The 72089-nt window shown below is 40.6% G+C and overlaps 2 protein-coding genes across 2 annotated transcripts in view; one reads left to right on the plus strand and one right to left on the minus strand.

Annotated features, from left to right (window-relative positions):
- The window catches only part of abce1.L (ATP binding cassette subfamily E member 1 L homeolog), a 20539-nt gene extending 16105 nt beyond the window's left edge, over positions 1 to 4434 (plus strand). The window contains exons 12-18 of the mRNA XM_018231574.2: positions 562 to 621; positions 695 to 753; positions 967 to 1077; positions 1520 to 1662; positions 1743 to 1865; positions 3505 to 3616; positions 4005 to 4434. Of these exons, the coding sequence (XP_018087063.1) occupies positions 562 to 621; positions 695 to 753; positions 967 to 1077; positions 1520 to 1662; positions 1743 to 1865; positions 3505 to 3616; positions 4005 to 4052 (656 nt within the window). The 3' untranslated portion in view covers positions 4053 to 4434. The remainder of the gene's footprint in view (positions 1 to 561; positions 622 to 694; positions 754 to 966; positions 1078 to 1519; positions 1663 to 1742; positions 1866 to 3504; positions 3617 to 4004) is intronic.
- Positions 4435 to 13371: 8937 nt separating this feature from the next.
- otud4.L (OTU deubiquitinase 4 L homeolog) lies at positions 13372 to 50019 on the minus strand. Its single transcript, XM_041589605.1, has 20 exons — positions 49408 to 50019; positions 42161 to 42244; positions 41661 to 41711; positions 40383 to 40429; positions 39757 to 39829; positions 38434 to 38515; positions 38147 to 38291; positions 37476 to 37533; positions 36560 to 36671; positions 35963 to 36027; positions 35370 to 35470; positions 29620 to 29744; positions 29346 to 29526; positions 28300 to 28462; positions 21826 to 21946; positions 21602 to 21660; positions 21043 to 21172; positions 18239 to 18493; positions 16772 to 16812; positions 13372 to 16151 (listed from the first exon to the last, which is right to left on the minus strand). The coding sequence occupies exons 1-20, from the start codon at positions 49546 to 49548 to the stop codon at positions 14970 to 14972; spliced, it is 3216 nt and encodes a 1071-aa protein (XP_041445539.1). The 5' UTR covers positions 49549 to 50019; the 3' UTR covers positions 13372 to 14969.
- Positions 50020 to 72089: the final 22070 nt, after the last annotated feature.

The following is a 72089-nucleotide window of genomic DNA, read 5'->3' on the forward strand; positions in this document are numbered from 1 at the left end:
TACTAGCTATATACCCCCACTGTCCCTGTGTCCCCCAAGTGACTGAAGAGAAATAGATTTAACGATGAGTACACAAATATCCTTTTTGCACAGATGTTCATTATTCATAAATTAAAGAACCCATTTTTCCCATGTTGAATTGGTGCATTCTGGGACATCAAGTCCCCTTGTTTCCAGAGAATATATACTCTACTCACCATGGAAAGCAGAGAGACCACCTTAATATTACAGTCTAAATAAAATGGCAGACCTTCCTGTTTAGCCGGCTTCATGTATTTAATGTTAATGTCATAGAGAGTGGTTTCTCTGCTAACAGACAAGTCTCTGATTCCATTACTTAGTGTCAGTGCAGAGTCACAGATAATGCGATTTGCTTGTCGATGTGACAACAGAGTGGATTTCAGATCAAAACTGACTGCATTTTAGGGCCTAAGTCCTCCCTGTGCATTGTATACCTAGCACTGTACACATACAAATAGGCACTAGTGGGTTGGATTAGCAATTGCTCTGGCTGCAGAAAAACAAATAGGCACTAACCAAAGGGTTTATCGTTATTTCTAGGGACTGGAAAAACCACTTTTATCCGAATGCTTGCTGGGAGGCTAAAACCTGATGAAGGAGGTAAGTAGGAATACAATACTGATTGCTGCTCCAATGTGTGATAAAACGTAACCCTTATGTTTTCAATTTTCAGGTGACGTACCTGTTCTTAATGTGAGTTATAAGCCACAGAAGATCAGCCCCAAATCATCAGTAAGTTCTCTTCTGTACTGCGTTTGTCGTTTAACAGATTTATGTTTTAAGCATTGGGGCAGTTCGTGTTGGAATCTGTCCAATATATCTGCAGCAGACTGTGAACCTGATTATTGTTCCGCACTTTGTACTACAGATAGGTCTGTGAGAAAGACAGGAATTCTATCAATATAATTTGAATGTAAGCTTCAGTGTACATTTCTTTGCAATTAGGGAACTGTGCGGCAGTTGCTGCATGAAAAGATCAGAGACGCCTACACTCATCCACAGTTTGTGACGGATGTGATGAAGCCAATGCAGATTGAAAGTATAATTGATCAAGAGGTAATTTGGTGTACATTGCATTTTATTTGTTCTATCAAATTATACAGCAGGTATTCACAAAATGTGTATTTCTAGCTACTGCCTGCCTATTTCTATGGGGAAAAAAAGTGATGTCCGCTCTGTATGTTGCCATGTTTAATAAGGCCATGAATCATGCATGATAAATGCAGTTCTGACATTTCATAAATCTAACTGGTTAGTCAGCTTTTACTGAATCCATAGGGATTCTTTCTTATGTTCTAACATACATGCTGCATGTGATTACGTTTTACGTGCATCATTTAGACTAATCACACAAACTGCTGGACCTTGTAAAGAGAAGCACATTATAAAGTTCCATGCGGAGAGCCAGACTCACCTAAAAAAGTGAAGCATCAGTACCAGTATCTTTAATTGTTTAGTTATTGATCCCATACTAAAATCCTATCCTTGTCCTGAACAGGTGCAATCTCTGTCTGGAGGTGAGTTACAAAGAGTGGCCTTAACTCTGTGTTTAGGTAAAGCTGCGGATGTCTACCTGATTGACGAGCCATCGGCGTATCTGGATTCTGAACAGCGTCTCACCGCTGCCAGAGTAATCAAAAGGTAAGATTTTTCATTGCTATTTTCTAAATTTTATATGTTCGTATTACTGTTCTTATCAGTAACACTCCATTTCATTTCAGATTCATTCTCCACGCCAAGAGGACCGCCTTTATTGTTGAGCACGATTTTATAATGGCGACTTATCTTGCTGACAGAGTCATTGTCTTTGATGGTGTCCCTTCCAAAGATACTGTTGCTAATCGGTAACACTCAAATGCCTTTTTTTTTTCTGCATCTCATGTGGGTCACGTGATGTGTTAAGTGCTGCTTGGCAAGATCCCATCTTTGGTTCTGTTGGCTAAATCATACTCCTAGTTCCATAGAATATAACCTAAAAACCTCAGGGCATTTAAAGGTTAAGAAGTGCCATATTTATGGGGAAAAATGTTTAAAAGCAGTTCAAGTTAAAAACATAAAGCCATAGGCTGCTATCCTATGGAAATTTTGTGATGAAGAACTATGCGTTTTAAAAAATATTTAAAAAAATATGTAGTTTTTTCTTTAAAGGGATACTGTCATGGGAAAACATATTTTTTTTTTCAAAATGCATCAGTTAATAGTGCTGCTCCAGCAGAATTCTGCACTGAAATCCATTTCTCAAAAAAGCAAACAGATTTTTATATTCAATTTTGAAATCTGACATGGGGCTAAACATATTGTCAACTTTCCAGCAGCTTCCAGTCATATTTTTCCATGGCAGTATGCCTATAGCCGTTATGAGTGATTATCTGAAACTGATCTATATGTGTGTGTCTCTGGTTGTATTGAAAATGTTTAGCAAACAATTGAAAGCATAATGTAACAGTTTAATGCTTAATTCACCCCAAACAGCTATAATAGATAAGGGTTACTTCCCCTTGAATTTTTTCAAATCTTTAGCTTGAATTTGACTTTCAAAAGTGCCCCAAAGGAGAAAAGGGAAAAAGGCTATAGCTTCATTTCCAGAACCGAAATTCAGCTTTGCACCTATGGCCTAAAGCACCTAAGCTTTTTTTTCAGTATCTGCAGCTTAAGGGTAAGGCCACACGAGGAGATTCAGGGAGATTTTGTCAACTGGCGACTAATCGCCTCGTCTTCTGAGCGACAATTTCCCCGAACTGCCTCAGGGTGTTTTCCCATAGACTATAATGAAAAGTCACCTGCGCTAATGCACACGCGGCGATGCGTTTTCTATAGTCGCCCGAAGTTGCCTGTGAGGCAACTTCGGGCGACTATGGAAAACTCATCGCCGCTGCTGATGCAGTTTGTGGAGATTGTCGCTAAGAAGACGAGGCGATTTGTCACCAGTTGCCAAAATCTTCCCGAATCTCCTCATGTGAGCTAACCCTAAATATATGCTCATAATTACTCCCAAAGCTGTACAGTGAAATAAGCTTAGGTGCTTTCGGTCATCAGTACACAAAGGGATTCAAGCTGCCGAGCACTTTGCATGTCAAATTCAGGGAAATAGGGAAAATAAGTTTTTTCTTTCTTTCTTTTTTTTAAAAAAAAATGGTGGTACTGGTGGTCCTTTAAGGTCCTTGGGCTGCACCGTGGTATGTTCCAATTTCTTACATTTTCAATTCTAGAATAATCCTTTAAATTAAAAACTGGCATAAAATTCTACCTGCACTAACATTCCACTCGGAGGATCATCTTAAACACACTTTATACTTCTCATATGGTGCCACATAGTAGTGATTATTATTATAAACTGCCACAAGTAAGTTATTTGTGAACTTCATTATAAGCCACTGATTTGCTGCACAGAGTTGTTCAGTGTTGGAACCTAGTACTGCCGAAAATGACCGTTTTTATCAGTACGTTTTAACTTTTTTTTTTTTTTTTTTTTTCCATTTACAGCCCTCAAACACTATTGGCTGGCATGAACAAGTTCTTATCACAGCTGGAGATCACATTTAGGAGAGATCCTAACAATTACAGGCCAAGAATAAACAAAATGAATTCTATTAAGGTAAGAAGTATATATTTTACCTAAGTTGTGTTATGTACAAACAGATATGATGCTGTTTGCTAGTTTAAACAATGTGCTTGGGAGAGAAAGTCCTGTTGTGCTACTGTCAGATACAGCAGAGCGGTTACTCTGGAGTTCAAGTTGTCTTGATGGTTTTTTTTTTTTTGTCTAATTTCTTATTCTTATTAAGAATAGAGAGAGCGATAATAAACCTGTGCTAAGATACCTATACCCTGTACTTAAAGGGGAACTATCGCCGACATTAATATAAGCTTCAGCATACTGAAATAATACTGGGGTTGTTCCTGAAAAACAGAAATGCAGCTCCCATAGAGAATGGCATGTGATTTTATGCAAAAGGTCTTCTAACTTCTGTTTTACTTTTTAGGACGTGGATCAGAAGAAGAGTGGCAACTACTTTTTCTTAGATGACTAAACTAAGACCCACACCCTTCTACAGCGGAAGAAATCACGTTCCTTTGATGAGTGAAACATGGTTGTGACTCATAAAGCCAATCCACCTGCATTATGTTGCAGTCAAAGGGTACAGTCAAACTACCCAAGAGCTCTTGTGATTGGCAACTTAAGAAAAGTCCACAAAAAAATTGCAAACCAGAGTACAGTTTATTGTATGGATTGAGAACCTGGCAATGGAATTTACTCACTTTTCAATATTCAGATTAATTGTTCCCAATTTTAGACATTTGTAAACTGTATTTCTTGTATGGTTTACATACAATGCTGCCATAAAGAACATTATTATTTTAAAGAGAGCCTAAACCTCAAGGTTTTGAAAAAATAAATTTCACCTAAAGTGATTCTGTCTTGTTGAGCCTTTATTTTCATTTAAGTAGCAAAATCTAGTCATTTGTAAGGTAAGCTGCTTCTGAAACATTTAGGTGCGAAATGTACTCACCGTTGTGAAAACAAATGGAGCTGCAAGAAGGCTGGTTCCAATGATGGGTGAATAGGGGGCTTCAGCCAATAAATGTGTAACCTCTCGTACTTTAGGAAGACCCGACTAAAGGTGGCCATACACGGAGAGATCCGCTCGTTTGGTGATGTCGCCAAATGAGCGGAACTCTCTCTGATATGCCCACAAGGTGGGCAATATCGGGCTAATCCGATCGTGGGCCCAACAATCGGATCCTAGGGAATGGGCGGTCGGATCGCGGGACCGCATCAACGAACAGATGCGGCCGCGATCCGACGGGATTTTTAGTCTCATCTGATCGAGATATGGCCGACTTTCAGCCAGATCTCGATCGGGAAAGCCCGTCGGGGGGGGCCCCATACACGGGCCAATAAACTGCCGACTCGGTCTGTCGGCCCGTGTATAGCCACCTTAAGATGAGCCTTAGATAATTGGGTCCACACAATAGTTTCTGTAGGATACAGAATAGATTTCAAGCACCTCTCCACACAGGTTACTGGAGTTCAATAATTCCCTCTTTTTCAGAAAAAAATAAATTGCCTTGAGGAAGGCAACTAGAGATGTGTTCACCCCCAAATCTTTGCTTCCTAGAAAAGACAAGAAGGGTTTTATTCAAACATACTTCTAGTATCCAGGAAAGGTGTCTCATTTTTTGACCATTACTAAACTGAAAAGCCTAAAAAATTCGATCCCTCATCTGTTACCATCTGCCCCACACGATCAGGCCACTACCAGATAGGACAGGCATGTCCAAAATCTGGCCGGTGGGCCAATTGCTGCCAGTTTTCAAATTTACACCGGCCCTCGGCCTCCATCATGAAATTAATAATAATGCGGCCCGCCAGCAGAGTGCGGAATCGCATAGCCATAATATTTGGGCACATTAATGAAATGATCTGGCACTTTATTGCTATAGAGCACACAGACACGTACTGGGACGTAGTGAAGCGCCACTCTCTCACTTTAGTATTGCCAACACCTTCAGCACACAGGCAGCAGTATAGACCAAGTGGCAAATCATTTCACTAATGTGCCCAAATATTACGGCTACGATTACTCGATTCCTTGTTTAAATGAGTTAAATGATAATGTTTCAAAGAATGTCAGGCTGAATGGTCGCCCCGACACATTTCCACCACCAAATCTGGCCCTAGTTGCAAAAGGTTTGGGCACCCCGAGATAGACCATCAATAGGAGGTGTCCTCATTTTCATGGCTTTGTCCACAGTACAGTCCTCTTCACCCTACTTCACATTCAGTCAGTTCAGATGAAATTCCTCACAAATTGGGACGAGATACATAACCTCATGTACTGATAACATCTCCTATAAGGACAACAAACGTGCAACTACCATAGTGCACCTCAGCCACCAAGGAGGCGCTTGCAGCACTTGGAAGTTCCCTGCACCCACTCCCAACACCTAGTGCATGTGAGCACTCTTCGTTCCCTGAGATTGTGGGATTAGAGTTTACTACAGATAATCCCACCCTCTGTCTGTTTATTCCTATGGGATTTTTTGAAACGTATCTATCCAGGGCTGTGGAGTCCGTACATAAATCCTTAGATTTTTAAGTTTTTATGCTTCCTTTCTCCATTTTTAAAGAATCTGTAACACAAAGTGTATCAAAGTAATTTAAATACAATTTACTGTTGCTCTGCACTGGTAAGATTGTGTTTGCTTCAGAAAGACTGCTGTCGTTGTATAAAGAAGCTGCTGTGTAGCAACTGAAGCTGAGAAAAAGGCACATTTACATAGCAGATAAAAAATGGTGTTTTATATGTTATGTGCTATGCAACTTGTGCCTTTTTCTCCTTTTTCAACCACTGCCAAATCTCCTACAGTCCCAAATGTGCTCAGAGGTGGCTCACCCACCTGCCCAATAAGAAAACCATAATTCTATGCAACTTCCCAATATACATTTATTAAAAGTTGTCAGGGCTTTCAAAGTTGTTTTAAAAAACAATTGCTATTGAAAGCGGCATTCGCTTAACTCCTGGTGGTTGCAAAAGTCTTAATTCCCCAGCAAAGGCAGGTCTGTTAATCAGCTACATTGTATTAACAGTCTCAGCCACCAGGGCATAGAAAGGAAGACAAACACTGCTTTTAATAGGAATACAAATAACACCATGATAAAAGTGCAATTAATGTATATTGCAAAGCTGCTTAGAATTATGTCTATTAATAGGCAAAAAAAATATTTTTGGGGGTTGTCATTCCCTTTAACAACCAGCCTCCAATGTACTTCACCAGATCAGCATTATCATTAGGACTATTGCCATTAGGAGTTTCCACTTGCTGATATTAACAACCATGTTCTGGATCTGTGTGGATCCAAAAATGAAGCTAATGCCTGTACAGCAGAGGAAGGCTAAAAATATTGCAAAAAATGTCCAGTTCACAATTTTCCCTATCCATAACGTCATCAAGAATGACAGTTAAAGGAGAAGCAAACACAAAAGTTAAACCCTTACCCCCTAAATAGACCCCCCCTATCCCAGCATGTGTTACCCCGGGCAAATGCCCCTAAAGGTGGCCATACACGGGCCGATAAAAGCTGCCGACAGACCGAGTCGGCAGTTTATTGGCCCGTGTATGGGGGCCCCCGACGGGCTTCCCCGATCGAGATCTGGCCAAAAGTCGGCCAGATCTCGATCGGATGGGGTTAAAAATCCCGTCGGATCGCGGCCGCATCTGTTCGTTGATGCGGTCCCGCGATCCGACCGCCCGTTTGCGAACGTGAAGGATCCGATCGTTGGGCCCTAGGGCCCACGATCGGATCAGCCCGATATTGCCCACCTCAAGGTGGGCATATCGGAGGGAGATCCGCTCGTTTGGCGACATCGCCAAACGAGCGGATCTATCCGTGTATGGCCACCTTAAGTCTTTACTTACCCCCCCCCATGCAGATTCTGTACAGTGGAGTTCACAGCAGCCATCTTCTCTTCAGTAATCTTCAGAATGAGGCCGGCGGTTAAAGGAGAAGCAAACCCAAAAGTTAAAAACCCCCTACCCCCAGCATGTGTTACCCCGAGCAAATGCCCCTAAGTCTTTACTTACCCCCCCCCCATGCAGATTCTGTCCAGCCAGGTTCATGGCAGCCATCTTCTTCTCTTCGGTAATCTTCAGAATGAGGCCGGCGACCCATGCGCAGTTGGAGCAATTTGCCGTTCGGCGACAGCTGCGCTGAAAATCACAAAAATTGCCGAAGCGCAGGTCTCATTCCGAAGATTACCGAAGCAGCTGAAAATGGCGCCTGTGAACTCCGATGCCTGCTGGTGGTAACAGACTGGGGGGAGGAGGTTTTTTAACTTTTGGGTTTGCTTTTACATTAAAGGAAACTGGAAGTCAAGGCAATATCTGGAGATCCAAGCCGGAAGAGGCAATCCCTCAAAGGACCTGCAGGAAGGTTTGGCTGACACAGGAATAGTGCTGCATTGTTGCACAGTGAAGTGGTGCTTGCACAAACATGAGCTGCATGTAAGAGGCACCAGTGCCAATATGAAACAGCCAGTCAAGAAGCGAAATGCAATGGCTCCTACAACAAGAAAATGCTCTAAACATACCTTGAAAGCAACACTCTGTCTTAAAATGTGCAACAGTCCAGGGCCATCTCTGGACATTTGCTTTCAGATGTATTGCCTTCTATTCTGATTCTCCTGGTATTATTTAGACTGCTTCAAGTAAACACACAGCTATAGTGATTGCAACATATTGATCCATCTGGAGTGGTTTTCTGCCTTAAGAAATTCTGCCTAATGGTTTTCAAACTGCCATTTTGAAAAGAAAGTCACACATTACAGGTATGGAAAAAAGTTACAGAAGCCTCTTCTCACCTCATTTGAAGAACTTTCATTAGCTGCTGTCAAAATAGAGAGAGAGCACAACACCTCCAAACAACACTTTCTTAGCCGTGTTCCTATAGAAAGAGCTTGACCCCATTATCTGAACATCAAAACTTTTTAGACACATAAGACCCCTTACTATTACCCACTCATGATTTAATATATAAACCATTTATACAGACTCTCTAAAGAGATCCATTCAAACCCTTGGCTTCCATTGACATCAAGCTCTTTAACATGGAACATAGCCTTCTTAATAACACATCTTGCAAAATTATTGCTAACTTTGAGTCAAATTGCAAGCTCCCTTATTTCATCTTCCATGAAGACAAAGTGGTGCTTGGAACATCAGGAATGTCTTGCCCAAAGTTCCCTGTAACTTCCATTTGAGCCAGAAATTCATTCTCATTCTATGTGACCCATGTCAGCATCTGCAAAATGACACTTCTTGCACAATCCGATTGTGGTGCGAGCAGTAATATTCTACATCCACAGCAGGTATCAGAGGCATTCAAAGCTTCTTACATGAGATGCATCTAAAATGCTGTATTATACGTTGCTATGTAACGAGAGCCACAATTAATTACTAATCAGCCTTATATTGCAGAATATAAGATGGGGGGCTACTGGGGCATCTTTGGAGGCACAGATCTTTATTGCTACAGGGCTGTGGTTACCTTGAGCTAGTAAAATACTTACCACAGATACGCTGTACAAAGTGCACCTCCAAATGCAATTTTCATTTTTTTCCCATAATTCCAGCAAGGGGTTGCGCCTGCCACAATTATGGGCAATGTGTCAAGACTGATGGTTGCAATTGGTTCTTTCCAATTCTCAGTTTGCTTCTTGTTTGCTCACCTTTCTTCAGTGCTGTGAGGTTTACCTTTCTATCTCCTGCGCTGCCTAGAGATGTACCAACTAATAAATCCTTTCTCAGAGTCTTGTCAATGCAGCACAAGGAGCCTCATCCAGTTCTATCATTTTTTTATTTGTTGCTAGTTGGAGTTGTTAGGAGGGCATGTGTCATTGCAGACTCTAAATTAGCTTTTACAGCTTCTCCATCCTCAGGCAGTGTGCTTTCTGCAATACGGTGGGTGGATATGGGTGGCAGAATCCATTGCCTTCATTGTCTATAAGGTTTTTGAGGCTAAACTTCCCACTGTATTTAATGTATTTGGTGCGTCACTGCCCTCGGTCTCTCAATATATAATGTATTTAGGATCTGGAGATATTCTAGGAATATTTATACACACAGAGGCACATTTAATAAAGGTAGAATTTCGATTTCATGTAAGTTTTTTTTTAACTCTATAAAATTTGAATATACTCGAAATTCGATTGGGGGTTAAGAAAATCGAATATCTAAAATTCGCACTTATTTTACACATTCAAATCTAATTAGAATCAAATTCAACTAAACTCATTTTTTTAAGAAAAAACTCAAAGCAAGGCTAGTAATACGTCCAAATTCGTCCCTGGTCCTCTCCCATTAACTTATACATGGACTCGGCAGGTTTTTATTTGGTGAATAGTTGAATTTGAGTTTTTAAAGGGCCAGAGTATGATTAATGTCAAAAATCAAATTTGAATCGAGTTTGGATAATTCACACTTCAAATTTGAGTTTTGACCATAAAACAAAAATTGAAAAATCAAACTCTTAATTTGACCCTCAAAGCGGACCCGTACAGGAGGGGCAGACAATATTTGATTGACAGCTGAGATTTTTAAATGAGCTTACAACAGCTATAAATGCTTTAGTAAAAAATAGAAATTGGATTTCATGTTTAAAGGGGAAGGAAAGCTAGTTGGCGCAAAAACCCTCCCCCTCCCGTGTGTTGCCCACCCTCCCTCCTCCCCCCTGGCCTACCCGTCCCGCTGGGCAAATGCCCCTAACTTGTTACTTACCCTTCTGCGCAGGTCCAGTCCAGGGAGTTCACAGACGACATCTTCTTCCACGCGATCTTCTTCCTGCTTTGAACGGCGTTTTGGCACATGCGCAGTAGGAGCATTTCGGCGGTACGATCTACTGCGCATGCGCCAAAAGTACTTTGTGACTTTTGGCGCATGCACAGTAGATCCGTACCGGCGAAATGCTCCAACTGCGCATGCGCCAAAACGCCGTTCAAAGCAGGAAGAAGATCGCGTGGAAGAAGATGTCGTCTGTGAACTCCCTGGACTGGACCTGCGCAGAAGGGTAAGTAACAAGTTAGGGGCATTTGCCCAGCGGGATGGGTAGGCCAGGGGGGAGGAGGGAGGGTGAGCAACACACGGGAGGGGGGGAGGGTTATTGCGCCAACTAGGTTTCCTTCCCCTTTAAGTTGAAAAGGACTTGTTATACAGATTTTTATGTCTGGGTGACAGGTCTAATTTAATAAATCTGCCCCATACAGTATGCGCTTGTAAAATCTGTATAAGAGTCTGTAATGGCAATTTTTCAACAGTGAATTTTAGCTGGAAGAGAATTGTCTGAAGACACCCATTTCACTTCCATTTGATGTAAATAGAAACTGTCTGACAAGTATAGTCAGTTCTCCCCCAAAAAACAGAGAGAGTTAGCCATTAGGTTTGTGGCCTGCAGGGCATTTTGTCTGCAAGAGGTCAGAGCAGCTGCAATGCCCCATTACCACTCCTTGAATGACAAACACAGAAATGTCTGCCCGTCACCTCTCCTTGTACATCAGCCCCAGTGAATTTCATATTATTGCAAGCTGTGAACAACATATTGTTGGTTTTCCCTGCAAGCAATAAAGAGTGTTGTTAGAGATGTGCTATCAGTTAAGGTGGGTGAATCCTTCAGCAGGTGTCAGGGTGCTGTTATCTTGTTGCCTGCGCTTAGTTCTGGTGCTTGGAGCTTATCACAGCCAAACTGGTGCATTTTAATCCTCCCTCTGACAGAATCCCTTTAGTGTATAATTGTTTCCTAAATTATTATTCTCCTTTGGGTATATTGTGACAAGTTGTCTAGGACAAGGTAAATGAGGCAAAGTGAAGATAAAAGGGGAGGTGTTTTTTATTTTTTGGGTCCATTCTGCTCGTGCAGACTCTTCCCAAACTGCCTTTCTCTGTCTCTCATTGAGAGGGGGGGGGGGCAGACTGAAGGTCAGTTAGTGTGAGATTTTGGGAGAAAGCCAATTTGATCTCCTTGATAGTCCTGAACATACAGCTTTCCAGCTTGAAAGTCAGTTAGGGTAAGATTTGTAGGGGAAATAGATCTTTACACAATAAAATGTTTGCCCTACTTTGTGCCTATATAACAAAAAAGTAACAGGAACAGAAACTAAGAAATAATTGTATATTTTTCTTGGATGCTCTAAGACAGGGGTCCCCAACCTTTTTTTACCAGTGAGCCACATTCAAATGTAAAAACAGTTGGGGCGCAACACAAGCATGAAAAAGTCCCCTGGGTGCCAAATAAGGACTTTGATTGGCTATTTGGTGGCCTCTATGTGGACTGGCAGCCTACAAGAGGCTCTACTTGGCACTATACTTAGTCTTTATACAACTAAAACTTGCCTCCAAGCCTGGAATTCAAAAATAAGCACTTGCTTTGAGGAGCAACATCCAAGGGGTTGGAGAGCAACATGTTGCTCATGAGCTACTGGTTGGGGATCACTGCTCTAAGATCTCTTAAAGGGGTGGTTCACATTTGAGTTAAAGGAAAACTATACCCCCAAAATGAATACTTAAGCAACAGATAGTTTATGTCAAATTGAATGACATATTAAAGAATCTTACCAAACTGGAATATATATTTACATAAATATTGCCCTTTTACATCTCTTGCCTTGAACCACCATTTCGTGACTCTATCTGTGCTGCCTCAGAGATCACCTGACCAGAAATACTACAACACTAACTGTAACAGGAAGAAGTGAGGAAGCAAAAGGCAGAACTCTGTCTGTTAATTGGCTCATGTGACCTTACATGTGGTTTGTATGTGTGCACAGTGAATCTTACAATCTCTGGGGGCGGCCCTTATTTTTTAAAATGGCAATTTTCTATTTATGATTACCCAATGGCACATACTACTAAAAAAGTATATTATTATGATAATGGTTCATTTACATAAAGCAGGGTTTTACACATGAGCTGTTTTACTCAGTATCTTTTAATAGAGACCTACATTGTTTGGGGGGTATAGTTTTCCTTTAACTTTTAGTATGTATAGCTCCACACAGCATATTTGGCAATCTTTTGGTAAAATTCTAGATAACCCTAAAGATTAGTTGTGTGGTGTGGCAACCAATTGGATGGCCATTTTTCTGCCCTGCCCTACAGAAATCATAGAGGTGCTAATTTAGATATCTATCAGAATCACTTAAATATTGATTGGGGAGAACATTATTCTAGTCCTCCATACATGGGAAAATGAATTGCCAATTCAGTTAAGAAATTAAAAAGTAAATCAGCAGTCAATGTTTGCATGTGTGTTGGTGAGAGTGGCTCATTAAAAATAAGATCATAATATACATTTGCCATTGTTCCTGGGGTGGAGGTAGCCTTAAAAACTGGCATCTATTTGCACTTAAAGAGAAAGCCCTCAATGAATGCCCCCCCCACAATGAATCACTAAGTTTGTTCACCAGTCAAAGAAATATGAATTGCCGCTCCTTCTCACCGCGGTTAACTTAATCTCGTATTTATATGTGCGCATGTAGCATAAAGTGAATATGGCTTTCCTTGTCCTCTAATACAAAGCTAAGAGCACTGAGGAATGTTATAAATTTAAAGAAAAGGTAAAAAAATATTTTTTTTAATAGAAGCACTATATATTGGGCTGTTTCAATAACTGTAAGCTCTTATGGGCCTTTTTTACCGCTTGTATCAGTTATTGGCTGCTTTATATGTAAATCTGTGTGCTTAATGTCTATACCCATTTATTGGACAGCGCTGCAGTATAAATACGTGAGGATAGCCTTGGGTTCTGACATTGCATGGGTTATATGTAACTCAGCATGGATACACATATATCAGGTCTATGGACAGATGGCTATTTTTTTAATCTGTTTGCAATAATGAGATAAAAACAAAAACAAAAGTATCTGTAAACTTAACGGTGCAACAGGCTTCCCCTATATACATTGCACTCAGAGAAATTATTTAAAATAACAACAATACACTTCTGAAAAACATCTGTTGGACAAAAGATCCATCAAGTATCAAGTGCTTCATACATTTTGCAGTGATAATGATAACATTCAAGAGTCCACCACAAGGCAAAAAAAAATGAGATTAAGAAGAGGTAACAACTAAAAGGTCAGACAATTAAATAAATCACCAGAAAAAAAAAAATTTGTTAAACACTATGCAGCTTAAAAGGTTTTTAACAGAGATGTTCAACATTAAACCATACATACGTTTATTTTCTTCTTTTTATTAAAAAAAGGGGGATGGTGGGACCAATGTTTTCTATCTCTGTTCTATAGCTTAAAAAGCAAAATTTGACGTGTTTTTACCAGCACGGGTGTTGATAAAAAAACATATGTGGTGTGCATACGCGTCTTTCTGAAAAGTCTTTAAGGTATGTCAGTGCAAAATGTAGCATCATTCATATCAACTCTTGCTTTGCGCAGAAACAAGAATGGTCACTCAAGCCTGAATCTTAGTTATTGCTAGCAGCGATCTCTTTCAGTCTAAAGTTGCCCTTTCAAGGAACGCACTGTTCAAGGTGCTTGGAAAAGCCTTGCATAAAATACTCAAACAAAACAGTAACTACCATTTCTAACAGCCCAAGTTCACAACTAGTAATCTCAAGGGTTCCAAACCTGCGGTCATTCAACGGCACGGCAACTTCAATCATGCCCAGCCAGGAAGGAACCGGTTGCTGATTGGGAATGAAGAGAGTTCATCATCCAGTGGCAGGTAGCAGTTGGATATACTTGAGTTAATAATTATAGAAAATATTGACTGAGAGAGACATTAAGACAAAATGTAATTAGGGTAAAACAAATCAGCTGGAGCTGCAGGTCTTGAGATTTGTTTTCTTCAGTATTAGCAATTTACAGCAGATCACAATAAGTACTGATGTCCATTTTCTGTTACCAGAGTCTGAAGATCCGAAGATAAAAAGGCCTTTGGAATGGAAGCACAATCCAGAGTTACATGGTCCTGTAGAAATGAACCCCAATATAACTCTAAGGCATGTATACACTCAAATGAACAGATTTTTACTATCCCAGTTGAGTTTCTACTGCAATAACATCATGCGAAATGCCACCAGAAATGTATTCTCACCACCCTACACTTCCAACATGGACTACATATGATATCTCAACCCCTATATAAAGAAAAGAATGCATGACCCCAGTGGCCATATTTTTATTTGAAACATCGCCCAAATATCAAAGTCTATTAACTGTAATAGCATTGCTTTTAGGGGGAGGAGGAAGAACAGTACAAACTAGTCAAAAATGTCCAAAAATATAAACTGGGGTTTTACACTCTCCCCAAATCTTAAACCTTTCCCTGAACACGATCAAAAAAAGCATATTGCTTTTTAAATTTATTTTAAACATATTTTCAGTGAAATAGAACAAAAAAAAATCTGCACTCTGATAGAAATCCACCAAGACTTGTTATTCTTGCTGTGCTCTATAATTGTCCCCCATAGGCCGTCTCCTAGAAGGCCTTCCCCTGTAACTTCGGTGATGTTGAAAGCCATCACCTCTACCTCTCTGTCCTCTCCAGCCCTCTACACCTCTTGCATGTTGGTAACCGCCGCGGTTGGGCTGATAATACTTTTCACTTCTTGGCCTCCTAGTACTGTAAGACTGACTATAAAAATTCTTAGACCTGCCACTGCTCAGCATGTTAGACACTTCCCTCTCATCCTCCGAGCTCTCTTCCCTGGTTCTAAGTGCTTTCTCTTCAGAAACTTGTATCTGTGTACTTCCTAATGCCACGGCATTAACGTCTTTTTCTGAGAGTTCCTTGTCTTCTGATGTTACATAAGCAGTTTCCCTGGTTTCTACTTGTGTAAAAGTCATGGCGGGCACCTGGCTATCCTTCATTTTAGATGGAAGGCTCTTGTGACCAGTGAGCACTTGTGGAATGTTCAAATTCATCCTTTGCTCTGACTGGACAGTGGAGGCATTAGAAATAAGATCACTTCCTGTGCCACCAGAAGAAGAAGCAAGAGGCATGTCAGGTGTGCATTGTTCTTGTAAATCCAGAGATTGCCTTATTGCTAATTGATTTGATGAATTGTTTTTCACAACAGCCTCTGAAGAAAGGTTTTCTGGCAGATCTCTATCCTGAGGGGGTATATAGACATTGTGTCTTATCACAGGACTTTCAATATACCCTTGGTATGGGTATCCATACCAAAAGTGAGGGTAATAGGAAGAAGCGACGGGGACAGCTCCCATGTATGAGCTTTGCCCAAATGGAGGTTGTTGAAATATGGTCTTGCTTGTTGCTGGTTCTTCAAAATCCACATTTGCATGCAAGGCTTGGTTAATTACCCCAGATTCACTCGCGTTTGGTATTTGACCAACAATTCCAGGGACCTGGAGAGGTGAAGCAACCACTGGTGGAGATGATACATTTGCAGGCTGTGAACCCTGACTTTCCATTTTGACTTCACCAGGATGGGCAAGGAGTGAAGGGTCTACTTCACTTTGGTTTGCAGATGGTTCCTGGACCCAAGAGCCTTGTGGATATACAGGAATGTTCGGATACATCCTGCACATACTTAAATAAGCCTGATGAAGAGGGTACAGATAAGAATGTGGTGGCCATATAGGATTTGTGTATGCCTGCAGAAATAAATCATTGAAAAATAATCTTAATGGAAGATTACTTAAAGTATAAATCCAGTTTGGGATGTAAACCCAAATTCAAATGATGCCTTATTAAATATATAAATTATAAGACATAATTATAAGAAATGTTCAAATATACATTAAGAATAATGAATAGTTTCAAGGTATTTGTATATGTAATTGTTACTGGAAGTCAGCACAGCTGTAGAAGTTATATGGCACCCCTCAGTAATACAGTTTCTGAGTTGTCACATTAATACATAATACAAGTATGGGACCTGTTATCTAGAATGTTCGGGACCTGGGGTTTTCCGGGTAACGGATATTTCCATAATTTGGATCTCTATACCTCTATACCTAGAACATCATTTAAGAATTAAATAAACCCAATAAGTTGGTTTTGAATACAATACATACTAATTATTATCTTAGTTTGGATCAAGTACAAAGAACTGTTTTATTATTACAAAGAAAATAACTTTTAAAAATCTAGATTATTTGGATAAAATAGTCTATGGGAGATGGCTGTTTTGTAATTCTGAGCTTTCCAGATAACAGATCCCATACCTGTACTGCTAACACTGCTGCCATTTAAGGATGATTACCACACTAACCTTTAGACCAAGGTTGTAGAAGAAGCGTAGGATGCTTTTATCTAAAAGATAAAGAATGTGGAAATACTGGTTATTCATGCCTAAATAATATAAACAGATATATAATATAATATACATGCTCAGTGGGGTTCAAGCACACGTGCAGATTTGGGGACATTTAGTCACCTGCCGACTAATTTTCCTCGTGAGGCAACTTTGGAAATCGAAGCGCCGCGAGTGCATTGGCGCTGGCGTTTTGTCATTATAGCAGGCGGCAGGCAGGGGGAAGGCAGTTCGGGGAGATTGTTGCCCCGCAGAAGAGGCGATTAGTCGCCAGGCGACTAAATCTCCCCAAATCTGCCCGTGTGCTTAAAACCTAACATATAGGCTTTACTCTCAGTTTGGCAGGATCCCCAGGCTGGTAGTTTTCTTTCTCTGTGTCCTGCTCAAAGAGACCATCCTAACAGTCTAATCAGAATTAAATACCTTCCTATGAACTCTGATTTGGAGCATTGGAATTTAATGTCGCCTCCACCAACACTGTTTGAAAAGAGGAAACATGTTGTGCTTGGCAACACTTTCTCTGGATCTTACATCTCCCACTATGGAGAAATGAAAAGCCAAACATATACAAAAATTCCCCCAAATCCCCCTGCGCATTGCTAGTTAAACACCGCTTAATCCAGCAGGGAATGTTTTTTTTTTACCCCCCTGTCTTAAGTGACTAACTCATGCACCAAGACTTTCCAAGGTAGGGGAAGCGGCAGTTGTGGCCGGGCATAGGCTAGTGTCAGTTGTAAACATGGCCAGGAATGACCCCAAATATTTATACTGGTTTTGCTGCTGAAAGACTTATTTTTGTTTTGTTTTGTATGCTAAGATTCCTGCAAGCTTTTGATATACACAACAACAAATACCTCTCGTTGGCAACACTTGTAATACTATTGTGGCTATAGTTGTTCTTCTGTGATTCTTCTGTGGTCATATAGCTAAAGGAGTGATTAGATGCAAAGTATGTTTAATGTTATAGAAGGCAAGTCAGGGGTGGAATCCTATGAGACGTCACTGAATTTGCAGCGGCCAATTTTGTTAGCCCTTCCAATAGAAAAGAGCAGTAGATTTGGACATAATAAGCAGAAATTATTAATTATTATTAATATGAATCTATTATTGACACAGAGTACAGATTTACAACCTCAAGCCCTGTAGCTGCAACTGAATAACTCACAGTTTTTGCAAAACTATAGCTGGAGGGCCGCATAGATATAATTTTAGCATAAAGTCTCTCTTTATACTCTTCTAACTGCAGCAGTTAATAATGTTGACACCCTTCAGTAGCACAGTTTGAACCTGATCTCTGATTTATGGATGGCAAAGTCTCCTACATACCAGTGGTTTTGCAAAAAGAAAAAAATCTGCTGCTTTTTTTTTTTGGTTTACTGATACATGGAGAAATAACCCCCCTTGCATCAGAAGTTTTAAACTTACCATCAGGAAGATCTCCTCCATTCTTACAGAATGAATACGATGGAACAGTGGCTCTTTCCCCCATTTCATTCAAGGGGAACCCAGGATAGAGTGGGTCCTGCAGAGCACTCAGTGTCTGAGGTGAAGGCAGTAAAGGCTGGTTAACTGCTGGTATTGAGACTGGAAGTGGGGGGTATGGAGAGGATATCACCTGAGGTTGGAGCAAGCTAGAATCAGTCCCCGTTGCAGGCATAGAAGGTATTTGTGCTGTAATACCTGAATAATGTTAAAAATAATAATAATAATTAAAAATGCCAGCCATTGGCTTCTAATACAAAAATAAACTTACAATTTCATTACTTTTATACACATAAGTGCATGTTAACAATAGTAATGAGCAAATTGTCTTTTTCTTTAGTTCGTTTTGAAATACAGTGAAAATACAATCCAGCACCTGGTACCATAATTTACCTTGTGGAACAAGGTGCAACCATGGAAATAGAGAGCGCACATAAAGATAAAAAAACACCCTGGAATTCATATACACCAGGGGTGTCCAAACTACGGCCCGCGATCCAGTTTTAATCGGCCCGCAGCCAGGGCCGGATTACCCACAAGGCACCCTAGACAGGGCCTCCCCATCCGCCCCCTACCGTGGCGCGTCGCTCTGCACGCACACTTCTAGGAGCGCTCAGCGTGCACGCTGCAGAACAGCTCAACCGCACCTCTACTGCTGCGCATGCTTGTTGGCTATTGGGATATCGCATCACTCCAGGATGAGAGCGAGGTTACGTGCATGTAAGAGCCAGCCATCAGCATCCACTTCCTGGTCCACACTGCTATAAATACAGTCTGGCAGGGCTGCCACTGTACTCCTTCAATCATCGCATTTCGTGAGTGTAGAGCGATCCGACAGAAGGGCTAGTGGGCCGGGCAAGTGGCAAATGGGCTGGGCAGGCGGCAAGTGGGCCTATTGGTACAGAGCAGTTGGTTCCTCTGGCACATAATGCAATTTTGCAACTAGAGGGCCTAGGGCCCACCAATGCCGGGGCCCACCGGGTTTTAACAGCTGTCAGGCTCGCAGGTTGGGCATCCCTGCTTCAATCCTATGCCCGGGCATAAAACTATGGCAGCATATATCAGTATGCTGTCCCAGCTGCTGCGTGTCTGGCCAATTGGGAATGCTGGGAATTGTGGTTGCACTGCTTTAGACTGGTACTTGTCGTTGTGTTACAGCTGCTGCTGGTTCAGTCCCAGTGTCTATAGTGGCTTCCCATTTCATATTGCCTGGGATCCAGCATGTCAGGCTGAAAGGTCGACCCCCACACATTTTCACCTCACCAAATCTGGCCCTCTTTGTAAAAAGTTTGGACACCCCTGATATACACAAATCGAAAAAACTGAATACTAAGAAAAAAAAGCCAGATGGAAATTGAATGCCATGAAGCTGTTTTGTTTTTCCTCCAAACAAAAGGGATTTTTTTCAATACTGTAGTGATGTGCGGGTCGGGTAAAACACCGACCTAGCCCTCCCTCCACCAGCACCTGCCCGAGACCGACTTCCAGGTTCCTTTTATAGACCCGCGTGGCTATAAAGCTGGAAATGTAAGGTGGTGGGCGGGGAGAGCAGGAAGAAGAGCTCGACCTGGACTCGCCAGCCATCTGCAAATGGGGGTGTGAGGTTGGCCCGAACCCGGCTGGCACACACACCACTACTGTAGTGGTAGCTGTGCTGACAAAGCCAAACATAGCATGGACCCAACAGAATCTGTTAAAGTGGTTTAATTCATTATTTGTGGTTTTTGAGTTATTTAGCAATCTGGCTGCTTGGGTAGCTGGAAAGATTCAGAAGAAGGCAAATAATAATACCATTTTTTATTATTATTTGTGTGCGTACGTTTTTTAAAATGATTTAGCTTTTTGTTCAGCAACTCTCCAGTTTAGAATTTCAGTAACTATCTGGTTGCAAGGGTCCAAATCACCCTAGCAACTAGACTGGAAGATGAATAGGAGAGAGACTGAATACAAAGATAAGGAATAAAAAGTAACAACAATAGAATTGTAGCCCCCACACTAGTGATGTGCAGGCCGGCCCGATACCCACAGGTTGGGGTTGACCTCGAACCTCCATTTGCTGCCTGCTACCTTACACTGCCGGCTTCGGCTTTTATAGCCGCGCACCTGCTCGCCCCGCTCCTTTTGAGACATCATCTGCGGGGTGGGTTGGCGCAGGTGGAGGGAGGGCGTGTTCAGGTGCGGATTTTACCTAACCTGCACATCACTACCCCCAAAGCAATAGGTTTTTTTTTTTTTTGCTGCCAGTGTCAGTGACTAAGAATAGACCATTTTAGAAACATACAAGAAGTTAACTTGAACTGTCCCTTTAAGATGCACAGAACACCCAGAGAGAGAGTCCTGCACAGGAGTCAGCCATGAGACTGGATTTCGTCAGATTTATTTTACTGCCAGCCTTAGAATATGCCCAGTTCTGGTTTAGTCAGTGCAGACCTCGGTGAAGCGGAAACCGGTAGCCCAGGCCTAAAGGATAGATGCTGATGCCTGCATAATTACATGAAGAGGGAATGGAGCTGGGACAAGTCAGGTCAGAAACAAAAGTTCTTTCAATGGCTAGAGGGGGTCTGGAACAGGTTCATAGCCCCTGGGGGCTTGGCCATGCTCCCTTCTCTTTCCTCTTGCATGGGTATCCAGCAGATACATCTTATCATTGTTTTCTTAGCTCATTTGGAAAATGAGGTTGGAAATCATGTTGGAAAACACACTGCGATAAACCAAAGATCAGTGAGAAGCCATATAGCTGGACTGACCTGGGCAGGATGTTATAACTGGGGAAGTAGAAGGCACTGTGGGTGAAGCCTGGTGCTCAGCAGAGGTTGGAAGAACAGGGGCACTGGGCAAGTCGTCTGCATCTGAGGGAGTAAATTGCTTAACTGCTTCCTGTTAGAAAAGACAAATTAGCATCCCTACATACAAATCACATGCGTATTTGCTGTTAAAAAGGTGATCTACTTTGCATAATGAAAGAAAATTATTTATTAGTAATATTCATTAATTAAAGGAATTTGAAAAATGTAATTGCAATTGAAGAAAGAATTTGTTTAGGCCTTTCTGTTTTGACTCTTAAAGCATTATATAAGAGGTCAATCCTCCAGGTCTGTTTATCAGCAACCCTTTTTCAAGAACCATTAGCGCACAGACTTTAAACATCCACACAGATGCCGCTGTTAATACTAATTCAATTTAGAAATATCTTTAAAAACCACCGAAAGCTTCTTTAAAAATGCACAAAAAAAGTTAAAAGAGACTATTCTCCCTTAGAAAGAGGGTGATCGAGAAATGCAAATCTTCAATTGAAATGTTACTTACCTCAGAACATTTCTGATCTCTGACTTTTGTTGCTTGAGCTGTAGATTGAGCTGTAGATGCTGAAAGTAAATGAATATATATTTACATATCATCTTTTTTTTTGTAACCAAAAACTATTTTATCAGCCTGACAGTATGCCAACATGTTGCACAGTAACACGGAGCTAGATCTAAACATCCCAGTACTTCAATTAATTAACCCTATAACATTGTTACAAATAAAACCTTTGTCTCTCTGATCTTCTCCTTCAGACTTTCTCCTGGAGTTCTCGGGGATCACATTTGGTATCCTTTTCACAGGGAAGACCTCAGTGTTCTGAACAGCTCTCTCACCTATAGGCAAAGGCTGAGGAAAATGCAAGAGAGTCAGTTAGTACATCTGCGACTATCAAAACTGTTTATACAACTGCATTAGAAATCACGGCAGGCATTAAAGGACAAGAAAGACTTACTCATGGGGGTGCCAATTTGCTAGGCAAGCCCTAGTAATTATGACAATGAACCTCAAACCCTGAGCTAGTGCTACCTGATCGCAGAAAAAAGCACCAGCCCAGGAGACTAATCAAACTACAATATATTTTCTGTCCCTGGGATACTTGCTTCTGCTCTGAGATGTGTACATGTGCTGTGCTGAAAATGTCTGGTATCTAAGTTTTAACTTTACTCGACTGTGCAGGCCCACAGCTCATGGCAGGCAAAGGTGACAAGATAGTGGCACAGTACCCTGTGTTTCTCTGTGAAGAGGAGCACCAACCTGGTATTTGAGGTTAGCAATTACAGTCACCAGGGCATGCTAAATAGGCCCCCACCATACAATTAAGACTTTCATCTTTCCTTAACTCATAGCCAATTTCAGTCTTCCAATACAACTAAACTATTATTCAGAACAAACCAGACTAAAACAACATACCTACTTCATACCTACACATTGCATAAACACCTTTTTAAAAAAAAAACATTGCAAGACAAAATATCTATGGTTATATAAAACATTGCAAGACAAAATATCTATGGTTATATAATAAAAATTGCCAAGTCTGCTATAGGTCTAGTCACATATAGCAGCCAATTAGCAGGTAGCATTTACGGATATACCGGATTACCTGCTATGGATGACTAGATCTTGGAAATGGTCCCTTTTCTCCAAGTCATCTTGGGGGGGGGGACACAGGGACAGAGGGGTATAGCTGGTACAACTAGGAGGCAGAACACAACCATAAAAAAAAAAAAACTGACTCCTCCTCCACTGGCTATACTCCCAGCAGGCTGAGCTTAGGTCAGTTTGAGTTGTGTCCCCGCTTCACACTAAGCAGCGACTAACAGCAGGGGGAAAGCCCAGCCACGACCAATTCAATGGTCCATAGGCTTCTACAGGGCAGCATTTATTTTTCTAATCTGCCTCAGTGCGGGGGAATCATATACAGAAGAGTGTGCCTTTCAAAACTGGCGCCACTATTCTGCTCAGCCGGCCGTCAATTTCGCGCACTCCAGCCCGGATCCACAACTGCCGGCTGCCATTTCAGATGCGCCAGGTCCCTTAGAGCCATTTTCCTTACGGCAGGGGTTTGCCAGCTGCCATTTTGCATTGAACTCAGTTTTTTTTCCCTCACTCCTAGCAAGATTAAACTACAGGGCACTGCCAAAGGAAAAGACAGCTTCTCCTTCTGTCTGACTCCACAGGTTAGTGGCAAGTCTTTTTCCACAGGGGCCACATTGTTTCCCCACGCTCAGGCACCCTTTAGTTGTACAAAAATTTTGGTACCATGTCTGAAGGGCTCAGTGACAAGCTCTTTCCTATGGCAGCACCCCCAACTTCAATTAAGTTATTGACCTGTGCCAAATGCCGCAAACGTTTGGGCATAATGAACCCTTACGTTCTAAGTGGAAACTGCCATAACAGGCTGCGGAACCCCCAGAGTCTACTCCACCTCTGGTGCAACAGGCCATTCAGGGGAAACCTTCAGCCTCCAGCAGAGAAACTTCTCCACACAGAGAGCAGTCCACACCAGAGCGGGCATCCCATCTAGCCACCTGGATACCAAAATTAGCCCAGTCACTAGACAAGCTGCTTGCCCGCTTAGACAATCCCAAACCCAGACCCCACAAATGCAGGGCCCCTTCTCCATCCGAGGACAAGAGCAATTCTCCTCCTAGACGCCCTTCACCCATCCCTCTGGATTCTGGGGAAGAACGCGACCACTCTGATGGCGAAGGGTCTTCTGGGTCAGACAATGAAAAGGAGGAGTCTCCTAGGCACTCCTCATAAACAGTTGATACAGTCGTTACCCGAGGTTACCATCTAGAGTTCTCATCACTCCCCCATCACAGATTCTTCATGTCAAGACTCCCACAAGAGCTGACCAAGCGCACTACCTTCCAGGAAGTCATTTCCAGTCTTCTCCTCACAGAAGTGATCACTCCAGTACCCCCGGGAGAGCTTTTCCAGGGATACTACTCAAACCTCTTCGTAGTACCCAAAAAGGACGGATCTGTTCGTCCCATCCTAGACCCCAAAAAACTGAACAAATGGATTCGAACGTGGAGGTTCAAAATGGAATCCCTAAGGTCAGTCATTGCAGCAATGTCTCCACTCCAGGACAATTCCTTATGTCCCTCGACATAAAGGACGCGTACCTGCATGTTCCCATTTTCCCTCCGCATCATAAATATTTGCGCTTTGCCTTCACAAGCCTCCCTTTAGGCCTTACATCGCCCCCCAGGGTATTTAGCAAAATCATGGCGGCGGCCACCGCAGACAAGGAGTCTCCATCACCCCTTACCTGGACGACCTCTTAATTAAGACCCCGTCCCTTCCGGAGGCCCAACGGTCACTCCAGATTTCCATAGACAAACTGAGGGAACTAGGCTGGATTGAGAATCTGAACAAGTCTTCTTTGGTGCCCAGCCAATCCATGAACTTCCTAGGTATGACACACACAGAAAATTTGGAAAAGGTACTTCATAGACAGGCTCTAGTATGAATTCTCCTTCAGAAGCCATGACACAGCAAGATTCTGCATGAAAGTGCTGAGAGTCATGGACTCCACCATAGAGGCAGTCCCGTTTGCCCAGTTTCACCTCAGGGATCTCCAGTGGAACATCCTCAACGTATGGAAATCCTTACTCCAAGAGATTCTGCTGCCTCCACAGACACGGTCCTCACTTCTCTGGTGGTTACAATCCACTCACCTCATTTAGGGAAAATGCCTGGGAGAACCACACTGGCGCATTCTGACAACGGATGCGAGTCTCTTCGGCTGGGGAGCAGTCCTAGAGGGAAAAATCGGTGCAGGGAAAATGGAACTCAAACGAAAGGCAGCTGCAGATAAATTTACTTGAAATCAGAGCAATTCGACTAGGCCTGATTCACTGGCAACAAGACCGGACAGGCCAAGCCGCGAAGGTACAGTCAGACAACTCCACAGCGGTGGCTTAAATCAACCACCAGGGAGGTACAAGAAGCAGAGGAGCTCTAAACAAAATAAAACTCATCTTCCGATGGGCCGAGACTCATCAAGTCCAATTGTCAGCCATCTACATTCCAGGACTGTTAAACTGGGAAGCAGACTTTCTAAGCCGACAGTCCTTGGATCCAAGCGAATGGTCACTAAACGACAACGTCTTTCAGGAGATAACCCAAATGTGGGGGGGGGGGGCTCTGGAGGTAGACCTGATGGCAACCAGGCACAACAGAAAAGTTCCAGCCTTCGTAGCCAGGTACAGAGATCCACTGGCCATAAACGCAGATGCACTGAAAACCACCTGGCCCTTCCTCCTGGCGTATGCTTTCCCTCCTCTGCCTCTCATTCCGAGAACCATCAGGAAGTTACAATGAAAACAGGCCACCCTCATTCTGATTGCACCGAGGTGGCCTCGAAGAGCATTGTTCACAGATCTACTTAACCTCTCGGTAGCAGAACCATGGACCTTACCATCATTCCCAGACCTTCTAGCTCAGGGACCTATCAGACATCCAAATCCGACTAATCTAAATTTGACGGCGTGACTCGAGACCAAAATTCTAATCCAAAAGGGTTTCTCCAAGGTGGTAGCATGCACAATGTGTGCAGCCCGCGAGCCGGTTTCAGCCAGGGCATATCATAGAGTTTTGTCCACCTGCTGCCAGTGGTGTACCAGACACAAAGTGAGTTTCAAGAGACTCTTTATGCCAAATGTCCTGGAATTTCTACAAGAAGGCCTTTCCATGGGTTCCCTCAAGTCACAGATCTCAGCCCTATTAGTACTTTTCCAGAAACGGCTAGCCCTGCTTCCCGATGTCAAGACATTCATTTAAGAGGTAGCCCATGTAGCTCCTCCTGTGAAGGCTCCAGCCCCCCTCTGGGATCTCACTCTAGTTCTAAGCACACTAAAACATCCCCCATTTGAGCCACTTGACTCCATTGATTTGAAGTGGCTCACCTGGAAGACAGTCTTTCTGCTAGCTATTTCTTCAGTGAGACAGTTTCAGAACTTAGTGCTTTATCCTGCAAGGTGCCCTACCTCGTCTTCCACCACGACAGAGTTTGCACTACCCCTTACATTCTACTGAAGGTTGTTTCGGAATTCCTCCTGAACCAAGAAATAGTTGTGCCATCCTTTTGCCCCTCACCAGCAAACCAAAAGGAAAGGGCATTACATACTCTGGATCCTGTTAGGGCCTTAAAGTTATACCTATACGGAGTTCAAGACATCCCGTTGGATCAAGCAAGCCATTCAAAAGGCCTACACAGCACGGGGTAGGTATCTCCCGAGCAGAAATACGGCCCATTCCACTAGGGGTGTGAGTACATCCTGGGCATTCAGAAACCAAGCATCAGCTGAACAGCTGTGCAAAGCTGCACCGTGGACTTCAGTCCACTCTTTTTCCAAATTTTACCACTTCCATATGACACACGCTTTGGCAGAAAGGTGCTTCAGGCCGCTGTGGTTACCTCTACATAGTCCTCAATTCCCATCCGGGTCTTCAGGGGACAGATTTGGTACGTCCGCACTGTCCCTGTGTCCCCCAAGATGACTCGGAGAAAAGGAGATTTTGTGTACTAACTGTTAAATCTCTTTCTCTTCAGTCACTTGGGGGACACAGGGCTTCCCTCCCTGGATTGAGGCCTTTTAACTTTCCGTCACACATGATACTGTTTTGTCCAAGGTTCTGTTTTTTATTACAATTATAGTTAGTTAGTATATACTTCTGTTGACTTTGGTACAAACTGACCTAAGCTCTGCCTGCTGGGGGTATAGCCAGTGGAGGAGGAGCCAGTTTTTTCTTATGGTTGTGTCCTGCCTCCTAGTGGTTCCAGCTATACCCCACTGTCCTGTGTCCCCCAAGTGACTGAAGAGAAAGAGATTTAATGGTGAGTACACAAAATCTCCTTTTTTACATCAATTACAAAACATAGCATTTCAACACATTTAACAATAATTCGGTGCACACCATTCAATCTTAAACCATAAAACATGATATCATACCAAACAGCAAAGGTATTTAAGTGCTTCATGGTCCAAAATAGTGATGTGTGGGGAGGCTCGATACCTGCGGGTCGGACGGGTTCGGGCCAACCTCGCACTCCTCTTCGCCACCTTCAAATGCCAGCTTCTGACTTTCGGCTTTATAGCCACGCGCCTGCTCGCCCCGCCCCTTTTGTAACGTCATCGGCGGGGAGGGTCTATAAAAGGAACCCGGAAGTCGGATGCGGGCGGGCGCAGGTTGTGGGAGGGCGGGTCACTAGTCCAAAAGATCCTCCTTCCAAACGGGTTGCACACCACTGGACACTTCACCTTCTCTATTGAAGCACCCAGTCTTGCGAAAACAACTGGACACTTCACTTCCTCTAGTGAAGCACCCAGTCTTGTGAAAACCATGTTAGCAGAGAGGATCTATGGGCCTGAGACACCTCTGTTGTTTGATATGATATAATGTTTTCTTGTGCTATGGCAGAGGTCCACGCAGACGTTATCCTATAAAATTGACTGTCCTTATATTACAATACCATATTAGTCAGGTCAGGCCTGGCATTCAAAATAGGCCCTGGCATTCCAAGTACACAGAGGCCCAAACAGCCCTCACCAGCCCAATAAATAGTGACTGTCTATGTCATCTTACTGCAGCACCTTCTGGCATTTTCCAGAATTCACAGATCAGGTGACTCTCCTCCCCATATTATACATATTTACTCTTTAGAAAACTTACTGATTGAGATCATACTGACTGGGTATCGTGTGACCAGCGAAGTCAGTACAGCCTTATACCTACAGCCTTATACCTACACAGCAAAGCATTTTGAATAAATAATTTGGTTGGGATTTTCATATCATGTTAATGGCCAACTTCTACATATCTATCCCCAAAGACATCAGTCTGAGGCTGTTTCGGTTTTGTTTAGCTCATGTCCTTAAACGTGAATAGCTTAGTAGCCAAAACATGCTAAAATCATCACACGCTACAGTGTTTCTTTCTTTAGTCCTCTATTCTTTAAATGTTTGCCATATTACTGTACTTTATGGCTAAGTTTTGGGTGTGAAATAGGAAGCACTTTTTTGTAAACGACAGCCAACTGAATTTTTTTTAAAGTAACAATAATAAAAATAAAACATGCCCAAGTTACAAAAGCAGTCAGACATTTAAAGCAAACAGAACACTTCTCAGCCAAAAATGAGAAAGGCACATGTCATAACATTGACAGTAAATAAAGCAATACTCACTGAGAGGGCAGGGAAAGCATCGTTGTCCATGCTCTGCATCTCATACAAAGACTTGGATTCCTCAATAGCCTCTTTCTCTTGGCGCTCTTCCACCGTCAAACCAAAGGTGACATTCTCTCTCTTAAAGTAACTTGATTCCTCACTTCGCTCCCGGTCCACTTTCCTAAACAAATGCAGGGGTTGGCTATTCTAGTAAGCAGGTTCAGACAAGTCCAAGCTGACACGGTTATATTTGAGTAAAACAACTCCACAAGCAAGAAAAATTTGCATGCAGGGTCACCATAAGGAAACAGGCTTGAGTCCTTTCAGGGGTCCAGCCCAAGCAGGGAGCTTGGATTGCCACAAAAGATGTGGGACTCCATGCAAATAAGGTTCATCAGAGAAGTAGCCAGGCATGCTTATCGGGCGCCACGATTCCTGCCAGCACCCTTGTATGTAAAATGTTTCAGCTGTCTCTTGCCCTGCATTCTCCTCTTCCTATAATCCTCAATATCATATCCCAAAAGGGTTTCAGAATTCTTATTATTGCATTCTAAGAAATCATTATGCAGTGAGTATGTTAAATCAGTAACATGAATTTACTGAGGCAGTAATTTCAACAGAGATTCCGATTATATGACATATATTGGCTTTTTTTGCAGTTATTGCAAAACAGATGGCAAATTGCATAGCAACAAACACTGGGTCCCAATATACAGTTCCCCAGTTTCATAGCTAGATAGGCAAATAAGCAAAGCAATACATTATATAAAATAATCAGTGCCACTGACCTCACATCTTACATGGGAACTAACTTAATCCTTATTCACAGAGGATTAATTAAATTAGGATATTAATGTCAATATTTAGGAAAGCATGGACCTGAAGTATTTTAAAGGGAGGGGGTAAAGCCTTCCTAGGCAAATATTTGCTCTTGTAGGCTAACAATGAGAAGAGGAAAGGCAACATTTTCTATTTATACATCACACAGACTCTGAAGCCTGACAATCAATTATGATGCAAAACGCAATCTAGCACTGAGCATCTGTGTCTTTAGGTGTGTTTACCTTCCAGGCACTTTTGGGGGAGTTCTGCTTCTTCCCTTGTTCTCAGACTGGAGTACTTGATCAAACAACTGAGAAGCAAGCCCATACTGCTTGTTTCCAGCAGCCTGCTGTAGACGAAGAGGTTGGGCAGCCTGTTGCTTTACTGGTTTGCCAAAGCCCTTTTGTCCCCTGTAATCCTTTTCTAAAACATTAACAAGGTATATTTCATTTTATAATGGATTTGATGAAGCAACTGCAGACCTTATTGATGAGAATAACAGCAGCAGTTTCTTACCAGGCTGTGCATTTGTTCCACTCGGAAGAGCCTTTTTTTGCTTTTTCCCTGCTACTGTGTTCCAGCCATCTGTACTAATGATTGTCTGAGGAATGGGCTTAAGGTGTTTCAAATGAACAGCATGTCTGTAAAACAAAATAAATCACTTGAAAATTTATAGTTTTTCAGTCAAATCAAGCATTTATGCTGGTTACCAAGGTAATTCATATTGCCATGATACTTTTATATACCTGACTACACTGAGCTATTTGTGCAAATATATACACATATTTATATTAAGTAAATATAAAAATGTACCCAAAATCTCACTCGCACCTTCCAGTTGGTCTTTCAAGTGTAACAACTCTCTGACCCAAACTGGCTTTCAGGCTGAGCACCCCCTACCACTGTTCCAAAAAGTTTGGGAACCACTGCTCTAATGCTTGTGGGTTCGTCTGACAATTACAAAACAAGATTTTTGATACTCACCATTAAGTCTGTTTCTCTCTAGTCGATAGGTGGACACAGGGACCTTAGGGGTTAAGCTCTATCCTCCAGGAGGCAGGTGTGTCTGGATATCCAGCTTAAAGGACCAGTAACGTCAAAAAAGTTTTTAAAAAAATTTGTTTGTATATAACGAAAAAAAAACCCCACCAAGACATATCTAACTTTAAAATCGCAAAGTCTTTATTAAAAAATAACTTACCGAAACTCGGCACGAAGGATCGTTGCCCTGTCACCTTTTCTCAAGAGGAGCGCAAGCATAGTTTCAGTAAGTTATTTTTTTAATAAAGACTTTGTAATTTTAAACTTAGATATGTCTTGGTGTTTTTTCTTCCGTTATATACAAACAAATTTTTTTAAATTAAAATTTGACGATACTGGTCCTTTAACCCCACATGCTGTGTTTATTCCAATCAGTTTGTACCAAAGATACTGCTATAATTACTGAATAATAACCAATAATAATGGCAGAACAATAACAGAAGGAATATTCCCACCTAGACCAATGTGAGATAACACTTTAGGAAAGAAGGATGGTAAAGTTTGTAGAACCGCTTTGTCCTTCAGAAAAATTAGGAAAGGTGCATCGCATGACAGTGCACTCAATTCCGGCACTCCTCTGGCTGAAGAAGTCGCCACCAAAAATACCACCTTTCTGGTAAGTAATGACTTGTAAATGTTGTACTCCCTGAATGAATGTCCGTATGGAATCTAGTGCCAGTTTTGACTGGAATAATACCAATAAGGCTGAAATTTGTACCTTTAGAGAGTTAGGCTTTAGATTTAACTGACGTCCCCTCTGAAGAAATGACAGTATCCTAGGAATTTTGATTTCTAGGAAGGGCAGACCCCCTTCAATACACCAGTTTTGATATGATTGCCATACTCTGTTGTAGGATCTGGAAGATGTTGGTATGCGGGCTTCCAGCATGGTGTAATGACCTCTTCTTTGTTTCAACAGCCAACCCCTCAAAAGGAATAGACTCGGGTTGGGGTGGGTTATTGGACCTTGAAGGAGGAGGTCTGCTCTGGGGGTCAATCGTATCAGCTGATCTATCGACATGTCCTGTAGATCTGAGAACCATGTCCTCCGTGGTCAGTATGGTGCCACCAAAATTAAAGTGAGCTGCGATTATCTGATCTTCTTAAGTACCCGAGGTAACATAGGAAGAGATGTGAAGACATACGCTAGGTTGAACTTGCCAGGTCTGCGTTATTGCGTCCATTCCGGATGATGTCGGATTCTGGCATCGAGAGAAATACTTTGGGACTTTTTGATTGGTTCTGGACGCCAACAGATCTATCTGTGGTCGCCCCTAGTGATGAACTAGTTCCGCAAACACTTCCAGGTGCAACTCCCACTTTTCTGCATCTAAACAATTTCGACTGCGGTAATCCACTTTTGTGTTGGATACCTGGGGATGTGGATTGCGGACAGTCTCACCTTGTTGGATTTATGTACGCCACAGTTGTAGAGTTGCCTGTTTTACCGCTCTTCGTTCCGTTCCAGTATGTTTATCAGAAGTTTGTATTCTTCAGGAGACCATTGTCCTTGTGCTTGAGCTTCCATGTCGCTCCCCATCCACAGAGGATGGCATCCGTGGCTATGACATTCCAGTCAGGTGTCACCCAGGATTGCCCTGTGTTTAGGTTGTTGGGTTTTAACCTCCAGATAAGGGATTTTTTTTTGTCAGTTGAGACAGTGAGAAAATTCGGATAGGGGTCCCCCTTTCCAAACCTCAAGTATTTTCGCCTGTAGGGGACGCATGTGCATCTGTGCAAATGGTATTGCCTCGATTGCTGAGACCATTACCCCTAGTACTCTCATTGCTGCATGGATGGTTGTTTTCAGAGTGTGAAGCAGTCGTTTGACCTGCTCTCTGAGTCTTCTCTGTTTTTCGTGCGGGAGAGATACTAGCCGAGTGATTGTGTTGAATTCCAGTCCCAGGAAGGACATCTGGTGACCGGGAAAGTAAGTTGGATTTGGACCATTTTATGGTCCATCCGAAACTCTGGAGCAAGGATGTCGCTAACTGTAGATCCCCTGTTGCTTCTCCACCGTTCTGAACTTTATAAGTAAGTCGTCCAGGTAGGGTGTGATCGATATCCCTTGCAAACATAGCATTGCTGCCGATACAGCCATCAGTTTGGTGGAAACTCATGGAGCTGCAGCAAGCGGAAGCGCTACAAACTGGTAAGGTTTGTTTGCAAATGCGAATCGAAGGAAGCGGTGATCTGGTGGCCAGATAGGAACATGGAGATATGCGTCCTTTCTATCCAGGGACATCAAAAGTTGATCTTATTCCATTCCCCTGATTATTGATCATAGGGTTTCCATTTTGAATCTGACCGATTGGACAAATTTGTTTAGGAGTTTTGATCCAGCATGGGTATGAATGACCTGTCCTCCTTCGGAACAATGAATGGATTTGAGTAAATTCCAGAGTATCTCTCTTGTGAGGGGACTTATACTATGATTCCCGACCCCTTCATGCTGGAGACACAGTCTAGAAAGGCCTGGGCCTTGAGGATGTTGGAGGGGACTCTGGACATGAAGAATTTGTTGGGGGGACTAGCGAAGAAGTTAAAGGAACAGTAACACCAAAAAATGTAAGTGTTTTAAAGTAATGAAAATATCTTGTACTGTTGCCCTGCACTGGTAAAACTGATGTGTTTGCTTCAGAAACACTACTATAGTTCATATAAACAAGCTGCTGTAAAGCAATGGCGGAAATTGAAAAACGGCTATATGACACAGGTTAACTAATGGATAAAAGACAACACCATTAATCAGACAGAGCTTATTTGCTATCTGCTGTGTAACCTGAGCCTTTTCTCCTTTGAATGGCTGCCCCAATTGCTACACAGCAGCTTATTTATATAAACAATAGTAGTGTTTCTTAAGCAAACAAAGCAGTTTTACCAGTGCTAGGCAACACTGCATTATATTTTCATTACTTTAAAACACTTAATTTTTGACGTTACTATTCCTTTAATGTGATAACCCTCTGATACTCTCTCTTTGACCCAGGCACCTGAAGAGTGGCAGGTCCATGCCTCCTGGAATCGCAGTAACTTGCCCCCTATTTGTTCCCTTGATTCCGGAGGGAGTAGGCTTGCTTTGGGGCTTGTTATTCTTCCATGTTGCTCGTCCCGTCACTTGGTTTGCAGCAAAAGTGTTACCTTTGTGGTGAGTTGCTTCTTCGAGGAAAACGTCCGATTTGGCTTTGGAAAAGACCTTCCTCGTCTGGAGGTCGTGGTTGTTCTACTTTTTGATTGGGGGAGAGAGATGCTCTTCTCCCGTCAGTTGAAAAATATCTTTTCTAATTCTTCGCCAAATAACCGCTGTCTCTTGAATGGAAGTGATATAAGCGATTTCTTAGAGCGAAGATCTGCTGACCAACTTTTAAGCCACAGGGTCCGCATTGCTGCTATTGAGAGCACTGAGGTCCTGGCTGTGGCTTGGGAAGCATCTAATGTAGCGTTGGCCGGATATTTAAATGCTGGGGCATCAGTAACCGGCAATGTGGTAGATTTAGATAATCGTGATACTGGTGCATCTACTACTCGAGGGTTGGACCATTTATCCATAAATTCCTTTGGAAACATATTCTTAGTGGCGTGAAACCTCCGTTCTGGAAAATTCCATTCCTCTTGTATTAAGTTAGTCAGCTGATCATGTGCTAGAAAGCAGGTTGCAGATTTGTGTTGCCTTTTAAACAGGCCTGTGGTCTTGCTCTTCTCTTCCTGTGCTTGCATGACATTAAGTATGTCAAGTACTCCCTTAATAATGGTGTCAATGTCATGTTGTGCATCTTTATCTTTGCTCTCCCCTTGGATCTCTTCCCCCTCTGAAGATGCATCTGATGGAGGAAGTTTCCCTACCTTTGACTGTGAAGAGTTTTGATCTGCTGATGAGGCGTCCAAAATGTTATGTGGAGCAACATCAATCTTAGGGCTATTTGTACTTGCCCGTGTGCCTGTGGCTCAGTTTGGATAACACCTTGCCCAGATTATCAGCAATGGCTGGAAGTCCCTGTAGGGAAGCCAGGGATTGCAAAAGTTGAATGGCCCAAAGTGGTGCTGGGGCCTCTTGTGTGGCATTTCCTCCTTGTGCTTTGGGAAGTGCCCTGCGAGTCTGGATTCCCTGGCTGAGGTAGGTCTTGTTGGTGTTGTGCAGGGAGGCGTACCCTGTTCCCCCGAGCAGGTTCTGCACAGCGGCTCACTCTGACAATTTGTGCAGGCAAAGTATCTTACATGCGCTGCTGCTGGGGCTTTTTCCCCACCCTAGGGAATAAACCCCGTCTTACCTTCTGCCATCTCACAGTATGGCACTGTGGAATAAGCAGGCATGTGGAATGGCTGCTCCCCATCTGCCACTATATCTGCATTCCTGTGCTGCGAGTTCAACCAGCCAGAAGTGTCTGCGGTGCTGTATTTTGCCTGTGAGGCTCCTGTGGTAGCTAATAGCGCAAGGAATATGAGGGGTGGTGCTGGTTCCTAACTTTCACACCTTTGAGCTCTCAAAATGGCTCCTGCTTTGGTGCGCTTAGCGTGAGGCGGGTCCCTTAACAAAAATAGTGCCTCGTACCTGTGCCCTTCCCCGTTGTGGCTCTAGAAGGAGTCGCACCGACCGCATCTTTCCCAGGAGATGCAAGAAGGACCCCCGATGCGAACCGGGGGGGCTGTCTTTAGTAAGGCCTGCTCAGCAGCATGTGTGGTACTGCTGGGCGGAGGAAAGGTGGCGAGAGCGGGAGACCCGGCCCTGCAGTCACGGTACTGTGTGCTGGGGTACGCAGGCTAACATTGAGGCTGAGGGGGCTGAGAGAGGGACCCCCCATCTTACCTGTGGTACCTCTGGCCTCTGTATCCCACTGGTCAGGCCTTCTGTTCCCTGTGGGAAGCAGGTTTGTCTGAGGGGCTCCTTCAGCATTTTCTGGGCTGTGAATTTTGGCCCCGGTGGAGTTCCCTTGTAGGGGGCTACCCTCCAAGATGCAAGGGTTTCTCCTGCTCCTGGGTTGCCCCTGCTGTCCTAATGTGTGTGCTACGGACTATAAAAAAAACTTCTCTATGAGAGGATTGTCCATCCTCCCTTATGCTAATGATTAAGAGTTATCACAAAATGCATTGGGCATTTTTTTTTATTTTGTAATATGTAAATAAAAGTTTTAATTAAACTCCTGGAGCACTTCATGCTTACTTGACAACATAATGCTTCTGAATTTAGGGTACTAATTAAAACTGGCCAAAACTGAAAATGAACATACTTTTCTCCAAGCTCTTCGACAAATACAATAACTGGTCCATTCTCTGTACCAACTTCTTGTATGTGGGCGTTATAAAACTTCCCACTTGGCTCCACGCAAACCTGCAATAAACACATAAATCATTTAAATGATTATACAAAAATATGCAAATTTGAAACATTTATACTTTTAAATTCTTAGACGGTGATGGTGTCAAATCACCTGAAATTCCCTCCACGGATGTCTAAGCCAATCGCCTAAAATTTCTAGTGCAAGGAGTAACTTGGAAGTTTATGTTTCTAATTAATAGTTCCTACTATAACACTTTCATTTCACATTTTAACTATCTCATATTTTGTCACCTCAGCAAACTCAAATGGACACTAACACCCTCTGGTGGTGCATGAGACACAGCCCACTTAATGGCATGCTTATAGGCCAATAATAAAAATGTGAAAACAATGAACAAAAAAATGAAACTAAACAATGTGTGTCAATTTCAGCACTGTTCCCAAGAAGACCACAGCAAGTTAACTAACCAGTTAAATACTAAACCATTATATGTCTCACTAACTAATCCAGCCAAATACTAAACCATTATATATCTCACTAACCTGGCATTTGTCTCCAACGGAATACTGCATGCCAGCAGCAATAGAGAAATCAAGTTTCTGTTGATCTGAAGGAAAAAAAGTTGACAAAACTGAAAATTCAAAAGCAAAAAACAGTAGAGATTTAGTCTACCCATGTCAAACATTTTGTTGCGGAAGTATTTTTTTCAATGTAAGAGGGTATTGTCATAAGCAATTGCATAAACAAGAAACCTCATTTTAGAAAGCCAAAGACTGCATTTCTACCATAAGGCCCCATATGACTTGTGAGGCTATCACAATAGACATCAATAAAACACCATTCTATCTAGCAATAATGTCTGTCTCTAGTGAGACAAAAACTGCAGCTCCTATAACAGGTACAATGCAGATATACAGAGAAGATATAATCTGTAGGTACAAGAAGTATTCGAGTCTATTGAAAAGGAAATATAAGGAATCCATTATATTCCTAGAGCAATTTCTGAAGGTAGTGGATAATGCATGCAGCACTGGGGCCACTTGGCTGAAAGCTAATGAACAGAAACAACTAAACAATAAAAGTAGTTTCCTAGCAAGGACTTGCCTTTCATTGCATTTAATGACTCTTGATATTCTTACCTCTTTGAGTCTTCAGCCAAACCTCATACTCTACATTTCTATAGTGTGATGTGTGAAGTGACCGAAGAATACTTGGTGAGATAGTGGGTTCTACATTTTTCTTTTGTGGACACTGCAGAACATAATGGTTTGAAAGGACAATTAAACACATGAGAAAATCCATACATTGTTTACTACTACTTATCTTAAAAGGACAATTTACATAATCAATTAATTAACTGAGTCATAGTTCTAAAGCTGCAAGTTGGCAGCTCATTGGTCCATGTGTGGGGTGCCAGTGAAGATTAGGGAAGAGGACAGTAACCCACCCTGCAGGACACAGTTTTCATTGCGGCTCTGCTTTATGCCATAAGAATAAAATTCTGAATATTGTGATTGTTCCCTAACCCTACATGACATCGGTCCTCCAAAATTGCACCCCCCTAACTCGACAGCCCACTCATTAAGACAAGGTTGATTTCAATGATTACTTGCAGTAACAAAACTACAATGCAAGTAGCTACAGTTTACAGGCTTAAAACAAAAACAATATAATATAACCCTTACTCATGGGCATTAAGGGAATAAATATCTGGCATTTTGGTGTAAAATAATTTCTTTCCTGCTTAGTGGTTGGCATGAGGAACACAAAACTGGTTCTGAAGAACCATTTTCCAGTACAGAAAGTGGAAGCTACGACTAAATGTATTTTGTAATTTTGTGAAGCTTTTATAAAAAATATGTAAATAGCCATACATATTTTAAAAATCTACAAATGGCCCCTCAATATAAGGGCACCAGATTTTTAGCTATATTTGGCACATTAACATCAATTTATTTCTAAAAAAAAATGTTTGAAATACAGAAAATAGTTAAAAAATATTTAGCAGGAAAGTTGGTCTGATTTATTTAAATAATAAATATATATTTAGCATACCTTATCATCTTTGTGAGATTTAAACCCGTTCATATCAGCAAAATTTGTCTTTATGTGCCTGCAGGAAAACCATTAAAAATGTCAGACATGGACACGAGTGCACACTTAATTTGGTGTGCAAAAGCACTTGGTTGGTTACAATATGCCTTATATGTCATGAACTAGTAACTGACTTCTATTATCCTTATATTTATCAGTAATGGGTATATTAAAACACATACATATTGCTTCCAGAACGTTTACTTGGACAGTAAGTATTACAGCAGTTTTATAAAGTTCCATAAGCTATACAAAAAGCACTTGGTGGGTTACAATATTCCTGTACTACTTAGTGTCAAAGTAATAGTACATCTAAGGAGAGGCCATGTGTTTGTGATGCTGGTGCCATCCTTCTTTTGTTTCATACTATTCATGTGTTTTCCAACAATGAGTACAAAGACCTACTTGGACTAGTAATTGTTCTGGAAGCAATATATGTATGTGATAATATACCCATTACTGATAAATATAAGTATAGTAAAGTCAAAGACTATTTCATGACATATAAGGCATATTATTATTATATTATTCAGAATGCTTATCACGTTCCTAGGCTAAAAATGATACCTAAGTAAAAGGCCAAAGTATGTTTTATCAAATCTAAGTTTTTTATATCATGGAAACAAACTTACTTGGAAACGTCTTCTGCTTCAGATCCTGATCCATCATTGCAATATTCCTCTCCTGTAGTAGTGGAGCCACAAGTGTCTTCATCCACCACATATTTTCCCACGTTTATTCCCATTACTTTTTCATACAGCAGTTCATAAATAATAGCTGAATACAAAGCAAGAGAATTAGATAACAGAAAGTACCAAGTATTGGGGGGGGGGGGATTTGAAAAATGGCCAAAAAAAAAAAAAGTATTTTCTTAAGAATATTATTCTTATTATTTCTAGATTATAAAAAAAACACTTACATTGGCACATAGCGGCAGTCTCAGCAAAACCAATAGGGTAAATTATATCATAATGATTCCCATTAGAAAAACACAGCATTATCTAAAAAAGGAAAGTTAGAAAAGCATTAGCATTCACTCTATGATATATGCTAGTTTAGCTGAACAATTAACATTCTTTCATCCATTTCTTCTGTTAACAGAAGACATTCAGTTAACAGGATACACCAAAACATAAAATGCAACATCAGTAAACTGTTTACTCAATATATATCACAAACTACTTATAACTATATTAAATGATATATTATTATGATTAAATAATATAGTAACTGATTCGTTAAATAATGTATTTTAATTGATTCTAGAACAATATATTAATACCTAATAAGGAGTAAGGCCAATGATTTATCCAGATCATCAAGTCCAAAGATATATTGCAAAACATTCTTTCAAAGTTTAAAAAATTATTCTTTATTTAGCATAAGTATTAAAAAGTAGGCATACAGACCAATTGATGCTCCATCCAATGATTTATCCAGACTATATTACATGTTGACACCGCTCGGGAGTTCAAGTTGTATGCTTCTTTTACCAAGTTATGTAACTTTGTGCATTGGCTTTTGGGCTTTCCTAACAGCTGCGCTGCAAAAAACTTACAGCTCTGTGAACACACCCTACCTACACAGGTTTTTTACTGGACTGGACCAAAGAGACAATGGTGAAAGTCTGTCATTGCAGAAAAGAATGTGATTTAGCAAAAAAAATCACAGTACGTTTCCAATTTGCCAGGCACCTCCAAGTGAGTAATGATCATTAATCTAATACCCCGTGCCAGCAATTCTATTCTTTACATCCTGGCCTGGAGTACTTTTGTGCAGTAAGCAAAACCAACATCTTCTTGTCAGCTCCCTGGTATTCCCTGCATCACCTTGGGCAGACCCTGTGCTGTGCACAAACATAACTGAGGCCAGTGCATTTTCTTACAGGTTGTACATGTAGTTTGCAATTGTTTTATTTTTTTAAAAAAAGCACCATCTTAGGTTAGGAAGAGAGCAATGGTAGTCAAATTGACACCCTCCAATGATTTTTTTTGGTTTTGGTGTCGAACTGACCTTGTCAGTGAACTGTGACTTACGGTAAAACCACTGTTCCTATTTGCCAATGTATTTTGTCTGATTTTGGAATACTTAAGGGTTTGTAATTGTAAATTAGTTACATTAAATGTATATGCCATAGCTCAATTTTTTCTCAATTATGAAGTGGCAGGGGTCCATGAAAACTCTGTTTTCCTTTTCACAACAAACTGCACTAACATGATTTTTAATTAGCTTCACTACTTACCTTTTCTGAAAAGCCATTCTCAGTGACACAAGCAGGGGGGACATTAGGCTCTTGATAAATAATAAAATCTTTCCTTAAAAAAAAACCAAAAAAAAACAGTCAAGTCATGCAACTTTGCTCTGTTGGCTTCTTGCATTACTTTCTGAAAAACAATATGCTACCCAAAAAAATCTATGGGGGTCAGTTGGAACTATCTTTGCTTCATGCAGGCCCTCCAGATATTCCAGTTACTCTACTGTGTAGGCACAAGTCTAAGTCTGTCTAGAGACTATTTTAAAAGGCAGGTTAGACAGCTGTGCAGCACTGTGCTAGAAATCATCTTTGGCCAATGCATTTTTTTCTCAAAAGGGCACTACCCAGGAAATGCACTGGAGGGTTATTGACACCCCTAATTAATTTTAGGTTTCCTTGTCATCTAGCATGATGATCACTGCTTTCACCTTCTGTTTGGAAAGGATATGTAAACATTATAAAAACTGAATGTAAAATGAATACCTTCTACCTTCTGGTATTGCAACTAAAGCAAGATAAAATGTATCACAAGACTAAAGCATTACATTTCTATATGATAACTGAAAAACATCAAAACATGTTTAGAAACTCATGCACACACATAAGCATCTTACTTGAACATAAGAGATAGGGCACTTATTTCCACTTGGCCAACCCACTCCTGTACAAAAGGAATAGAAGTTGTTTTAAAATTCTGCAAATATGCATACTCCTTGCGTATATGAGTTTTACAACATAAGTGGGCAATATAAAGAATATATTTCAAACCATAAGAAATTAAAACTAATCATAATGCATTTCATTTGAGAAGACACTTTGATTAACTTACATATCCTTTTCCATAGCTAAAATAAACTGCTAATAATCACATGCAAATGACAAAAAGAACAGAGCAGAAAGTACTGCTTGTCAAATGTTTATTTTAATTAGAATGCAGACACAGGAAAATATTAGTAAGCAGGACTGAAAGAAGACGGGGCTTATGACTTGCGTCACTTATATTGTGACATATTTGAAAAATGAAAGCATAATGGGTGGATCATCTGATAACATTCTATGTTCATACCAATAGGTTCCCTGGAAGCACTGTATCAATGTTGTTGTTTTTCTCTAGGTACAGTTGTAATCTTTCTCTTACATGTTCCAAAAATTTTTTTGGAATCGAGCTTCTGTGTTAATACAATTCACATTGAAGAGAAAGGATAATTTGGAAATAAAGAAATTGGAAGGAGATATATAAATAGGAAGAAGATCCATCCTTTGCCACTGCTGACATAATAATCAATAGCTATTTACTGCCTTTAGATAGTCTGGAGGGAAATCGCATTGTGAGTCCCAAGATAGCTTGTTAAAGGGGTGGTTCACCTTTAAGTTAACTTTTAATGTGGTATAGAATGGCCAGTTCTAAGCAACTTTTCAGTTGGTCTTCACTGTTTATTTTCCAGCTTTCAAATGGTGGTCACTGATCCCATCTAAAAACCAAATGCTATGTAAGGCTACAAATTTATTGTTGCTACTTTTTATTACTCATCTTTCTATTCAGTGCCTGTCCTATTCATAATTCAATCTCTGTTTCAAATCAATGCAGGGTGGCTAGAGTAATTTCGACCCTAGCAACTAGATTGCTGAAAATGCAAACTGCAGACCTGCTGAATAAAATATATATAACAAAAATCACAAATAAAATATGAAAATGAATTGCAAATTCTCTCAATTTCACTATACTAATTATACAAAATAAATCGTCGAACATAAATATAAACACATTTCTTTGCCCTGTGAAATCTAATGATGCAAATATAATCTTATATAATCAAATATAATCTTCTTCTGGCAAACTTCTTCAACTATATTAAGTAAAGTACATTATAGGATAAACAATTGCACAATACCTGTGGATTTTCAAGACTTTTTAGATAGTCTTCAAAGGATCCCTCGATAAACTGTAAAACAAACAGAATCTGTTAGCTTTTAGCAACCTGTCATAAATGCCCATAGGGCGAACCAATCTATAGCCCTTCATTTGTTTAACTGCAACTAAAAAAAAACAAAAAACCTTTGGTAAGTACAACAACAGTAGTCCAATAACAAGTGGAGGGCAACAGGTAAAATCTGGATAATATTATTTTAAGTCAAAACAGACAAAACTACAGTTTGCATGGAGTGGGTACGTCTTCCCTGTGTATAAGTGCTCCTGTGCCTTTACAGGCAGGTTAAAGGATAAGGAAACACACATTTTAGTTTTTGGCCACTTTATTTAGTATTCACAGTTGATATTTCTAGTCAAGAAGCATCTGATTGAATTATAGAAAATATCTATGTATTTACAGGCAGAGTAACGCTTAGCAAAAAAGTGCTCAAGGCTGAAAAAAAAAATGGGTTATGTAATTACCGCTTCATACTGTCCACGATTTTCTCGTAAATATTTTATACAGGATTTTCTTATCTTCAGATGTTCTGACTGCGAGTGCATAGCCTACAAGAAAAAAGTCATATTGTAGAAAACAAAAAACATTTATATGAAATATTCTCACAAAATGAGGACATTATTTTAAGCACATTTCTAATTATTCAGGAGTAGAGCTCAATCAAAAACCAGCTTCAACGCGACAGATTTTCATATGTTACATTGGAACATCAATTTTACATCCCCTGATTCTAAGTTTCCCTCATCTTACATTGTTGTTTTTTGGTCCCACCTATTTATTATGCATAATACATTTCCCTGGTCCCCTGAAAAACATAAAATTGGGGTTCTACTGTATTTTTTAAATCTGTTAAGGGGCGCATATAAATCTAATCCTAGTTTTATTTACAGAGCCCTGACACTCTAGTGCACTGACACAGCTGAGTGGAACAGCATGGGGCACCAATTCCTCCATTACCAGAGAAGTGGTGCATTAAAGGAGGAATATATCCCCTTTTTTTAAACATTAGTTTCTTCAATGGGGCATGCCCTAAATACTTTTTGCATATTGCTTTAACAAATAAAGATCTACAGTTTTTGTAATTTATTACACTAAACAGGTTCAGTATCATCCCAACTTTGTGTTCTTACTAGCACAGTCAAAACAAATAACCAGTCCACTGAGATGCCCCCTTTATGATGTGCTGCTCCGAAGGATCAGGAAGCTGGAATGGGACTTGTTCTACTTTTTTAGTGTTTACCCTTTTTAGTGCAAGGAATAACAAAATCCATAAATATTTCTTAAAGGAGAATTAAAGCTTAACTAATGAAGGGCAGATATATGGTATACCAGCCCTAGGCAAACACAACCCTTTAACAGTAAAGATCTGTGCATTCAAAGATGCCCCAGTGGCTCCCCATTTTCTTTTCTGCTGATTCACTGCACATACTCTGTGCTGCTGTTACTTACCTGATCTTAGGGACCGACGCACAGTATACCAAATACATATCACATAAATGTCACCATATAAGACTGATTAATAAATAATTCATATTATTGGTACATGACAGCTAAGAAACCAGCACAATTAGCATCTGAATTTAATAAGAATAGTAACATCAGCTAATATGACAGGCAAACCTAATTTTCTGCTTGATGACAATCCCAAAAGCCCACTGAGCATGTGTGTGTCACAGACACTCCTAACCAAAGCCTAAGGTGGGAAACTCCTGTGACAAGTTTGAAGGCCTGGATCATTACTACTATAGAGATGCTGAAACTTTAGGCTGGTGCAATAAGTTCAGTATATGAAATATGGCATTTCTAACCATATTCATTTCAAGTGTTCAGTTCTCCTGTAATTAAAACAATAGGCATGTTCAGCACAAGCCCTATACATTGAACTTGTGCTGAAAAAGGGCATATACTGTTACTGTAACTACAGACAATACAGTGTGCCATTTTAGTACAAAAGTCACAAGCTCTGGGCACCGTGTACATGAATTTATGGCTGGTGGAATAAAAAGAATTGTACAATGTTATACAAACAAAACAATATGTATTTGTGTAAAAACAGTTTTTTATGTAGCACATTGCTAGATAAATACAAGTGATCCTGTTATCACTAAATGTAGTGTGGGCAACACAATATTATTAGGCCCTGTCCACTTTCTGCAGACAGATAGAAACACCTTATACAGAGTCAGTGGGTACTGGAACACCAAGTACATTTTAGGCAGCGAGAAGCAGTTCATAATAATATCCAAAATCCATTATATAAAGTGAGAAGAAGTAAGAACAGGCAACGGAAGTATATTATACAGTAAAAGGCAGAAATCCCAAATATATGATATGCACTGAGAGGCTGGGGGCACTAGCAACCCAAGCTTTTCGAAGGGTTAATAAAGGATAAGATACTGGACTTCATAGCAAATCATAATACTATGAGTTTGTGCCAGCATGGTTTTATGCGTAATAGATCTTGCCATCTATTATCCTCTTCTTATGCTCGCTGTTTAAACCCCATTCGTCCCATTTCTCTTTACAGTAATAACTGGTAGTCAGTGGAGCTGCTGGATACAAGACTGAATGATAGTTGCGAATGACATCTTCCCACATTACAAAACCAAGCTCATTGTTAACAGAAAACCTTGCACAGCAGTCGACTGGCAATGTGCACTCCTCTGAACACAGCGTGACATGATTTCGTAGAGATTGTCCAAAACAGATGCACGCTGAATTCAGAAGAGCCCCAAAGTGTTTGATAAGGCAATGCCTGGGTTTGCAGGGAAACTATTCATTGCAGGTATTACCAACGATCATTCTATCCAGCATCCCCACTATCTTCCAGTGATTCACATTAAAATTAAATTCAAGATAACATTTTGGGGGGGGGGGGATTCAACTAATCAGATGAGGCCACCCTTTCCACAAGGTGAGACCTTCGGGCCCATATTTATGCCACTGGTACATTAGTACACAGGTTGAAGACCTCCAGACTAGAACTAATTCTGAGCTTTTTGTAGAACGGGTTTCAAGATAACAGATTCCATACCTGTATGTATGTATGTATGTATGTATGTATGTATGTATGTATGTATGTATGTATGTATGTATGTATGTATGTATGTATATATATATGTATATATGTATATATGTATATATGTATATATGTATATATATATATATATATATATATATATATATATATATATATATATATATATATACACGGGGGGGCAACAGACAGAAATTTTGGATGCATACTCTACAGACACTGCATCCGAAAGGACTCAACAGGGAATATGATTTTTATTTTATCAATACTAATTTTTTTGTATGTAAAATAATTGATACCATGTAAGAAATAGGTGTGTCTATGTTATGGGACATGTTAAATAGGATATGATGTCACTGTGAGATTCAATGCTTGATAAAGGGGTGGGAGCTCCGAAACATTGCATGTTTGCATGATTACCTGGATTCTGGTAAAATTTAATTTTTTCTTTACCTTGAATTGGTCTGGACTTTTTTGTTGTATATATAATTTGTCCATGTAAGTGGACTAAGTCACGGATGGGTTAAGTGCTCCACTCTACTTTTGTACAGAAAGTATATATATATATATATATATATATATATATATATATATATATATATATATATATATATATATATATATATATATATATATATATATATATATATATATATTTATCTGAAAACCCGTTATCCAAAAAGCTAGGAATTGCGTAATGGCAATCTCCCATAGACTCCGTATTATCCAAATAATCCACATTTTTAAAATGGATTTTCTTTTTCTCTGTAATAATATAACCGTACCTTGTACTTAATCCAAACTAAGATACAATTATTCCTTATTGGAAGCAAAAACAGTCTCTTGGGTTTATTTAATGCTTACATGATTTTCTAGTAGACATAAGGGAGGAAAATATCAATTACAGAAAGATCTGTTATCCAGAAAATCCCAAATCCAAAACATTTTGGATAAAAGGTCCCCTAACTGTATATGCATAATTAGTTTGAGAACCTAATCCAAGGCATCTGAAGCATTCCTTCTGCTAATGATATCCACAGAAACACCTGGGAGCTAGAAACTGGCAGAGACTACTGTAACGCAAGGCAAAGTCCAGCCATAGCACTCTGAGGCTGACGTCAGCAACATTCTGCATTTAAAAAATGATGCCTTAGGAAAGTACAGACAAGGTGGTACAAGAATTGTAACAGATAATATTGCACAGCTGGAGCATTTTTGAAGATGCCGCTGGCAATAAGAATATATGCAGCTATAGAACAGGCATCCAAAATGGCAGGTCAGACTGGTGATTGCTGTTAATAATGGAAAATTCGAAGCTCAGATTCAGAACACAGTCTAAATAATTTTACCAGCATTCAAGGCTATGAGTAGAAGACAGAAAATTCGCAAATAAAATTTGAATGATGCCTAGGCATCAAAATGTGCAGTATGTGCTGAGGAGCTAAAGTGGGCAATTCAAGGCTTTTTCAATAACAGATCCCATATATGGAATATAGTAGACTGGCCAGTCACTAATCACTGAATGTGAATATTAAAAGGTCTAATTACACATAGATTTTTCTCATTTTAACTCAACAAAGTATTTTATCTAGAAACAAATAGGGCATACAACCAAGAAAACCCTGAACCGTTGGTCAAACTAAACAGATACGGTGGTTTGCTCTCAGTACAAAGGAATGTATCACAAGAGGCCTCAGCAGAGAATCCTTAAAAGCCACCAAGATGCTGGCTGACTGATTGATTATCAATCCCGCCCAGTGCCTGCACTATTAAAGGCAATACCTGTATGTGGCTTACTGTGAATACTGCCCTACATCACCCCTGCACAGCACAGCTTAAAATGGGAATTGTACACCCTAGGCAATAACCTATACACTGACAATTAGGCATCCCTAAGAATGTAAAATTCCTTCTGACATGCTGCATGAAAACAACTGCAATGTTTAATGCGTCCAAGCACTTCTCTTCTTTGGTCTATTTTTCAGCCTCTCGATAGACTGTGTCCTATTTACCTTATTGTACACCCTCTTCTATTTACCTTATATGGTGACTTCCAAAACCCTTTTGGATTGCTAAGAAAAGAAAGAACTGGCAACCAGACAGATATTTAATTTTCAAGAGGCTCAGAATTTTATGTGACAACCAATCACAATCTATTTTGAAATATCACTGCTTATATCAGACTAAAATGTAAACATCCCCAAATCAAGGAAAAAAAGGGGGTGAGGCATTAGTAGTGTGAATTGATACTGAAATGCAGAACAATATGTTTAGAATATGTAAAAGGGACAAGGTCCCACAGAGGCTAGTGAAGAGTGACAGGGCCATGCGGAGGTTAATGAAGGGTGATAGGGCCACAAAGAGGTTAGCGAAGGGTGACAGGGTCACGCTGAGGCCAGTGAAGGGTGATAGGGCCATGAAGAGGATAAAGGTCATAGCAAAGGGGCACTGAAAAGCAACAAGGTCACACAGAGAGCATTAAAGAATGATGGGTGTGGTAAGAGGCTGGTGAAGAGGGTCTGGCTAGGGCCAGCAAAGAGGCAGGGTAAGAGGGAGGGGTGAGTCAGAGGCAGGGTAAGAGGGACGGGTGCAGTCAGAGGCAGGGTTAGAGGGAAGGTGCAGTCAGAGGCAGGGTAAGACACAACGGTGGTGTCAAAGGCCAGCTAAGAGGGAAGGGTAGAATCAGAAGCCAGTAAAAGTGGAGGGGTGGGTCCAGAGGCTGGAAAAAGGGAGGTATGTCACCAAAATGGGAGGGAAGCTGGTATAAAAGCAAGGGAGTTTAAGAACTAATAAAGAGCAACGGGCAGATAAAAGGGGCTGTGAAGAGTGATATTTGTGCCGAGAGGACAGAAAGGAGTTGTAGATGTCTCTCAAAGAGGGGGAAACTATAGTCCATGAACAACAAGGAATAACAAAATGGAATGGATGTGAGCAGGGCCCTGTCAAACTAATTTTATTAGTCAGTACTTGTTTCTTAAACCCTTATTTGCTATAAATTGATTATGTGATGCATCAATATGCTGGTGTTATATGAACAACAACAAAGGGTGTAAAAAGAGGTCTTTCAATTATCTGAAAATACAAACTAATGTAGTAAAAAGTCTAAGTCTACAAACAAGGAAAGATGTGAAGAAACGTCACATAGTTACATGTGTGTGATGCAGTATATCAACAGGTGGGAGCCCAAGTCTGAGAATGAAAATAAATACAATGGGAAATTTGTGACTCGTTACCGATGTAACAAAACAATTCAGAACTAGCACAGATTTGGCAAGAATCTGGAAAGTGTGACCAGTGAAAGAGGAGGTCTGGGAACAGAAGCTGGTGTGAGGTGCTGTCTGGAATGAGAGTTATGAGAACCAGTTTAAGGATAGTCATAGAAGTCCTGAAACAGAGGAGACAGGTATAAGGGATACGAATAAAGTCAAGAACAAAGAAAGGTTGAGATACAGTTTCTGTGAGCCAGACGGGTAGAATAAGAAGTTCATAAGGAGAGTACAAAATCTGAGCAGTTAGAACAGAGACAGTAGCAGACATGTGGGGATGTCCAGGAACTGAGGCAGGAGAACTGACAGTTGTGTGGGGCAGTCTGGGAATTAGGGATGCTCCGATTCATCCCTACTGGGAATAGGTACAGGTTTCACGTGAAGTCAATAACATTGAAAGAGAAATAATCACAGAAGTCAGCAGCAGCAGCAGTCTGGGAATAGTGACAGGTGGGAGGAGAGGTCCCAAGACTGTGATAGCTGTGAGAAACAGTGAAAGGTGAGAGAAGCAGTCACAGATGTTAAGAACAATAAGAAAAAAGGAGACAGTGAAAGGTGTGTAGTTGACCTGTCTGAGATTATATTATATATTCACCTAGAAATTCACAGGTGAGCAAGAGTAAGTACAGGGACAATGCCATTGTGTAACATCACTGACCAGCACACAATTATCAGGTGTGTGAGGTTTTCTATGTAGACAAGAGGACACACAGATGGTGGCAAGTTTAGGTGCTAAATTTGTGGAGTGAGCAGACTTTGTGATGGTGGGAGTGAAGAACAGAATAATGACTGCAAGTGTATGGAATGTAGCAGCTGGATGGGCTGGGAGGTGGACAGCTATTTGCTCAGTAAAGCTGGCCATAGACGCAAAGATCCTCGAACGATCGGACGTCGCCATCTCCCGACCTGCCACTAACCATTCAGATCAAATAAAGTAGTAAAAGAACAGATCAGCCAATGTTCTGCCCCTGAACATAGTTATGTACGATAGTTATGTCCGAGCAGAGCTAGTCTCCCACTGAAAATCGATCGGCAGCCGACAGAAATTTTCTAACCTGTCCGATCGACCCAACGACCGATCTCCGACGGACGAAAAATGTCGGGACTCTCCACACTTGGATCCTCGATTCGTACGACCGGATCTTTGCGTCTATGGCCAGCTTAAAGCAACAGTAGTGTTAGTCCAAAGAAAGGTGTGTCACACTATAGTACACACTCTGATCCCTTTTACACCATAAACACCCAGGATGCAATGCAGTGGTGTCCAGCCCTTGGCCCTACATCTGTAGTGAAACTATAGTACCCACCAGCACACACCCCCTTTGGTGCAGCAGTAGCATGAGGCTGGACACGTGACTCACAGGCAGCACACACTTATTGAATTATAGGGGGACGTTCTCGTTATTACCTGCTCGGCCACAGCCCTGAATAGACACGAGCCGTCCTTCGCTATCTTCTTCCTGTACAGCCCCTCGGATCTCAGATAGGAGTCCATGGCAGCTTCATCCTTACTGCAGGCAACGGTGCCCTTTTCTCCCTGCCCATCCATGGCTGCCCACCTCCCGCCGGAAAGCAAAGAGTGAAGCTAAAGCGCACACTAGCAGGCTGGCCCTTATCTAGCCCGCATGGCAGAGGGACTGTGTGGCAGGAGGAGAGGGGCTCTATTAGTCTGGGTGTGGAGGGCATGAGACAGAGGGGCACACACGGGTCTCCACGTGCAGCAGCACCTGATGGAAGTGACAGACAGGGCCCCCTGCTAGTGTAGAGCGGCCAGCAAAGCTCTCCCGTTCATGTCTCTCGCCTGCGCTAGTAGCTGCAAACAAAGCAAGCGCAGTGACACAACAGACCTGAAACGAAAGTGCTCCCAGAAACAAAAGTTTTGTTTTCAGTTTAGCAGAGTGAGGGGCAGGGCGCTGAGAGGTCTGTGCGTGCGGGAGGGGGCGGAGCCGGAAGTGCCGGGATCACCTTGGACAGGCGCAGAGTCTCTCTCAGTCAGGACTACATGTCCCAGGCGCACACTGTGTGGAGCGTATTACTTGTCAACGGCGCCATCACAACAACATCGCTAATGTCATATCATATTTCTGTCATAATAAACCATTACCTGTTTGTCACAAGCTGACTCCTTCTTTATACGTCTCCCTGACGCACAACCCACTGCAATGCCTTGTCTGGCTTGAGACAAGGAACGAACCCTCTCATAAAAGACACTCGTGAAGTCATGAAATCACATTCTAAGAAACTTGACTCCAATACACATCGATGACAGTCAATGATTGTAATGTTATCTGTTAGTGTGATTGCGTCTGAAAGTTGGTTCATGTTGAAGTAAAATCCAACTTTTTCACATACCTGAAAATAAAAAGCTACTATGGGAATGGGAGTCTTGCCTGGGACAGCGCCTTCTTAAATGAACTGCATAACATATTGGAAAGTTGTTGAGAATGATGTTTTCATGAGGGAATTAGTCAGTATTTAAAATTGTCCACAATTAAATGCACCTCTGGCCAAGGGACTCCTATGCAGTTTCTGGGCCTCTCATATCAGATGGGCCCTAGGTATGGTAACTATTTTTCTGGAGAAAATACTTTCCTATATTGTTATCTTTATTCCCTATTAATAACATTGGCACTAAACAGAATTGTTACAGGCCCGGCTGGTGAAATATCAGCCACAAATAAATACCAGCCAAGAGGCAACCCTATCCTAGATGAGTGCCTAACAGATAATCCAACTCTGCCCAAAGTACAAAACTTCAGCTGTATTGGTATAAGTATGGGATCCCTTATCCGGAATGCCATTATCCAGAAAGCTCTGAATTACAGGCCGTCTCCCATAGACTCCATTTTATCCAAATTTTTAAAAATGATTTTGTTTTTCTCTGTAATAAAACAGTTCCTGGAACTTGATCCAAACTAACATATAATGAATCCTTATTGGAAGGAAAACCAGCCTATTGGGTTTATTTAATGTTTACATGATTTTCTAGTAACCTTAAGGGATAAAGATCCAAATTACAGAAAGATCCGTTATCCGGCAAACCCCAGGTCCAGAGCATTCTGGATAACAGGTCCCATAACTGTATAAGCAAGAACAAGCTTGCTTTGCCTAGCACTGCCACCAACCAATATAGTGAAAACCCCTGGGTTTTATTTCTTTCTCCTAAAATTACGGTTTGACCTCTATCACTAGAATGGCCTCTTGAATTTGGTGCTCACAAACTGAAAGCAGACTTATTTTACAGCTTCTATTCGGGACTTATTCCCTTTGCTGAAATGTGTTCTACAGGAAGATAATATAAAACTCAACATAACAAACCTTGACAGACCTTAAAGTGTCAGTTCAGCTCAATCTCAATAATAAAAATAATGTAGACAGTGGTGTCCCAAGCCAATATACATTTGATCTTTCAAATGAGTTTTGGAATGTTTTCTGAAACAAAATCTGGCTAGTGGCCTCAACAAAGTCTAAGGGGCACATTTACTTAGCTCGAGTGAAGGAATAGAATAAAAAATACTTTGAATTTTGAATTATTTTTTGGCTACTTTGACCATCGAATTGGCTACTTCGACCAGGACTTCGAATCAAACGATTCGAACTAAAAATCGTTTCACTATTCGACCATTAGAAAAACTTCGACCACCTACTTCGCCACCTAAAACCTACCGAGCATCAATGTTAACCCCATAGGCTTTCCTAGCTTTTTTGGATCGAAGGAAAATCGTTCGATCGATGGATTAAAATCCTCCGAATCTTTCGATTCGAAGGATTTAATTGTTCGATCGAATGATTTTACCTTCGATCATATGAACGAAGGAAATGCGGTAAATCCTTCGACTTCGATATTCAAAGTGAAGGATTTTACTTTGACGATCGAATATCGAGGGTTAATTAAACCTCAATTTTCGATCCTAAGTAAATGTGCCCCCTTATCTCAGATTAATTTGAGAGCAGACGTTAGTTTTATTCTTTCTATTCAAGTGTTCTCATTTTCATCTTGTAGCCTGCAATTCATATCACTGCCTGGTTACTAGGGTAAGTGGAACACTAAAAATGGATATCTTAAATTCCTAACTTGAGATCTGCACTAAAAAGGATTATTAAAAAGCCACAGACACAGTTGTTGGTCGCTGTTCTAACCTTAATGGCTATATCTTTTCATAAGACACAGGAATATATGGTAAATTTGGGAAATGTATAATTGCCCCATTGGGTTGGGAAATGTCCAGCAACCACATTTTCCTGTAATGTGCACTGTTTGAAAATGAAAATAAATAATTAAAAGAAAAAAAAGCCAATAAAAAATTAAAGACCAACTGCAAACTGTCTTAGGCTACTCCTGTGTAATACATTGTCATCATGAAACACTGTACTGAGATAGAAGCTACTGCCTATTACAGAGAAAAAGCAAATACATCAAACAATAAAGGACAATTGTTTCTGAGCTTTTTAGGTAATGGTTTTCTAAATAGATAGCACATCTCTAATACCTCTACTTGCAAAGTTTAATTTTTGAAAGATGAGACTCTGGGGAGCATCACTTAGTTGATCTGTACATTAAAGACAACTGGCATGGTATCAGGTTGTTGTATGTGTGGAATTTCCAGGGGGTGAATCTGGCCTTTCCGCTGCCTGAAGCGAAAGCATGGCAATGCGCCCCCCCTGTGCCACGCCCCCTCGCACCATGCCTTTCTCATACAAGATCTTTCTATCCACACCCTCTTCTATGCACATTTCAATCTCTTATTCAAATTCATGCATGGTTGCTAGCAACCAGATTGCTGAAATTGCACACCGGAGAGATGCTGAATAAAAAGCTAAATAACTCAAAAATAATAAAAAATGATAAGCAATTGCAAATTGTCTCAGAATACCTCTGCTTCTTGCTAAATGTTAAGTCAAAGGTGCATTTTCACCTGAGGCTAACTCGACTGGAGAGAGGCTTTTTAATTATGGATCAACTAGCAGTTAGGTTTCACTTCATTGACATGGGTAGGACTACATGGACATTTTCGGCGCAATCCGACGCGCTGCAACAAAACGCCGGCGTCAAATCACAAGTGTCGGAAAAAAGGTAAGTAATGAAAATGTCGGATGAAGTGCAGCGTTGCTCCGACGCGTCACGACTGTCAGATGAAGGCACAGCGTCTGTATCCGACTGTCATGTCACGTCAGATTAACGCTGCAACACCATCCGACAATGCATTCACTTACCTTATTTCCGTTGCATGCGATTTGCCGCAGGCATCTTGTTGCAGCGTGTTGGATCGCGCCAAAAACTTCCACGTAGTCCTACCAGGGAGGTTAAACTTCATGGATGGACCTGTGGACGTGTGCGTTTTTATAAACTGAAGCTACTATTATTTATTAATTTTTTTTAATAAATAAAAAAAAAAGCTAGCATTTTATTTTGGTAATCCACAATACATTAGAAGTACTGCATATGTATTTCGACACAATATATGGGCAAGTGATTACTTTTATACTTATTTGGCTTTTGACACACTATAGAAATAACAGGTAGCAAGTATACAATTATTCCCCAACCAGTATCTCTAAAAGATTTATTCTGAAGATTTGGTCGCTGCTAAATAACCCCTGCCACCAGGAGAAAGATTTCAGTGTGACTGAAGATCACCAATGCCCTGGCCAAGAATTCATGCGATTGCTGTGCGGAGCGGCGGGAGCAGATGACGTAAGCAGCGGAGAGCTGCGCAGGTACAACACACAGATATGCCAAACAGCTCTCCAATTGGCTCAATCTTCTCTCCCAAGCAGCCAAACAAGCGATCCGGACAAGTGAGGGCGGCAGGAGACCAGTGAAGGCGCATATTTGCAAACATTGGTATCGGACAAGCACTTTCTTTTTATTTCTTTTTCGCAACTGCAAACTTTATTTCAGCGGATATTACAGATGTTCAACTCCCGGCCCTTGTGTTGACCCAAATTTTGCCGCCTAAGGCAAGATTCTCAAGCCGCCTCATTATAGAAGCGCCCCTGCCCTATGCTCCACATAAATAAATAAATATAAACTGTACTTGTTCTGTGCTTATTTTGCTTACTATGATTTTCTGTGTGTACACACTGGGAAAACTTGATTTATAAAACTTTGTTTTATAATTATGTGGTTTATATGTTTGAGCTTTGTGCTGTGTCACCTGTGCCTTTTCTCCTTTTTCTAACAGCTTAAATGGCTGCCCCCAAGGCTACACAGCAGCTTGTTTATATAAACTATAGTAGTCTTTCTGAAGCAAACCACACCAGTTTTATCAGCGCATGCTAACAGTATATTATATTTTAATTAATTTGATACAATTTCAGTGTTACTTTTCCTTTAAAAATTGAGGAGTCAGAGGCACAACAAAATGAGGAGTAGAAGGATTTATGTACTGACTCCACAGCTCTGCACCTACTAGTAAACCCAAATATGGGGGCAAAATATTGACCCAGACCTGTGCTTCACACTCGTATGCGTATGGAGCCTGAGCGTTAAACTTCAATGCATGTACATTACCCACTCCCATGTATATCATAACCATGAACACTATACAGTTGTGTTTTATTTTTTACTGTCAAATTCTACCTTCTCTGAGTGATGTAGAAAGGGTCCCCTTCCAGCTTGCACGTGTGTCACCATTCCGTCACTTTTATACAGCTGGTGACATATGCAAACATAAGGTGTACTACCCTGGTGGATGCCTCAAATACATATTGGATGCATTACAAGTGTATGCTGAGAAAGTACACCATTCAAATCCCTGTAACACTACAAAAGAGGCTCAGTGATGAAGCCCCTGAACCCTGTCATAGGGAAGGTCTAGGTCTATTTCTTATGTCAAAGCCTTTATCCTAGAAAATTACCTATACAGGGACCACTGATTTTTTTTTCTGCAATGCAGTTAATGCAGAGAAGACATATTATAACCAGACTGTGTGCAGGACATTTTAGCAACAGTTTATTTGCAATTGTTATGGAGCAAATATTATGCCTTTAAAAAAGTGTAACTAATAACTATCTACCAGTACAGGGTGAGACAACCTTGTCCATCAAATACAGTTTTTTTTAAATGGCCAAATGTATCTGGTTATCTTTTAGATCTCACTCTCTCTCTCGTATCTATGCACTCTTGTTATCTCATAGATCTCTGTTGCAGAATACAGTGCATTGGAAATAAAGCAATTTTGCATATCTGGCATAGGGAAGTTGTACAATATGTGGATGGATTTGTTATTACTTTTGCTCCTGAAATTTAAAACCATATTTCCCCTCATATCCTTTATTTCTACTATTGATGGTCTGGGCTGCTGTGGTGTCATGGCCGCCTTGTATACACACAGAAAGCTGCCATCTTGTGAATGGCAGAAAAGTAACAGTTGGGTGCTACCACTACTGGTCAACTCAGAGCGGTTGATTTTCTTATGAGAGACGCAGTGCATTTTGTTGCTCTTGCAATTTTCGTGAGATTTTAGTGCGATTTTCGTGAGATTTTGCCTTTCAGAGAGATTTATTGTGCTTTCTTTGAATACCCCTTGCTGCGTAGAGGAAAGTGCTTTTAAGCATATTCTCTACTGCAAGCATGGTGTCTGTATCCAAGAAAAGACGAAGAGAAGAACAGAAGACTACAGATGAAGAAATGATGACGAAGAAGATCAAACTTGAGGATAACATCAGTATTGCTGCAAATGACCATCATGAGAATACAGAAAGCAGCAGAAAGAGATCAAGGAGCAGTGATGACAGTGCCACTGTAGAAGGTAAGGAAACTGTTTCTAAATAAATGGAATGACATTTCAGATTTAACTATTAATATTTCATAACACAAGTCCATTGTAGCTCAGTTATCAATAAGTTGATTTGTATAGGGTTTCCAAATATGACAAGAGCCCTGTTTACAATACAGACTAAAGGCCAGATATTCTTGTGGAAATATCACAAAAATTAAGTTTCAATGCAACAGGTGTTGTGACTTAAATGGATGCTGTGCCATAATGGTTCATGTGCTGGTTCAACCCAAAAGTCTGTGCTGTATCCAGAAAAGTATCAAGTACCATTAGTCTGGCAGCACAGTGACAGTTAAACTGTATAAATAAAAGTGTAGAAAAACTGGGCATGTAATCCAACTATAGAAAGGAATTACTTGTGGGACTGGTGTTTATTTGTGGAATGGCCTATTAACAAGATTTCTTTATTGACTTAAATGGATGCTGTGTTGTAATGGTCCATATGCTGGTTCAACCCAATAGTCTGTGCTGTATCCAGAAAAGTAGCAGATGCCATTAGTCTGGCAACACAGTGACAGTTAAACTGTATAGTGTAGAGTGTAGAAAAACTGGGCATGTAATCCAACCATAGAATGGAACATCACAGTTGCTTGTGGTACTGGTGATTATTTGGGGAATGGACTACTAACAAGATTTATTTTTTTTTCAGAAGAAAGAAGCAGCCAGAAGCGACAGAGTATTGAAGCTGAACGCTTGCCAGAACACATTATAACCAACTATGCGTTCCACTGGAGTCTCGGCCGAGGCTCATTTGGCAAAGTAAGTTATGTGCTCCCTAGAGAGTATGAGATGGAATTTGGGATTGTAGAAAGCTCATCAGGCCAGCTTGTTACTCCTTACCCTTCTTATATCGTCTGTTCTCTGTTCTCCTCTAACACTTCCAAACAGGAAGAGAAAAACACATTTTTAAACCGTTAAAAAGGGGTGCAATGACGCATTGACCACAAAATTCATACAGACAAATACAAGAGGTCCTCTGCACTCAACATATTATAAATATATTAAGGACAACCGAGACATTTTGTCCATATATTGCAATATATTTAAAGCGGTGGTTAACCTTTACGTTACATTTTAATATGTTATAGAATGGCTAATTCTAAGCAACTTTTCATATGGCCTTAATAAATAATTTTTATAGTTTTTTAATTATTTGCCTTCTTTTTTAACTATTTGCAGCTTTCAAATGGGGGTCACTCACTCCATCTAATTTCAGTCTCTTATTTAAAACCTGCTTATTTTTGTACAAGCGCATTTGTCTTTATAGGCATGCTCTGCATGGTTACTAGGGTAATTTGGACCCTATAGACCAGATTGCTGAAATTGCAAACTGAAGAGCTGCTGAATAAAAAGCTAAATAACTCAAAAACCACAAATAATAAAAATTAAAACCAATTACAAACTGTCTCAGAATATCACTCTCTACATCATACTTAAAGTTAATTTAAAGGTGAACAACCCCTTTAAGTTGGCCAGCTACATCAAAGTCATCCTTGGTCTGGCCAGTTCTACACTCACTTTCATCTGATTCATTGAGAATTCTATTGCTTCATTATACATTTAATACAGGGTCTACTGTTACTTGGAACTTGCTTGCTTTCAAGGTTAAAACTCCCCAAATTGGTTGCTGAAAAAAAAGCACATATGATTTATAGATTCAGTGCCTTAAATTGACTATATAAGTATTTATATCTGTCCATGAAGTGCTGGGGTTATTAGCATTAGATTATTATTGTACAGCAAACCTATGTATATTTGTACAAACACATTTGTCTTTATGGACATGCTCTGCAGGGAAGTTGCAAAGTTAGTTGCTTATGAGAACAATCGCGGGGCCCGGCTGCGCGTCACGCACCAGGGCCCGTCCCCCTCTAGGTTCGCTACTGACATAACCAATAATTCAAGCTTCTTCTGCCAAATGAGAATTAATCACAGCAGTAGACATCTTTGAAAGAATTGTATAGAAATACATTTTTCTATTTACTTCTCTAGGTGGGCGGTTTATTTGATATGTCAGCGTTTTGCTTCCCTATTTCATCCTATCCTCTCTACAGTGCTAGGTGAAAATTTGCAGCAGGGTGTAATGAGAGTAATTCCATAGGCATCTGTTGCTCAGCACTACCAAGTATATAGGGATGGTTTTGGATTTTGTGCATAAAACCCAGAACAAGCTCACAAATAGCTGCAAGGTGCAACAATAGCAAATGTAATTCCAGCCCGCTTTAGTGCTGCCATGATGGCCATATGTCATTAGACTTTGACCAGTTAGGCCCAGTACCTTTAATTAATTAATTAATTAATTAATTAATTAATTAATTTAACCTTGTATTTTTATTTTGTATTTTTAGGTGTTTTTGGCTTCATTACCAACGAAGAAAGAACAGGTGGCTGTAAAAGTCATCAGGAAGACACGCAGAGAAGATCTGAAGGGCATGATCAAGAAGGAGGCCAGAATCCTGAAAGTTACTTCCGGCAGTCCATTCTTGTGCCATGGCTATGCTGCCTTCCAAACCAATGTATGTTCATTCCAATGCTGCCATACAGTTTGTTTCACTAGTTACCTATCCCTAAAGCTCTCTAATGCAGTTCCTAAAAGTTTCCCTTTATATCCCGTTTCAGCCTCCACCATATTGGTACAGTTTTTACGCTCTAGGCATTCATCTGTATTTGGCTGCTGTACATGGGAAAGTGTACAACAGCTTAGTGTAATTAGAGAAGCCTTTGAAACTGCAGCTTTAAGTCAAAACAGAGACTTTAGTTAAGACAAGGTGGATATAAATATCATTAGATTATATGGGCAATAAAAGCCATATAAGAGGCCTATTCGTTAGCTGCAATTTTATATCCATTTGATCTAGCTCCTTTTATTACATTCACTCCACTATCACACGAGTCTATGTTCACTATAAGACTAATAAGCCATATTTCCCGATTAGTACATAATGGGAACATGCCTGCATTATACTTGATAGTTTTGTGCTTCTTGTTCATGTGATTCACTCTCTTCCCTTTTATCTCTGCACTCAGCAATACGCCTTCCTCGTCATGGAGTATGCAGGGGGAGGCAATCTCAGGAATCTGTTGTCCATCAAGCATCAGCTGAAAAAAGACACATCATGTAAGTAACTGTCCTAGTGACAGCATCAAAAAGAATTGATGCTACAGATATATAACAATGTGAAAGCCAAAAGGCATCAGATAAACGGAGTTAGGAATACAGCATGTAAGCCGCATGGGGATGCACCATATCCAGAATTGTAGTTGATAAATAAAATTGAGAAATAAAGGGCATAAAATGTTGTATAAGTGACACATGCATGAGGATTCAGTGGACTTAAGGAATGTATAGTTAAAACACAGTGAGGTATGAAACATTTATCAGACACTGGGCCTCATTTACAGTGCAGAGCAGGGTGCAAAGTGCAAAGAAAGAGGTGCATGTGTTTAATAGATTGACAGTGCTGTAGTCATGAGGGGCAGGTTGGGAGAGGAACACAGGCACATTTTCTTTCTAATTAGATGTAGTGTAAAATTAGCATTTTATAGTAAGGATACAATATGAGCATTTAATAATATGCATTTGTTTTTGTTTTTAAGCTTTTACTCAGCAGAACTGATTTGTGGACTTCAGTATCTCCATTCTCTAGGCATCATCCATCGGTAAGTATACGCTTGGATTTCTTGTGTCTGCATATTTTATATTGTTCAGTCAATATTTAAGGTAATGATGCAGATTTAATGTTTTGGCATTTTTCTAGTTGAAAACTACCCCTTTTTGGCCCTATATTCCTATGGCTATCATCCTTGGAGGTGGGCAGCTGTCTTGTGTGGGCTGGAGTCAGAATGAAGAAAGGACAATATGGAGGGTCAAATTACATTTGTAGGTGCGCCCACAGATTACTGGTACTTCTACCAAGGAGTTCAATACATGCAGATTGGCAATGATTCTCACTTCATATATGGTGAATTTAGGGGATGGAAGAAGCTGAGTTTAGAGGAAAGGGTTTTTTGGGAAGCAAAAAGGCACAATAGAGTGGGTATATGAAGTAAGTGAAGGGGTACTGCACAATTAGGGAAGGAGAAGGGGAATTAGTGGGTATGAGGCAAGGAAAGTGGGGCTGAATAGGTATAAAATGAGGAAAGGTAGGATGTAGCATTGTGTAAGACAGGAATTATAGACTGGAAACACACTAAAAGGCTATGGAAGAATAATAATTGTGAGTACATGAGATGGTGACTGAGCAGTTAGTTATGGGGCTAAAGAGGATATGACACTATGATAGAAGGGCTGTAGTTTATCATTTACTAATTGCTACAAAATTAATTCATTCTCTCTCTTGCAGTGACCTGAAGCCTGAAAACATCCTGCTTACCTGTGAAGGACACGTAAAGATTGCCGATTTTGGAGTTTCAGCAGAAGGAGTGTTTGACCGCAAAAAAATTGGTGGAGTAATAGGAACAAACTGGTACATGGCCCCAGAGGTAGGAAACTGTTGAATTTGTTTAAAACTTCTATTCACTTCAGAGGCAAACCATGAGATTGCTGAATGGTTATAACCAAATGGAAAAAATATGACTCCAGATGATTAGATTATCAGAAATCCCCCTGCATAATGGACTTTTTTAAACTGTGCACTGATAGTCTACTTATCTACTTCACAAGGACCAAGCATGGAATAGCTTCAATCTCCCTGTTTAGCTCAAGAAATAACAAAAACAAGTATTATTTATGCTTAAAACAATAGGCTACAAGTATTCATTTAATTCCAGTTGCCCACAGAGTAGCGTGTATTACATTTTATTGTTCACAATAGCAGGGCCCAGACTCACCCACACTCCCCTCCCAAAGTGCTCCGGAGGGACTGATGAGGACCAGGTGTGCCCAAAATCATGCAGGGCTCCTCAACTGCAGCAATTCAAAACTTGAAATTTTTTTCATAAAAAGTTATCTTGTTCCATTGTTGCTACTGGTGTCCTGATGTTTGACTGAAACCTCCTCCTGACCTTGTACCCTGAACCCTGCCCTGAACTTGATCTCTGCTTAACTCTTTTTTTACTTTCCTTTGGACTTCTATCTTCTTGGACTATCTTTATTGACTGTTCCAAGTCTTGCCCTTTATCTGTTCCTTAGTACCTGCTTGCTCAGTCCTTACTAAACCTCTCCCTGCAACCACCGGCCCTTACACTAATTTCAGGCCGTCGTGTAGGCTGCCAACCCTTACTATGTATTTGTTTTTTTATTTTTTCTCCTTTATTAATCACTAGTATCATCTTGAATGATGTATAAGAAGAGAATTAGCTAGTGATGCTATAGAAAGGTTTTATTTGAGTGCAATGGATGAAGATGTTATAGATTTGAATTTATTTTGTGATTTTATAACATCTTTTCTTTACATTTCAGATGCAAGCTAACAAGAAATACAATGCAGCAATAGACTGGTGGGCATTTGGGATGATACTCAATGAAATGGCCACTGGTAGATCCCCTTTTGACAGCTATCAACAGGATGTGAGAAGTTCCAAGCTCACTGATAAGCCGGTGTTTCCTGAGTGGATGAGTGAAACATTGCAAGATCTCCTGCAGAAGGTGAGTTTGGGCAGTTAATCTATTGGCCACACAACTGCAAGGATTTTCTGTTTGCACAACTCTCAGGGGTCACTCACCATTGGTGTACCACAATAACAACTTGGACAGTTACATATCTTCAGGTGGAACTTGCTGGCACTATGTACAGTCAATAAAAGATAGAAAAAGTTAAAAGCCTCTATTATTTAAAAACAATGGACTAGGGATGCACCGAATCCAGGATTCGGTTCGGGAATTCAGCAGGATTCGGCTGAATCCTTGTGCCTGGCAGAACCAAATCCTAATTTGCATATGTAAATTAGGAGTGGGTAGGGAAAGCAAGTGACTTTTCGTCACAAAAGAAGAATTTTTCCTCTTTTACCTTTCCTGCCCCTAATTTGCATATGCAAATTAGGGTTCAGATTCGGTTCCGTATTCGGCCGAATCTTTCACGAAGGATTCGGCTGAATCCCAAATAGTGGATTTGGTGCATCCCTACAATGGACATAGACCATGTTTTGTAATATTTCGTGCACTCAATGGCCAGTGACAACCCTAAAGATTCCTGTCCATGGTGTGTGCCCATTATTGTACATGTTGTACTTGTTTTTTGATTGAACGGTTAGTTTGTGACCCCTGTAACACATGCCACCAAATATATATGAATGTAAATAAGTTGGCAGCTACACCTTAGAGTTTATTTACAATGCTCCATGCAGTGTGCAACGTATAAAATAAGGCCGCAATCAACCCTTGTTCTGCACAGTCCCGGGTACCTGGTCATGTACCCCTGCCCCCTCTCATGTATGCGTGCGAGGGGAAGTAACGAAGGGGAAGGGCAGGAGAGGTGGGGGGTGACAGAGGGAGGGGAGAGTGATAGAGGGGAGGAGAGAGGAGGGAGGTGAGAGCAGCAGGGGAGAGAACCACCTGGACTTGGGGTAGCCGGAAGACTTTTGAACAGGTAACTGCCCAGTGTCCCAAAATTATCAGAAATTTTCGGATTTTGATAAATAATCTCCCCTCATCTTAAAACTCATACCTAGCAACATTTTAAAATAAAAAAAATGGGGCATTTTGGGTCACAGACTTAATCTACTCTGACCAAAGCTAATCACGGGACAGTTGAGTTGTATACTATGTAAACAACTGTGTAACAACTATTCTTTTCTTTCTTAGCTTCTGAAGAAAAGACCACACAAACGTCTTGGAGTGAATGGAAATATAAGGGAACATCCACTCTATAAGAAAATCAGTTGGGAAGATGTTGAACGTCAAAGGATTCCACCACCAATCCGACTGGAAGATGTGAGTAAATGATTATGGAATGTAATTCTTTCTGTTTAGACTTTATTGGCTTTTCCTTAGCTCTGGTACCCAACAGTTTGTATCAGACAAGTAGCCTCAGTGACTGTTATACATATGTATGCACCCGTAGGCAAGCTATTAAGGTACATTAATACGAGATGCACCCTCAGAATATAACAGTGCATGTTAGGTACCCAAAGAAGCCATATAGGTTACCAAATGTTACCAGAGGGATGATAACTCTCTTTCAAAACATTTTTATAATCTCTGCATATTCATAATTTGGAGAATGGATCATGCAGCCCTAGAAACACTAATGCTTCATATCTTAAATACGCCATTCATTATTTTCTGAAACATTTGAAGTGGGTTGTGGTCATCCAGCATCTATCTATCTATATCTATATATATCTATATATAGATCTATCTATCTATCTATCTATCTATCTATCTATCTATCTATCTATCTATCTACAGATCTAACTATCTATCTATCTATCTATCTACAGATCTATCTATCTATCTATCTACAGATCTATCTATCTATCTATCTATCTATCTATCTATCTATCTATCTATCTATCTATCTATCTATCTATCTATCTATCTATCTAGCTATCTAGCTATCTAGCTATCTAGCTATCTATCTATATACATACACACCACATTCTCCCTGGGATTTAACAGCCTTGTGATCAACTGATGACCAAAGGTGTGGGATTACCTAGCAAATATTGCAAAGAAGTTTCTGCCTGCAGTGTGTTCCGTATAGCAACAATTGCACTTACAATTTACTTTTTCTTTTTCAGGATCATCCTGATACATATGTCAACCTTCCATTCCTGCAATGCAACACCACTTCAGATTCAGATGATGGCATCCTTGAATGCTTTACATATCTGAATCCCAGCTGGTAGGAGTGAGTAAGTTTGTGCTGTCATGGCTTAGCCATTAACATCCTATGCCAACTTTTTATCTACTCATTCCTATACCTGACGACTTGGTACCTGTAAGTCATCCATTGTTATAACTAGCTGCACATACATTTCATCTGCCATTACCATCAAGTTGTCCACCAGCTTGCCACAAATCTACCAACACCTACTCAGACCTAATCTGCAAATGCATTTTATTATGTGTGACCACCATTGTCTACTTCACATAGTTCTACCTGTGCCTACTCTTATAGACCATATCACCATCTGTTTCAACTGAATGGACCATTGCCTGCACTACCTGGCCTTACTGACACCTACTCCACCTGTAGCTACAACCCCATCCTACCCATTACATCTAGAAATATCACTGCCTATTTCATCAGACTTTGCCTAGTCCACCTGACTTTACCATCACTGGCCTTACCACCACCAGCAGCAACACTGGGTGTTTATTTTAAAAAAAGCAGTATGTTTGCTAACATTTAAAAGCTTTGCGTAGTTGTCCCCACTTCTGACGAGAGGCCATGTCCTTGGTAAGGGCAGTGGCCGACGGGGAGATTTGTCGCCTGCGATTATTTATGCACAACTGCGAGTGAAAAAGTTCCTGAAAATGTGTCTCTATTGGAGATAACTGAAATCTCTGGCAGTAAAACCAACATATCCCGAAGTTGACCCTGGTGGAAACTTTCAGTGACTTCGCAATATGTTGGCTTTACCACTAGCGATGTCAGTTATTTTTAATGGACACATTTTCAGAAGATCTGTTGCAGTTGTGCATAAATAATCGCGGGCGACAAATCTCCCTGTAGGCCACTGCCCTAAGCCTATGGGATCAGGGGTAATTTTAAGCAATTAGGGCAAGAATACTAAAACTCCATCTAAATTGGGTGGATCAAGTTCTTTTTCCCCTAACCTGTCTGCATATGGAGAGGTTGGGAGTCAATGCCTTGAAATACCTCACACTTAGGAATTAGGAAAACATATATGCAAGCTTTTATTGTAAAATTACCCCTTATACCAATGGGCATAGGGTAGGGAATGGGTGGGCCAAGGACATGGCCACTTTATCAGAATTGGGTTATGAAGTCCTGTGCAAAGTTTTAAAATGTTAGCACAAACCGCATAAATAATCCATTATCCAGGAAAGTAAAGGCTTTCAGGCAATGGTTTATTTATATGTCCAGGTTATTTATTGATCAAAGTTTTTTGGTGCAGGTGGTGGCATGTCCAGGTAGGTAGACATAGGGTGAATGGAGCAAGCAGGCATATATCAGGTTGCAGACATTGGGTCAGGTGGTGAAAGCTATGGTACTGCAAGTTGAAGCTGGTTTTATTATGGTAAGATTTTTCACACCATCTGCTTTGCTACTTCCTAATTCATCTGGCCATGCAACATTCTGTTTTAGCTGGTATGGAATCTGCCTTTACCTGATCTTCTTACCACCCACTCCATCATGCAGCTCCATCACCTGTTTTAGTTTCCTGCTCTCTGTGGGTGCATTTACTTACTTACTTACTATACCACAGTACAAGTGCTTTTAATATTGTACAACTCTATCAAACATCTATTACAGCTGATTTTAACAGTTGCTACTATCCAATACTTTTGGGTATACCACTGCATATTGTACTTCTCCAAACTACTGTCTTAGCCATGAGTATTACATCTAAATAGACACTGATATAACATCTATTGTGCAGTGGCTAAGGAGATCTGCCTCATGGCTACACAAACTTTTCACATGGCCATACCACTGCCTGCTCCTCTATACCATACTGCCACCTGTTCCAACTGATAGGACCACTGCCTGTGCCATCTGGCCTTACTAACACCTACTCCATCTGCATCTAAATGTCATCCTACTAGTTCCATCTAACAATATCGCTGCCCCTTTTGTCAGACCTTACCTGTTCCAACTGGGTCTACCATCACTGGCATAACCACCCGCAACAGTTGTCTCCGCTTATGACTGGGGCCATGTCCTTGGTATGCCTATGGGATCAGGGGCAATTTTAAGTGGTTTGCATAAGAATCCCAAGACACCATCTAAATGGTATGGATCAAGTTCTTGACCCTCTTTCCCCTAAAGTAAATTCATATGGGGAGGTAGGGAAAGGGAGTCAAGGACCTGAAATTCCTCATACTTAGGAATTAAGACAACCTCTATGCAAGCCTCAATTGTAAAATTACCCCTTATACCATTGGCCATAGGGTAGGGTTTGGGTGGGCCAAGGACATGGCCACTTGATCATATTGTGGTAAGATCAACTTATTAACCACTCCATCAAGCAGCACACCACCACCTATTTTAGTTTCCTGCTCGATGTGGGTGTATTACCACTTGCTCTACTGTACCACAGCACAAAGGCTGTTAATATTGTACAGCTACCTGTTTCCACAGCTCTATCAACATCTATTACATCTGGCTTTAACACTGGCTACTGCCTAATAGTTTTGGGCATACCAACACTTAGTCTTGTCTTCAAACCACTCTAGCCATAGACATTATATCTGAATAGACACTGATATTACCTTAAATAGCCTAGCCACTGACTTTTCTTTTAATATACTAATTTATCCTTTATATTTATAAGCACAATGTTCCAGAAGGAGGAAGGTTGCTATGGGCTAGAAAATTGGGGCAAGGAGGATTGGTACTAGTAGTGGGACTGAGTGGGAGTTTATGGATAGTTTACGGGATGATGTTGTCTGGGGTGTTCCTGGAACTCATAATGACATGAATGAAGTTGGTGAGTATAACTGTGGGAATATGAAGGGGACCTTCACAATGTTATAGTGGATGATGTCATCTGGAGTGTTCCTGAAACTCACAATGACATGGATGAATTTGGTGAGTATAACTTCATGTACATTTATTTATACATTATGGTGTTTGTACTTTAAATTAAACTTATAATAATTGTTTTTTTTTATCGGTGTTGCTGCCCACGAGGGATTACAAGTGCACAGTACAGAGTTGGAACTTACTCCAGAATTATGACAGAAATGTCTCAAGGTATTTATAGATTTTTATATATATATATATATATATATATATATATATATATATATATATATAGAGGATAATGTAACAGTTTTTGTACAGGGCTACCACTGATACTTGCCGAGTGGCATGGTGCTTTGAATTAATTGTAGCTGCTCAAATTGGCTTCTTATGATTTCTGTGCAAGTAGTGATGCGGCAATGGGTGCATGTGGCTTCAGTTCAGAGTATTTGAGTAGAATGTACAGTGTGGCCTGTGTAGGACCTGTGATTACTAACATCATTTAAAAGGTCTTTAAAAAATGGTCTGAAATGAGGATGTATATTTTCTTACATATTAATAACTATTTTACATTTCCTTAAAAATTACATTGAAAAGTTTTAAAAAATATTGTTTGTTTAAATGCAATTAAATATAATTATTTATTCATAAATTATTACAGGATGCAAATGTACAACCTGCAGAGGATGAGGACCAGTTTCATTTGGAGTGAAAGAAGAAAGACACAGAAGCAGCCAGTGAGCCATTTGGAAGACCTTCAGTATCAGCAGCAAAGAGGAGACATACAGCCGGCAGGGCCATCAAGACAAGCAACTTTAACAAATTTAAATGATCAGATTTTCATTGAAATAAAATACTTTTTTTTTGAGAAAACGACATATGCGTCCTTAGATATGGAGTACTAGGTGTTTCAAATTATTTCTCAGGATCTTCCATTTCAGTACTTCAGTAAACTTCTCATAGGTGGCCATCAATAAGTTGATCTTTTTTATAGTTAGCTTGCACTAGAGAGGAAAGATGGGCTTCTGATGACTAACTGCAAAGTGTGGGGACCCTGCCATTAATGCTGTGAGAAAGGTAGCAGTTTAAAAAAAAACAATGACATTTAATGGCTAAAATCTGATTGGCTGTTGGTGGCTCTGCCCACTTCTAATAACCTTAGTCCCCCCAGTGACTGGAAAGTTTCGGGACACTGGTATTATTATACGTGTGAGAATGGCAGCAGTTTAAATTTCCCTATTAGAAATCAAGGAGATACATCTGATATTTCTACAAACCTTAAATTATTGTCACCTAGTGACTCTGTAAAGTTTGGGGACCCTGGCATAAATAGAATGAGATTGGCGGCACTTTACATTTAAACTAATACAATTCAATAGGTGAAATTTGATTGGCTGTTTTGGCCCTCCCACTTTTGGGGCATCCAAAAAATATTGCCTTTTCATTCGGGTTGACCCCATGAATATGTGATTCAAGTTTAGGGAGTGTGGCTTCAAAGCTGTAAGAGTGGCAGCAAAAACACAGATGTGGGATCGCTTAGAAAAGGACAAGCAACCTGCTCCACTATAGGATGAAGAAGTGTGGAGAGTTTGGGTGTTTAGAGGAGCAGCGTTTAGAAAATAGGTGGTGCTAAGAATAAGAAGAAGAAGCTGAAAGTCTGCTTATTGCTCCTATTGGAGGTTATAGCAGCTATTGTGTACAAGGGATCACAGCCTTTTGGACGTGGGCTCTGACTAGTACTGAAAAAAAGTACAATTGTTTGTGTGTTATTTAAGCAGATTGTTTTAACAAGAACACATTTTTATACAAGTAGATAACCCCAAAATGACTCACGATTTGCAACTGTAGTTCAGAGCAGCAGAGGAATAATTCAATATATGTATGTCTTTATCTATGGTAGATAGAATTTCACTTGGCCGATTACCCAGTTAGGCCAATATTGGGATAACCAGTGCTCTTCTGATGACCTGCCCAAGAGAGAACATGTTATTATATATGGGCAGCTGTACTTCTTTCCTGGTCTGTTCAGCTCATAAAGCATTGCTGCTCCATCTATAAATATTAATCTATATATATTGCTCTTGCCACCTGGCTGGTATTTCACTGGCCTAGCAGATAAAGACAATACACTTGCCCATAAATTAGTAGTAGAAGCCCAGAACATGATTAAGAGGCAGTGGTAGCCCCAGGATTCCCTGTGTTAAATGGTGCAAATGTGAAGGAGGCAGGAGGAACCCAAAAAACCCTTAGTTTATGGGATTTTTCCCCACACAACTGCACAGTGATGTTGTTGCAGCAGGAGATTTTTATCACATAGTGACACATGTTGAAGATCCCAATTTGATGAAGTTCAACCTTTCATCCAAGTCAAACTTGCCTAAAATTCTAGGCAAAGAAAAGCCAATAAACCCCATTCAAAATGGTATCCAATTTCCTGACTCCAAAAGGGCAACTGGAACAGTCCCTGAATCAATCAATAGAGCACACCCGTTTTAGTTGAAAAAACTATAGGAGAACTACAAAGCAAAATATATGGAGTCATACAAGTTAGCGAATCAGATTATGTGAACATTTGATGACATTTCTAGAAAATCCAAACTTTAATTCAAAGAAACATTTAAAGTCGTCCTTCATTTTTCTAATTACAGTTGTGCTTGTACATTTACATTTCCCACACAGAATTTGAATTAGTTTGCCTGGAAGCTGCACATGGGGAAAAGTCAGTGGCTGCAGCAGAAAAAAGTGAAGGTTCTTGAGTGGCCTGGCCTCAACATCATTGAGCCACTTTGGGGAGATCTCAGTCATGCAGTTCATGCTCCATAACCAAGAATTTATAGGACCTGAAAGATTATTGACGGGCCTCATTCAAAACCATCACTAAAGACTGCAAGTTGTCATTGATGCTAATGGGGGCAAATTGGGGCAAAAATGGGGGCAGGTTTTTAATGGTAAACGTGCCCTTAATTCTCATGTCTCTCCGGGCATGAGCAAATAAAAATGAAACTCATACCAATACCCTCTGATTGGCTAACACATAGGGGCATATTTAACAAGGATGGAAGTTCGAATTCAAAAAGACCAACCGAATAGAGGTCGAAGGTTTTTGGGGGTCAAAGTGGTCTGTATTCAAATCGTACGATCGAAGGAATAGCGCCTTTGATTCAAAGTTTCCCCCCCAAAAAACTTAGATCTCTCAAACTCCACCAATTGACTCCATATAGGTTCTAGGAGGCCCCCCATAGGCTAAAACAGCACTTCGGCAGCTTTTAGGTGGCGAATGGTCGAAGTCAAAGTTTAAAAGCGACAGCACATGATAAATTTCAATATTCGAATTTCAAAGTTTTTTTCAACTTCGAATTGAATTTGGACTATTCGCTAGTCAAAGTACACAAAAAATAGCTAGAAATTCGAAGTTTTTAACTAAATTCACCTCGACCTTTGAAAAATCTGCCCCCTAGGAATACTAGGCTAAAATGTCCAAAATCTCAGCTGACACTTTTTTTAATGCAATATAATCCAAGCTTTTACTCAGGGGCGTAACTACAGAAGAAGCAGACCCTGCGGCTGCAGGGGTGCCAGGAGGTATAAGGGGCCCATGAGGTCCTAATTCGTATAGAATTTTAATAAATGTCAATAAATATCAGTAAACGGGTCAATGTCTAGACATTTTGGGGGTCTGAAAAATAGTTTGCTGTGGGGCCCACTAATGTCTAGTTACACCACTGCTTTTACTCAACTGTACATGTGCACAGTCCAAGGAGGCGCCAGGGAATAGTAACCGGGGGGCGGGGCTTGTGCCAATCCGGGATCTGAGGTTAACAATTCTATTCACTAACAAATCCAATAATTAACACTTATTTGTCTCTGTAGAACATTAATTGAAATATATCAATAAAGTGGTGGAAACAATGTCAAAGATGATTTTTTAATGACATTTTCTCCACTTTTTGTGGCAATTGAAAATGCTAGAGCAGCACGTGGGAACAAATGCATTCATTCATTTCATTACAAGCATAGCTTCTCTCAGAGATTTCTCAATTAAAATTTAAATACTGGTATGGGACCTGTTACCCAGAAAGCTTGGGACCTGGGGATTAGGGATGTAGCGAACGTCGGAAAAAAAGTTCGCGAACATATTCGCGAACTTGCGCAAAAATGCGAGCGGTTCGCGAACGGTTCGCGAACCCCATAGACTTCAATGGGAAGGCGAACTTTAACATCTAGAAAAGACATTTCTGGCCAGAAAAATGATTTTAAAGTTGTTTAAAGGGTGCAACGACCTGGACAGTGGCATGCCAGAGGGGGATCAAGGGCAAAAATGTATCTGAAAAATCTGCCTGTGTGTGCTTGGAAGAGATAGTGTAGGGGGAGAGCTGTTAGTGATTTCAGGGACAGATGATAGTAAGTTTGCTGGCTAGTAATCTGCTTGATACTGCTCTGTATTGGAGGGACAGAAGTCTGCAGGGATTTGAGGGACATTTTAGCTTAGGTAGCTTTGCTGGCTAGTAATCTACTGTTCTCTTTAAACAACTGCCATACGTTGACCTTGTAGGCATTGTTTGCCCAGTTTTTTTGGACGCAGCCACTGAAGCACAGTTGCCATAAAAAATATGCCATATAAATGCTGAAAATAGTCATTTTTCGCCATACGTTGACCTTGTAGACATTGTTTGCCCAGTTTTTTTGGCCGCAGCCACTGAAGCACAGTTGCCAGAAAAAATATGCCATATAAATGCTGAAAATAGTCATTTTTTGCCATATACGTTGAGGCAAAAAATGACTATTTTCAGCATTTATATGGCATATTTTTCTGGCCTCTGTGCTTCAGTGGCTGCGGCCAAAAAAACTGGGCAAACAATGCCTACAAGGTCAACGTCGTTGGCGTGCAGTAACCCTCCGAGATCCACCCCTCATTCATTTTAATAAAGGTCAGGTAATCGACACTTTTGTGACCTAGGTTGAAGAAAACACTGTGCAAATAATGCCTACAAGGTCAACGTATACACTACTACAGCGGTGGATACGGATTACGTTAAATATATGAATGCTGCTTGAAAAAAAGTAACTCAAGTGGTTTTTCTAGAGACGATAATATTATCAATATTTAGACAAAATGTGAACAAGCTCACACAGCTAGATGGCGGGTTGAAGAAAACAGTGTGCAAATAATGCCTACAAGGTCAACGTATACACTACTACAGCGGTGGATACGGATTACGTAAAATATATGAATGCTGCTTGAAAAAAGTCACTCCGGTGTTTTTTCTGGAGACGGTAATATTATGGATATTTAGACAGAATGTGAACAAGGTCACACAGCTAGATGGCGGGTTGAAGAAAACAGTGTGCAAATAATGCCTACAAGGTCAACGTATACACTACTACAGCGGTGGATACGGATTACGTAAAATATATGAATGCTGCTTGAAAAAAGTCACTCCGGTGTTTTTTCTGGAGACGGTAATATTATGAATATTTAGACAGAATGTGAACAAGGTCACACAGCTAGATGGCGGGTTGAAGAAAACAGTGTGCAAATAATGCCTACAAGGTCAACGTATACACTACTACAGCGGTGGATACGGATTACGTAAAATATATTATGGCTGCTTGAAAAAAGTCACTCCGGTGTTTTTTCTGGAGACGGTAATATTATGGATATTTAGACAGAATGTGAACAAGGTCACACAGCTAGATGGCGGGTTGAAGAAAA

The sequence above is a fragment of the Xenopus laevis genome, chromosome 1L (genome assembly GCF_017654675.1).
Source record: "Xenopus laevis strain J_2021 chromosome 1L, Xenopus_laevis_v10.1, whole genome shotgun sequence".
Lineage (NCBI taxonomy): Eukaryota > Metazoa > Chordata > Amphibia > Anura > Pipidae > Xenopus > Xenopus laevis.

What these genes read in the sequence shown, in the direction of transcription:
- otud4.L (XM_041589605.1), bottom strand. Translation starts at nt 49,548, where the DNA reads ATGGATGGGCAGGGAGAAAAGGGCACCGTTGCCTGCAGTAAGGATGAA. An exon ending in GCCCTATCTCTTATGTTCAA is followed by an intron (nt 39,830 to 40,382) that starts GTAAGATGCTTA and finishes TTTTTTTTTAAG; the next exon opens with GAAAGATTTTATTATTTATC. An exon ending in AGAAGATCAGAGAGACAAAG is followed by an intron (nt 21,661 to 21,825) that starts GTTTTATTTGTA and finishes ATTTACTTTCAG; the next exon opens with CATCTACAGCTCAATCTACA.